General features: G+C 38.7%; 3 protein-coding genes and 1 long non-coding RNA gene across 4 annotated transcripts; 1 reads left to right on the plus strand and 3 right to left on the minus strand.

Annotated features, from left to right (window-relative positions):
* Positions 1-21,875: 21,875 nt before the first annotated feature.
* LOC114158897 (uncharacterized) lies at positions 21,876-23,294 on the plus strand. The gene is made up of 2 exons (XR_003598494.1): positions 21,876-22,032; positions 22,828-23,294. It is a non-coding gene; the product is annotated as an uncharacterized LOC114158897 (long non-coding RNA).
* A 716-nt stretch (positions 23,295-24,010) lies between these two features.
* Positions 24,011-37,890, minus strand: smek1 (SMEK homolog 1, suppressor of mek1 (Dictyostelium)). The gene is made up of 15 exons (XM_028039949.1): positions 36,794-37,890; positions 36,479-36,534; positions 36,288-36,386; positions 34,869-35,486; positions 34,205-34,282; positions 33,986-34,102; positions 32,295-32,411; positions 32,068-32,199; positions 30,943-31,045; positions 30,693-30,851; positions 29,284-29,453; positions 28,578-28,720; positions 27,884-28,074; positions 26,422-26,633; positions 24,011-26,005 (listed from the first exon to the last, which is right to left on the minus strand). Exons 1-15 carry the CDS (start codon positions 36,933-36,935, stop codon positions 25,886-25,888), a joined length of 2,457 nt encoding a protein of 818 aa, XP_027895750.1. The 5' UTR covers positions 36,936-37,890; the 3' UTR covers positions 24,011-25,885.
* A 491-nt stretch (positions 37,891-38,381) lies between these two features.
* Positions 38,382-40,919, minus strand: erh (ERH mRNA splicing and mitosis factor). The gene is made up of 4 exons (XM_028039950.1): positions 40,748-40,919; positions 40,219-40,306; positions 39,020-39,140; positions 38,382-38,928 (listed from the first exon to the last, which is right to left on the minus strand). The coding sequence occupies exons 1-4, from the start codon at positions 40,748-40,750 to the stop codon at positions 38,826-38,828; spliced, it is 315 nt and encodes a 104-aa protein (XP_027895751.1). The 5' UTR covers positions 40,751-40,919; the 3' UTR covers positions 38,382-38,825.
* A 440-nt stretch (positions 40,920-41,359) lies between these two features.
* Positions 41,360-50,308, minus strand: paplnb (papilin b, proteoglycan-like sulfated glycoprotein). The gene is made up of 19 exons (XM_028040730.1): positions 50,200-50,308; positions 49,931-50,007; positions 48,786-48,895; positions 48,599-48,659; positions 48,401-48,503; positions 47,991-48,121; positions 47,577-47,897; positions 46,699-46,875; positions 46,455-46,605; positions 46,298-46,375; positions 45,185-45,290; positions 45,000-45,078; positions 44,429-44,680; positions 43,918-44,094; positions 43,685-43,835; positions 43,534-43,611; positions 43,090-43,246; positions 42,925-43,003; positions 41,360-42,235 (listed from the first exon to the last, which is right to left on the minus strand). Exons 2-19 carry the CDS (start codon positions 49,982-49,984, stop codon positions 41,930-41,932), a joined length of 2,571 nt encoding a protein of 856 aa, XP_027896531.1. The 5' UTR covers positions 49,985-50,007; positions 50,200-50,308; the 3' UTR covers positions 41,360-41,929.
* Between the last annotated feature and the right edge of the window lie 10,640 nt (positions 50,309-60,948).

A 60,948-nucleotide genomic window follows, 5' to 3' on the forward strand; every position in this document is an offset into this window, starting at 1 on the left:
GCCTGATTTAAATAGCAAAGCTCTAGTTGACAAATAAGCCTGATTTGCCACAACACAACAACACACCCACACCTGTTCATCAGAAAGAGCTCTTGTCATGATAGTGCTATTGTCCTCAATGCCACTTTAGACATTCACCTTCTCGATTGTTTTTTTTGTTGTTGTTGTTGTTTCCTGTCTATTGTGCTCGTACCTATTTTTTCCACTATATTTGTATTTTTCCTCTGTCTTTTCCTTTTTCCTGTCCATTTCCTTTTTAAAAACTCATTTTCCTAAACCCCTCAAGGTCCCAGAACGTCCCATTGTGTTGTCTCTCTCCATCCTTCTCACTTACTTCATCATTCTATATATTACTTCCTCCACCTCCTCCTGTCTGTGTTAAATCCTCTATCTTTCTTTGTTCTCTTTATTTTTTCCCCTTCCTTGCAGTCTCTCTCCTTACCCTCCCTCCCTCTCTTATTCCCTCTCCTTCTTTTCCTCCCTTGTGTGTGTTGGTGTTAGCTGGTGCCAGACTGTTGTACAGAAAGACTGCAGGCGGTTGATGTTCCCGCCAGCCGTTAGGCACACACACTCTCTCTCTCCTACGGAGTCAAAGAGGACAATGTGTCTGGGTTGAGAAGAAACTGGAAAAAAATGCATGATTGGGCTGCCATCCGGCGGTGACTGCTGGTATTGCTGCAGCTGGGGGTCATCGAGGGGGAGACGAAAGAGGATGATGAAATACTGATGGCTTTTCAGTAATGGCAGAGCCGAGCGAGAGCCCGGTGGGTGGAGCATGCAGCTGTGAGCTCACAGAAGCTATTATGCAAGAGAAAGGAAGGGAGAGATGTGAACAACAAGAGGCTCAGTAAGGGTGGAGCACCCGGTGGGATGATGCGCAGAATGTCATCAGTGTCGGCGCCATAAATCCCCCCCCCCCACACACATGCTCACACTTGATTTTTCACAGCCCCTTTTGTCTCTCGAAGTGGGGACCCCTTTTTCTTTCAGGTGGCATTACTGTGAAGATGAGGGAGCCGAGAGCGTTCCTCTTGCCAAAAAACAGAAGTCATCACAATGACGAATGGCGATGTCCCTGGGAGAAGTAGGCAGATAAATGTCTTTAATTAATCTGTTTGAACATAGCTTCCAGATATCTTAACCGATGAAATACGACAAAAACAAATTCAGTTAAAAAGATATGCAAATACTCAACTGCAAGGCAAATTTGTGCAAATTTGCATGATTTCTTCAGTTGGGTTCATAGGAGGACAACATCTCACACATAAAGAAACACTTAGACTGTGACTCAGACGCAGCTCTCACATTATTCAAGAATGTGCAGAAGGGCTTTAATTACATTACTTCCTTATCGGAGTTTCCCCTCTTTATATTTATTTCAATGAATGATGGAGACGATAAGAGTGACAGTCAAGGGCAAGCCGGCAGTAAGGATGGTATAACAGAACCCTGAGGAAGGCACGGACTCCAGGTTGAAAGTGTTTTTTTTTTCTAAAACACCAACTACAGGGCAAAAGGTTCTTCATACTTCTACAAGAAAAAGACATTCATCATCCAGGGAAACGCAGTTTCAATTTTAAGATGGAAGCATAGAAAATGTATTCACCCTCACCAGAGCTGTCTCCTTTATTTGTGCTTACACTTCATTTCTATGACCCTCCACTCTTTGCTCCACAGCCACCACCCCCTCCTGTCAACACACCTGCTCAGACACACAAAAGTGACCTTCAGGGAAAAAAATAGCAAAAATGCATATATTCATGTCTTTTTCTACAAAGAGAAACAAAGGTCAGACACTATTTTAAGCACATTTTAATAAAGATAATCGAAACAGAACTGGAAAAATGAAAAGAAGCTAGCTTTGAACTTAGAAAAGAAAATCTATACAAATCTATATACTGTATATCTATATGCTGCTTGCTTAATAACAAATTTCTATGTCATCTATGTTTCCTGTTGGTTGCACCTGATTTCACTTAAGTGGTATTGGAGGAAAGAGAATAAAAGATTCATAAACTGTTTTGATTTTTATTTGTAAAAATCTAAAAACCTTGCTGAAGCTGAACCGAAAACTTGATAACTGAGCTGCTTTGTATTTGTCCATCTTATAAAATCCCAATTAAAAAGTATGAATGCTTTTGAAGGCCTCTGCGTATATATTGTGTTTCTCTGTAAATTGGTGTCAGGTTAGCTTTACATTCGTTCAAGTCCGAACTTTCCCAGAGCCCTGTCTGTCCAATCAACACACAGTCTGTGAGTAGCATGGGAAAATGAGCAAAAGAATAAGAGACACAAAGAGGAATCAATTGCAATACAATCAAGGACTTTGGGGACAAAAGGAAAGAAGACAGAAAAAGAAGAAACATTTTTCTTTTCAAGGCCCTCTGAGAAGACGGTTTAGATGTGCAAAATTTCATGGAATTGGGGTCGACAGGCTTCTCTGAGCCCAGTGGGAGTACTTATAATTTGTTTGGGGACTAAAAGAGGGAAGGGGATGCAGAACAATGGTATTGTCCCCTGTTGCACTGGAAGCTTGAGCTGCCACTACAGCCTGCCTGCTTGCAGATTGTTAGCAGTAATTTGCTTTATGTTGGGTGGAAGTGGGATTAGGGATGAAGCGAGGCATGTTTTAATTTCTCAGCGGGGGATCACATGCTCTTATCAGTCGCCAATCACAACTCCTCCGGCGGAGATTACATAACCCCTTACAGACCGGCAGCGACCACCCAGGGTTGGTCTGTCCCTTTGCCAAGTTGTTTACATCAAAAGCAACTGGCATTTTACATAAAAGTCTCAAGATCTAAAAGAAATTTCACTAGGCATATACAGTCATAAATAATCCTATTCAGTTAGTGTAACACAACAAAAATGCTGGAAAAGCAGGCAGAAAATCTGACTCAAACTTTTAACTTCATGTAGCTGTAGACAGGATGAATGAATGCACTGTGCTTGACTCATTAATTTTTTGCATTTTATAAATGTACTGCATCCATTTCTAGTGGTCAGATAAATATTTGACCACTATAGTTAATCAGAAAGTAGGCAATGCTGTTAGTTTCCCTTTGAGTTTCAAACATCCAGCATGTTGAAGTGAGTAAAGATTCTTCGCTGTGTGAGATTCTGTAATGTGATCATTGGGTAATAGCTGCATCGGTCATGTTGCAGTAGTGCATATGTGCAGCACACATGGCACATTTTTCTGACACATAGAAGCAATTTCTTTTTCCAAAGTCATCATGTCTTCCTCCCTTGAAATAAAAGGCACATAGTGTGACAGTCACATTTTTCAAGGCATTTTGCATGGAGTGCAGGTTGCTATGCATTATCCAGTATCTTACTATTTTAGTGATGAACAATGCTTTTTAACATGGTCTGAGCACCATGTTAGGATATGACAGTTATTACTAATTGAGTAAAAGCTCTCTTGCTCATCCCATCAAGAACCTGTGCCCAATTGTCAGAAAGAAGGTGGGGAAAGAACAGGACATTGTGGCAAACTCAGAGCACTGATAAAGCAAGAACGGGTCTTCAAAAGTCAGAGTTTGGTCAAGAAGCCGATACCCAGAATACCAGGTAGACTTACAAAAGTCTAGAAAAGAAAGGTTGACACTGTAAATATGTATGCTTTGAAAAACGTAATGCATTCCTCAAGACAAGCTTTTGAAACTTATGTAATGATGATTATTAAAATTAATAATAAAAGAAATATTTGACAAACAGACAAATTTGCTTGCTAAATTTTGTAAACTTAGCAAGCATTTACTAAATTTCTATAAGCCTCAAACCTTTGGTACAAGTAAAGGTTTAGAAAATATTTCAGACATGAATTCTTTGATTGCCATGAAATAACATTAATTTATAATATCTGCAATAAGAAAGATCAATAACTCAAACAAGAGAAGTGCATGAGGCGTGTGTTATCAATAACTGTTGATCAGTTTGGTTTTACCATAGCACATCTTTAGTCTGACATTCAGTTTGAAAGAACTTAAGCGCAATGATAAATTTCCCATGAGATCCGTAACTGAAAATCTGTCTGTATGTGTCCCGCTGACTGATATCCACCATCTTCATTCAGTCTGACTGAAGAAAGGGAGGGGAAGAGATAGGGAGAGAGCAAGCAAAGTAAAAATTAGACACAGCTAATGTAGCTGGACAGTGGCTTTGTACTAGTCATTGTGTGGTGTGCTGTGTGATAGCTACCCTGAGGCCTCTGTGCCCTTCGTTGGAGGTAATTTGCTCTTGTCACATTCAGTTCATATCAAAACTGTTCAACAGCCCACATCATATGAAGAGACTTCTATAATTTCCCTTCTGCTTTCCCGCGGCTGCTGGTCAGAGGCCCTCGACATGGGGCTCAGGATAAAGCAGCCCAGTTTATGAAGGGCAGCTCGGTTCAAAGAGCCCTCCAAAGGTTCTCAAGCCAGAGCAATACAGACAGCTGTGAGGGGGCCTGTGTGAACAAGAGGGAAAGGCCCAGGGCAGAGAGGAGGTACATATTTTGATGAAGGGGACATTGTAACCACCCATCATTTCTCATTGCCCCGTTAAGAAATAAGGGGCTCGGCTCATTTTTCTTTGGGGTTCTTTGGGATTGGTGTTGTCATGCTGACAATATCAAAAGAACGCTGTCTCTCGTGCAGCAAACACTCTGTTGTTCTCCTCATCCACATTTATCAGTAAAACTTTACAGGAACTGGGGGCCATGAGGGCTTTTATTCTGTCTCAAAGCTCTTCGAGGTCATCTCTAATATTGAACCCTGAGCGCATCTAGACTCATCTACCCTGTCTGTTGCATCCGCTCAACTTTGATCTTCCACTTTTCTCTTTGCCGTGATTGATATTTGCATTGCATTAACAGTGAAATGCACATAAATGCGGGTCCATATGTGAATACAAACAGCCCATCACAGACCTCCCGGAGGGGTCGTAACAAGTGGAATGCATCCTGTTCAGAAGGTGAGTTAGTGCGTTGCATGGAAAAAAAGCTAGCTCCAGCATCTATTCCAAAGACGTAGATTGATAAGAATTGTAGAAAATACAAAGAAATAGAAAGGCAGCAAGAAATAGGGCAGTGCAGGAAAGGTAACAGACAAAGAGCTGAAGTTGAGGACAGTTTACTGCAGCAGCAAAATCTGCCTGAGCAGAGCGGCTGTTACTGTAATGAGAGCAACCGCATATGTGATGTAATGCATGTGCGGCACGTGCTGATGTATAGGACAAAGAGTGGGAAGGAGACCCAAAGGAAAAGGAGGGGGTTGGATGACAAGAAGAAGCGCAGCACATAAAAATGAGAAGCACTGAACAGGCCTGAAGACAAAGAAATCCCCAGTGGGAAAATTAATTTACGCAGGCTCCTCCCTCATTTGATTTCTCTGCTTTGTTGAGTCTGCAGGTGGGAAAATAAGATGTCTTTGCCCACTTCCTTCATCCTCCCACTTTACAAACCCACTCTTTACAAAACACTCCACTCCAGTTCACACAAACTGCATTTACACACACTCATTAGCATAATGAAAACTGTGACAAAATGAGAGTCAATTATCAGATTTTTCAATCATAACTAAATGCCGATGTACACACTGCCACTTCTTGACTGGAACACAAGTCCCAGATTAAAGCACGTATTTATCAAAAAGGGTGACAGAATTATGTGGCAATCCTGTTAAGTCTTGAGGTAATATGTGGAAGATTTATGAGCACCGTTAGTACACAATCCTACAGTTCTATATTCACCGAAAACTAGGACATGTGAACAAAAAAAAGAGTGTCCACTGAGCCACTCTGAACAGCTGGTGGTTAAATGCTTTTTTAAGGGCACCTCTAAAAACAATCACCCTTTTTCAAAAAGCAAAATATTATTCAATATTGCAAAATAGAAATATGTCAAACACAGAAGAAGCATATAAAATAAAGCAAAATTTCTTGTCTCATCAACCTTAATATTTTTGAATAAAAGAACAGATCTTGTCGTCCCAACGATGACATTTTTTGAAGAATAGGGTAAAAAAAAAGTTATACTTTTAAATGAAATTTTACTCTGTTTTATTGACGTCACATGCTTTTTGATGTGTATTAATGAAAGCACAAAATGAACAATAGATTTTATTCAACCATGAAAATAAACATGACAAAAACAATGGGAGAGTCAGGGATTTTAGCCAGTAGTGTAGATATTTGAATATCACTTTGCAGAATCTCAATGAAAGCAGTTTTATTTACTGATTCTACTTAACATTTTTATAGACAAGTCAGTTCTCTAATATATGCATAACACACACATCAACACTTGAGAGTGGGCCCAATGGACGTGTGCAGTTGAAGAGGGAGTGTTTGAGAAAGTCAAAGTATCACACATGCAAATTAGCCAGTTTGTCGTATCAACAGAGCTGAGCTCTGGTTGATGTGTTGTTTTTCCTACCTCCCCTCCTGGGTGTGACTGGCAGGTGTGCTCCTGCAGCTGACGTGCATCTGGTGCAGTCAGGCAGAGGCACAAGAGGAACAGACTCGCCAGAGGCAGACTCCAGATACTTCCACAACATTGGTGGTAACAAGGCCTCCTCTCATTGTACTCCTCACTTACCTTCCTTATCATTGTCCTCCTAGGAAACCCACCTGAGTCCTCATTCACTCCTGGTTTTGTGTCCAGGTTCTTTGTCCTCCAAGCCAACTCTAGCAATCACCTTCAGCTACTGCCATGCATCACTTCCATGTTCCTCTGACAGAACACCATGGTTGGTGCTGTTCAAACTCTTCGTCTGCAACCTCCTCACTCATCTCTGTCCAACCTTCAACATTCCTCCATTGGTTCCACATCTATATGGAGAGGAAAACAAAGGAGTTTAACATCAAGACTCAACCACCAGTCAACCCTAGCCTATGTGGACAGACCCACCTCCTTATAGAAATCCTCCATTTTCCTCCTGTCTTTTGTCAGTTTATGCCTAAGAATGAACCTCTTACTTTACATTCTCAGTGATGTCCTGAAACCTCCTCAAAACAAAAAACAACCTCTATTCCCATATCAAACTGTTGAAGAGCCTATTTCACAGATGTTTGTGAATTTAGTGTCATGGCACAAGTTTATTTAGGGTTAGCAGATTTACATCTGCCCCTTAGCTCCAGGAGTGGTGGTAGATCAAAAGGTGGGGGTTCATCCAGTATCCAATGGGTTTCTGGAACCCCACCTCTGTTACTTTGCCACTGTGTCCTTGAGCTAGACACTTCCCCAGATTTGCCCCAATAAAATCTACAATGTAGTTTACAACCATGACTTACTGCTATGTAAAGTGCTTTGGAGTTACAGGCCTTGATAAAGCACAATACAAATACAGGCTTTAGCTGAGAAAAAAAAGAGAAAGAGAAAAAAAAAATAAGAAGTTTATAAAAATTAAATACAAGACATAAGACATTTTTGTACAAATTGTCTAAGTAAAGTTTGGTCTTTACTTGAACTCCGTGCAGTTAAACTCCTGCATTCTTATGATAGAAACCCGAACAAAACAATATCAGCAATATCCTTCTTCTGCCGCTTCTGATCACCGTCTGCAGCTGAAACACAAGACACTTGTCTGTAGTAAATGCCTAACATCTCCACAGTACAACGACACAGAAGCTCTTTATTATAAGCAGTCCTGGCGGGAGATGACCCGAAGAACTTCGAAACAGTGGGGCCTCCTAAAGGCGACCATCCCAAAGATATCCCTGCTGCTGGCGCTGACACTGTGAAAGCTGCGCAGGAATTTACCGTGACAGAGGAAACAGCCTCAGGTGGAGGTTCACAGACAGAGCCAGAACAAACACACATGCAGACCTTAGCAGTGAACCATGCTGAAGCTTTCCTCCCTGTAACCTTGAAGGTGGGATTCAGTAGAATGTAAGCCTTTTGTCACCTTTTGATGTTCAAAGTGTTCACAGCCCGCTGTGTGTGGGGCCACCTTGTCAGCCCACAGTGAGATTAACGCAGGCATTTCTCAAAGGGTTGACACGTGCACTTATTTTAAAACCGGAAATTTTTGGTGTCCAAAAAAGAACGTCTTGGGTCAGAAAGTGTACAAGTTGTTGGGTGCCAGAAATTCTGTCTTTTTATGGCTGTCATTTTGGGAGTGACATGCCCACTCATACAATTGAAGAAAGTCCCTGCCAAAGAGTCCATGCCATGATGCAGTCACCACCATGTTTCACTGTGGGTGATGTGCTCTGTTAGATTTCCATAAAGCACGGTGTTTGCATGTAGACTATAAAGTTAGACTGGCAACACTTTATTTGACAGAGTGTGCATAAGACCGACATAACACTTGTCATGAACATGAAGGAGTCTTTATGAATGTCTATGACTGTTGTCATGAAGTGTCATTCGGTAAATAATTACACTTTTAATGCAAAGTTACTTTAAAAGATACATTGAAAGTCCATTAAAAGAAGTCCCAACTTTGCATTATTTTGTAAGACACTTTAATGCAAAGTTGGCACTTTTAATGGACTTTCAATGCAGCTTTTAAAGCAACTTTGCATTAAAAGTGTCATTATTTACTGAATAACACTTCATGACAACATTCATAAAGACAGACTCCTTCATGTTCATGACAGGTGTTATTTCACGTTTATGACAGTATTATGTCAGTCTTATGCACACCCCGTCAAATAAAGTGTTACCGTTGGATTTAGCCTACTGTTTCACTTGTTGGCTGTGTCCATTACATGGCCTGTGGTTCATTTTAAATGAGAATTCAAAATGGATTTAATTTTGTAATGACTTTATTGTTGCCACTTTTCAATACATTTCACATTTGTAAAGTGCATAACTCATCATTTTTGCCTGTGAACATATTTTATTACCTGAGCTAGCAATAGACTAGTTGTGTCCAGTGTGCCTCTTTGTTTCTTCTTATAAATTAGATTAATGAGAAAGATTTAGGAGGAGAGCCAAGTCACACCTGAATAGCGTACAGTGGGTTGTTAAATGCTTCAAATATTATTTTATCATTTAAACATTAATAAAGGATTTTATCCCTGACCTTCAGCGTTCCTTAATGTTCTCTGAAAAACCTCTATGGCTTCATAGAATATCTCGATTTATACGCAGATAAAATTGTACACATTAAATCTCTAATTAGCTGACTTCAGAAGGGAATTGGTTCGGTTACACTAGATTTTATTTATGGGCACCAGAGTTAAGGAGTTGAACACATATGAATGCCAAACTTTTAAGGTTTTAAGATGTTCCTGTAAAGAACTGTGCATAATTGTGTATTTCCTTCCGATACACAAAAATGCACAATCCAATTAAAACAAACTGAGGTCGTGGTAGTTATGTGACAAAACGTGAAAAGGTCAGTTGAGATGAGGATGCTTTCAAGGCACTGAGGTGTTCAGAACAATAAATGAGAATTGTGAAACAGAGTAGTTCAGCTTCTGTTTTTATTTGGGACTCCAAAATGAAATGTCTCACATTGAAACACTAATCCTAAGAAACCATAATAATATGCAGTTGCTCCCATCAACTGAAGACTGAAGCAGGGGTCTATCAGTAGGAGCCTAACCAGAGTTATACATTAGCCACAGTGGATCTTAGACAGGACCACTGTTTGGTTCTGATCAATCAGAAAGGCATGCTTCTGAAGAAAGTCTGAACTCTAATGACCTGGCAGTGCTGCTTAAAACAAAATGCATCCTGCCTTTACTCTCAGGTATTTCCGGAGCGCACCTTGAAGTCGCGTATCGGCTTTCAAATTGAGAGTAAGTGAATTTAGGATTCAACGCACATGACTGCTTTTGCACAGTCCTCACATATGCAAGTAGTATGTTCGCTCACATATGTTTCTGATGAGTCAATATAGATCTGCATTTCAAATAAAGATAATGGGAAGCAGAGCAAGAGTGAATGAAAGGGAGAGAGAGGGCGAGGGGGTGGAGAATGGTATCTATAGCTGAGGAAGGGCGGGGTGGGGGCGGCATTCTTTAGGCCTGATGTAGGAGGTAAATTAAAAATATCCCTGGCTGCTTGGAGGGGGTCCAAGGGCGGCTGACACAGACCACTCAGTCAGGGAGCTCGCTGCTGATCCACTAAGCGCTCACTCATGGCCAATTATGCCTCCTGTGATGTGTGTTCCACACACACCCTTCACCCACACTCACAAATACCCACTACCCCACCTTTACCCCTGGAGCAATAGTAGCCAAAGAGAAAAGGCTGTCAGAAAGTCAGGATCAAACCTCCAATACAACACTGGCTGTCACACGCCCAGGTGATGATTAATGGCTTATATTCTCTGACCCAGAGAAGAAAGGAGAGCAGAGAGTGAGCTACAGATGGGAGTTCTCAACTCATTATGAAGCACAGCAACATGTGTTGAGAAGACCAAGCATCCTCCCCTAGTTCTCCCAGCTCGGGAGCTGGCACTGTTATGCTATTACGCCACTGAAAGATGAAAGTCAAGTCCTCTTAGAGAGTAAGACTGTCAAGTTTTTGGGGGTTTTTTTGCTCCCAGGCAAACTTAACAAATTAGATTCATGGGGTTTGCTGGGGTTCACCTGGGTTCCGCTTTTCTTGGAAACAGCCAGAAGTTCGCACTTCGTCTCCCACACACACATTCACAGTGAGTCTTGCTACTGGCGTCCAGCAGCGTTCAGCGGTGGAAACCAAACACGGGTCTGTTTTGACTGGATGTGATCCTTGTTTCCGGGTAAAACGCTGCCAGAAGCAGATTGATGGCTCTCACCCAGAGGGGGGCTTTTACAGGAAAATCCGCCTTGCTGGAATTCTTCTTCTTCTTATGCTGGATTCAAAAAACGCAGGGTCACAGTCATGGTGAGCGCCAGGGCAAAGTACTCCCCAAGTGATGATGAAGGGAATGTTGCTGTGCATGTCACGCGTCTCTTTTAAACCTTCACTGCTCCAATTTTATGCCTAAAACAATGGCCAAAGGACAAAATTGAAAAAATAGTTTGAGGTTATTACAACTACAAATACATCAGTATTCTGGATTTGCTGGAAATGAAAAAATAATCTTTGACATTACTCTTGATCTAATCCAACAAACAACAAGGTTTATGAACAAGCATCAACTTTGTCAGTTTAAAGGCTGCTAAACCAAAGTCGGGTAGAACAAATCTGTTTAGTAATTTCAGACTTTTTCAGATGTTATACTTTTTTCCAAGAAGTCTACGTTTTCTTTTTACTCATTGGAGGTCTTTTAAAGTTGTTCTTTGGACATTTGCTGTTTTCTTTTACTCATTTCTGTCTAGTTTACAACCTGACCATAACACGATATTACACAGATTACGTTGAAAAAAGTGAACAAAGGAAAACTTTCATGCTGAAATTATTTCTACAGAAGATTAGCATGTTCTGACATGCATAGATTTTTGAAAAAAAGGACAAAAATTCAGCAAAGACTTGAGCCAGGATGTGTGTCAACAGCTCTTTGAAAATCTATTTTGTACATGTTTCATTTCAATGGGAAAATAATTTGTTCACCTGATATGTTGATGTATAAAGGTATTGGGCCCATAATAGTTTATTATTGTTTTTTGTTTGGTTTTTTATCACACTTAAGCTGATTTTTCTTTTTTTTTAGTCCAAAACAGTCATCCACTCAGTGCATGCTTACACCCCCCAACCCCCCGCCTTAGGTATACATCCATACTGGCTGATAACATTATGAGGTCATCATTCTATATGGACAGTGCCATTACACAGAGCATGACAGCCCATTAATTATTAATTTTTTAAAAAACAAAAGATAAATAATTAAGCTGCAACCTCACGCTGATGGACTGACCATTAAGACAGCAATAAATGAGGCATGCAAGCTTAGCTACACATTTTTAATTTGTGTTTATTTTGAAATTATGTTGATTAATGACCTTATTCCACAATTAAATGCTCCAACCATGTGGGAATTTTTTATTTTGTAAAAAAAATAAATAAAATTTGTTCAGCATGCAAGTCACTATATCTTAGTCCACAAAAACGTCTTGATATAAGCAAACATGAGTAACTAAAACCAAATATTTACATACATTTATGAAAAAAAACAAATAACCTTCTTTTTGATATTACATCAGTCTAAGTTTTCCATGTTTCAGATCAGTTAGGACTACCTAAACTGTTAATCTTCACAAGATAATGAAAGAACTTTTTTTTCACAAACTTTCTTAAAATTAATAAGCATCCATATTTTGCACCAAAGTATGTTAATCACTGGGACACAGAAGGAGCTTTCTGCCACCTAAATGGTGTTGAAGACTAGACGTTACCACGCTGTTTAAACTTGTAGACATTTGCTTGAACAAATGAACTTCACACTTTCAGTCAACTGGGTGGTTGAACCCAAGGATGAGCCTGAATTCTGGAGGTCCCCAATTCTCTTTGTGGTATTCTGGTTGATTTCTTTACAATTTTCCTGATGTCAAACATGAAATCAGTGTGATTAAGATTGAGCCTGTAATTACATATGAAAGAGTTCCTTGAGTTCAGGCAAATATTGTGAATTGGATCACCCTCGGTTTCTGAACTGATCAGAAATGCAATGAAAATGTCAAGTTACAAATACCTCTTTTAAAAATGTATTAAATTAGGAATTTTAAAAATAGTGATCATTTTAGTAAATGACTTTAAACAAGAATGGTTTAGTCAGAATTGACCTCAGACATTTACAGATTCTATGCAAACATGTGGTTTCTGCTGTTTATGATTTGGTTCAATAGAGCTGGAAGATGTCACATCCACAAGTGGGAGAGAAGAGGGCGTCTGATTTCTGATTTCAATAATGTTTACTTTTAATTTGTTCTTCCAACTCTACCATTACTAAAACGTATATGAACTATCCTTATCCTGCACTTAATTCTGGAGGGGAAAAGGGGAAGATGGTCCAACTCTCTGAATCCCACTCCAGCCCTAAGGGCCATAAAACTCCTACAATCAGCTTTGACTGCCCACAAAGAGACATGTTAAAGTGCTGTCTGAACATATATGTACATATTCTACGCTCATTTCCACAAAGACCTTCAGTTTTTGACCACAAAATATACACAGATGTGCAAAAAAGCTTTTTACAAACATGTTACAGAGTGCCTCATTCAGGATATATTCTAGCGTACCAGTTGTATACGCATTCGTTAGTTGAATCCATATGACTAACAAAGTGAGTCTGCCACATTCCTCCTCAGCAGCATGACAGACCAGTTGCTTGTGTAGAAAATCAATAGGACAAAAACCGTGATATTAAAGAAGCACAGAAGATGGAATGAGATAAAATCAATAAGAATAGGGAGGAAGGGAAGATGGAAGCAGTTAAATATGTTCCTGTAAGGTATTTTGAAATTCTAATTCAAAATATTCTGAGATATTCATTCTTTCTTTTCTTTTTAGGAATAATGTAAGATTAAAAAAGAAAATCCTGAACAGGAAATGGAGATTTATTTGAATAAAGACGAGAATGGTAGAGCATAGATGGGGGGAGGAGATGGAGACGGAGAGTAGTGACAGTGATAGAGAACAAGAGGACTCTTGGGACAGCAGAAGAGACAAGTTTATCGATCCAGGACAGCAAGCTGGCTCACATTTCACATCCTCAGCAATAACACCAGCTCTCTGCCATGGAATTGAGCCCTGCATCCCGTCTGGACAGGGTCACCTCCACCCTGTATGCATCTGTCTTTGGGTGTGTGTGGCTTTCATGGTGTGTCTGGAAGAGATAGGGTAATGTTTGGAGGAATATTTTTCTTTCAGTGGTTGCAAATGAAATATTTAGTGATAATTTAAGGTGCAGTTGCTACGCCTGACAGTGTATTCTAAGAATCATACATTAAAAACAGCTGAAGAAAACATACACGGCGTGTCCAGTCGTAACGGGAAATCTGTATTTATTTTACTGTTGTGAAACTCAGTGGCATCCAAATAGTTTATTAAATCTAGAGGCACATGCCAACCTCGCCAGAGGAAACCGATAGCCTGAATGAGTTGCATCAGCAAAAGTGGCAAGCTGAAAATGAGGACTGGACTTGGCTCTCAAAGGCCTCCACTGTCATCTAAGAGGGCCGAACTGTGTGACAGACGAGCGAACATGTGGCATCTTCCTGACCCCTGACCCGCCAAACCTTCCCCTATCTGCCCCTGCTGTGGCTAAGGGATGGCTTGCAACCTCAGCAACCACTGACCACTGGGACTCTTTTGTGCCCCTAGTCCGTCACATCAGGAAAGGGCGCCCAGAGGTCACATAGCAAACAGGTGAACTTTGACTCTCCAGTGCAGGTCCTGGGATCTGGTATTTGGATATGGTGTGTAGAGACTCTGATAAGATTGAGACGTGTGGACAGATGAGAGATAAGACTGATACAACATTAACGATGGGTACATCCATGAAAAAAGACCACACAAAGAAGATTAAATACTCCAACTTTCATCATGCAATTGTCTCTTGATAACCTAATTCCAAAAGGATAACACAGGTAAAGTGATATAGATAGCCAACGCACCAACTCTGTGAAGTCTTAATTTGCACAAAGCAGAATTTACATACTCCTTTTTGTTTTGTTCTCACTGTCTGAAGTTAAATCAGAACAAACTTCTCTTGTTTTAGGTCAGATAGAATTGCCAAAATAATTTCTATTTCGTAAATGCAACAGTGATGAGAATATGTGAGAGATGTGTTTATTATTCTTATCAAAATCAAAAGTTTACATACAGAATGACTGCTATCTCTTTATTAAAAAGGGAAAGCTCAAAAGATGATGTCATGGGTTTGAAAACCTCTGATAGGTTAACTGACATATTAGAGTTAATTGGAGGCACTCTTAGACAGAGAGGGGAACGTCAAAAAAAATCAACCAAGATATCAGGAGCTACACAAGTCCGGTTCAACATTGGGAACAATTTCCAGATGCTTTAAGGTGCGTCATTCATCTGTTCAGACAAGTTCAAGCAAGTATAGATATGATGGGAATGTCAAACCATCATGCCGCTCAAGGAGACAGATTCTGTGAATGTATTTTGGTCCGAGTGAAAATTGATCACAGAACAAAAGCTATCACGGACTATGCTGATTAAACCTGGTAAGGCAGACTGTCCATAATGAGCACCTTTACGTTTTGGAGGAAAAGGGGCTTTAGTTGTTCAAATATGATTATTACCTAATGCAGTAAAGCTAGTGATTACTCATGAGCACTCACTCCAACCCCTATTTAAAAGAATATATTGTTTTATGGAAGAACAAATGTTGGATGGGTTTGTCTGAATGCCAATTGATAAAGAAACCACTACTTTAAATTCAGTTAAAATGATCATTAAGGTATATTTGTTTAATCAAATCTGTCACTTAGATATGATAAGTTATGTCCAGGCTTGTCATGTGTTTCCAGGGGAAGCCTAGCATCCAGTTAAGAGCTTCTGGACTTGTCTCACAATACTTTCAGCACCAGTTGGGTTTATACTTCCCTGACAAGCATGACCACCCACCCAGCCAAGTACTGGCATTTCCAGTGAGCAGTTTCAGACTATTAACCAGCATCAGATTCTCAAGCTCCAGAACCTCGTGATCAACATGACCAGCAGGTCCTGGATTTAACTGAATGGCAACTTCCATCCCCATCTCCCCTCCGTTCGCAGGAACAATAAAAACTCTGTATTATATAAGGAAGAAGAAATATGGCTCTTTGGGACTTTTTTGTTTTTATGGTAATTATTCTACTTTGTTCTTCTTTTCTTACATGAAAGTACATTCAAAAAGATTAATCATAAGGAAATTACACTTTTAAGTGTAATCTTAACAGTGTATATCTTCAACAAAATTCTGTGTGAGAGAAAAACAAAGCTGATATCTCTTGAAATAATTTAAGAACAGCTAAGTTTGCTTCAAGGTTAAAAAATGGCAAGGAATCCTATCAGTTATTCTTCATAACTTCACTGCATCCTGGAGACGTTTTCAAAGACGTAGTGCCCACAACGGCACAGCCTGAACTTCTGAACTCCGACTGATCCAAAGGAAGGAAAAAACCCACAAAGGACTCATCACACACGTACCCTAAATCCGCAGCCCACTTGCACCACAGACTTCAGAACCCAGGGGTCACATCTTCAGCTCTGCTAAACTAACATCTTACTGACTCGGGTCAGAAAATAAACACAAGAGAAAAGAGCAGCCACAGCATGACTTCAGTCCGGAGCAGACGCTTTTTACTGGCGGTTTATTTTCATTTGGAGCCACACGACTCAGGCACAATCAAAACATCCACGTGCAGATCTAGATGAGCGCATATTCAATGTAAACACAGGCATTAGTGAATAAAAAGGGCGGGGTTTTTTTTCAACAAGGTTATAAATTAACACAACTGTACTGCAACAGTAGTCATTAATCTTTTTACATATTAGAAAAATCGCACACACTTCAGTGCATTTTATTGGCGCTGTAGGTGATGGAACAGTTCAAAGTTGCAAAAACAAAAATGCAAACGAGAAGAAAATTTCTGTCTTTTTTTTTTTTTGCTAAATATAAAAATTTATTTTGTATCGAGCCTCCCAGAGTCAAACATTGTGCAGGATTACCCGTCACTGCATTTACTTTTATTTGCATATCTAGAGACTGTAACAATCGCTTACTTTTATTTGCAAAACAGTTCAAGCTCAGTCACATTGGATGGACAATGTCTCAAATAATCGCCATAGATTTTCAATTTAAGTCCAGACCAAAGATTTTGATCTGGACTTTGACTGGATCAGTTGTGCCCAAAGTCAGTCCTCGAGGGCCTGCATCCTGCATGTTTTAGTTCTCTTCCTGGTGGTAATAACAACCTTTTCAGCATGTTAATGCCTTCCAATGAGCCACAATTTGATATAAGTGTATAAAACGAGGGAGAGAACTAAAACATGCAGGATGCCGGCCCTCAAGGACTGACGTTGGGCACCACTGGACTAGACCATTATAAAAAAATTAATATGATTTGATTAAAACCATTGACTATTGTCAATTTTATTTGTTTTCTGTGCTTAACATTTGATTAATTAACCTGCACAACAACTGCAGACCAATCACTTTTCATGTAGCAGTTAGTCCCACAAACTGATTTTGATTTGTAATTTGTGATAAGAATAAAATAGAAGATGAATTTCTACATTTATTTATCTAAGTTCAAGATAAAAAATGTATTTATTTGACACATACAGCTTCAGCACCGCGACAGATGGGCGACCTGTCCAGGGTGTACCCTGCCTCTCGCCCTGAACGTTAGCTGGAGAGAGGCACCAGCACCTCCCAACCCCACTAGGGACAAGGGTGTAAGAAAATGGATTTTGGGTTTTCAACTTCAAAAGCAACCCTGCAGTTTGCCACAGGCCTCCTGCCTGTCTTATGGGATGCTGTGAACAGAGTGTTATGTATTTGTCTTTCTATGTGGAGATAGTCACTGCGCTCATTTGACTGAAGTGTACTTACCGAAGATTTCATGCCCTTCAAAATGCCATGCTGGTCAAGGATATGACTGTTAACAGTGGGCTGGTTTGAGTTTTTGAGCACACAGTAGAGTGTAAGTGTGTCACCTGATTCTGGGAAGCTATTACACCCCATGTCTTTGACACACTGACTAATTAGCACAATGTACACAGGAGTATGGCAGCCTATAAAAAGCCCAGCTGGAATGGGAGCAGGGTTGTCATTGTTGTCGCTGGAAGTGATAGCATAGACCTGCTGCACGGGAGCTGGATGATAATGAAGCGCTGGTGCCAGTGAGGAGACGGGGGGTGGGGGGGAAAGAGTCAGGTCTGTAGAAGAGGACTAATAATAGCAGACGAAACTGCGCTACTCCCAACACACTTCTATACACACACACACATGCAGACACACCGGCTTGGCACAGAGCTTCAACGGTAACCTGATCAAGCCACCGCAGAAACCGAAGCAATCAGGAATCAAAGCAAATCCTCCACGCGTACAGTAGGAGTATGCATGTGCAGAACAAATGTCAACGCATGGGAATGTGTATGTGTGAGAGCCCAGGGAGCCAAACAAATGAAAGCAGAGCTTGGTGGAAACCACTTTTCTCTCCATAAAGTGAGCAAGCGCATGTCTATAATGTGCCCTACCGGAGTGGATATAGTGAGCCTTTCATTCAGAGTGAGGAGATCTGCCTCTTTTACTCCAGCCCTTCATTTACCCCCATCGTCTTTGCTCCTCACAGAGCATCTGAAGCCCATTCTCTGCCTCGCATCTCCTCTCCATCACCCGCAAATACAACAAAATCTCTCTCTCTCTCTCTCTGTCCCCCGACAAGACAAAAGGCTTCTTGCTCCTAATTGTGCCCAGCTGTCACAGAGACGAAGGAGGTGAGCAGCTCAGGAGAGGAGAGGAGCAAAGGGGGGGTGGAAAATAAAGCATAGACAGGCGTAGAGAGGAGTAGGTCAGGGAAGAGGAGTTGAGGAAGAAATGAAAGATGTGTTTGTTCAGCACCGCAACGCTGACAAGTCTCTCTTATCTCTTGCCCAGGCAAACCATATGCCCCTTTGGCCCAGAAAAGAAGGGTGTGTGGATAGAAAGTTGAGGTAGAAAAAGTGAGGGGTGGCCCAGGCATTATGTAAAAAAGGCACATTTTTAATAAAGAGTTCCTCGAGGTAACCAGAGGAAGAAAATGAATAGACAATAACAGAATGAGGACACCAGCTTGAGCTGTGGGAGCTTCTGCCATGATCCCCTGCGGCATCTCAGTCCCCCCGTTGACCACACACGCCGCCTGGCACGGCTCTGACACCAACGCCACACGACACAGAGTCACCATCAAAGCCCCAGACACTCCAGCAGTGGGAGGCATCACGCCGGGCTGCATGGTAAAAAGAAAAACCCAAAATAAATTTGATTGCACACAGGCTGTTCACTCCGTGGAAACAAAAGTGGACACAAATTGTGGATGTCAAACACAGTTTCGAGCGCTACTGTAATTTGGGAACGGTCCTGTTTAAGTAGGTTTCTGTTACTGGTTACCGATATGTTAAGTCAGAGGGCGAAGTAATATACACAGAAGTATCTGTGAGAGAGTGGGCTTGTATGTATGTGTGTGACTGGTCTCACATGTTCAACTCTCATTGAACCACATGTCCGAATCCCTCTTGTTTATTGACTAGAAACTGATACCTTTAAGGACTTCATTCATGCTACATTACAAGAGGTAAATTCAATAGCTCAGGCGTTATGGTTGGGTCATATACTTTCTCACCATGAGTTTCTTTTTTTTTTTTTAATGTTGGATGTCTTTGTGAGCTGTTTTCGCCTCACAGAAGACGCTCTGTTTCCCAGTGCTGCGCTGCTCGGCAGTTTATCAGCAACACCTCCAGTTATAAGTGCCCAGAGGGCTGGTGAAGTCGGTTTTATTTTATTTAGTGTGAGTTTTATGCAATTTTAATAGTACCAGTGGTTTCATGTACATGGGGACTTAATCTGATTGATTTTCCAATGTGGGAGTTCACATTACAAAAGCACTATTAAATGCAATGCTCCTAGACATTGAATTTAATAGCATGCTGTTTCTAGTAAAAGATAACAGTATTCATTCCCCTTTGAACTTTTTTTGAGTGTGTTTATACTTAGAACGCAAACTCCAATGTATTTCATGAGGATTTTTTGAGATAGAACAACACAGAGCAGACGCAGGGACATGCTTTCATATCAATCAGTATAGCTCTATGCTGGCTATATCTTTATGGTTGTTTTCCTGCTGGAAGGAAAACCTTTGCCTCAGTCTTTTCTTTCCTGTCTCAGCTGAAAGAAAACGTTTCCCACAGCATGATGCTGTCACGATCATGTGCAACAATACTGTATTTGTTTTAGAATACACATAGCATTTTGGACATATCTTATTTGACTCAAGCACTTAATTCCACACATTTCATAGTGGCCTTTTATTTGAAAGTGCTCAGACAGGAAAGTAAGGTATTGAGAGAGGAAAGACATGAGGCAAAGGTCAAGAGAACAAGAATTGAAACTGTGACAGCCGTGTCAAGGACTAAAGCCTCCTTCTGTGGGTTGTGCTTATCCCCTGCGCCACCACAGCACCCACAAAATTAGCCTTCACTGATACCGTAAGATACAGTTGGCAAATTATAAAACCTTCTATTCATCCTTCTAGATCAACTTATATCAAATCAATATTTTCCATTCTTTACATTTATGATAGGTTACACAATTGTATAATTTATTTTATTTATTTATTTTATTTTTCAGAATTGATTTGACTAGAAGACTAATTTATTGATAAAACTGTGATTGGTTTCAAGTCATACCAAAAATCCAAGAGGTAGAAAAGAAGTTTTCAGTCTGAAGATCAGACCCTCTTCCTTTGTGAAGAGGATTTCTATATTTACTTAGTCCCAAGAGACATCTGATGTATCTATTCATGCCTTTAAATACGTTTCATACCAATTAGGATCTATAATTAAGTCAGATCAATTTGGACGTTTTCTTAAAAGGATATCTTCTTTGATCAAATCCCACCTAGTTGTTTGGTAATTTATCATTCCTGCGTACGATTTGCGTTAGGAAACTCAAGCCTTTTAGCTGGGAGATGTTTAAAGTAAAATAGCTGTCGCAGCGACTGGTCAGCATCAATATAATGACTTTCAAACCAGAGCAGCCTTCGCTAAACTCGCTATGAGGCCCATTTTGCTCCTTTTATGTTGTAATCATGTCATTCTGGGAACCTTTTGACTTAATTTATCTGTCACCCAGTAATTCCGTTTCCTAAAAGGAAATCTCATGGAAAGCTTGCCGGACTTCTGTTCGTGACAGGCTCTCACCTCTGGCTTAATGTGAACCAGATGGGGTCGGAAGATGAATTTTCTCCACTCTTTCATTCGCTAACCGACGGATGCTGACCTGGGGAGGCTGAGGGGAAGGTGGGGGAGGGGGCGGGGTGGGGCGTCACGGCAGCACCGGGTCCACCTTCCTCCATCTCTCCGCCTTTGGGGACGCTCAGCAGCTCCAGCGTTTAAGCCGGTGATTAATCACACACACGGCGGCAGACGTGCAGTGCCGAACACGGCCAATCACCTCCATTAGAGCGGGGGAGCTCCGGTGGACACAGAGAGCACTTTGTGTCGGGATACACGGGTCATTGTCTGCTGCGACGCCCGGACCGGTGGGGAGACATGAAGCCGGGCTTTGTGCGCTTGTTTTCACAACCTCGGTTAGGTTTCCGAAAACCCGCATGAGAGGAGGCGCATTTCCTATGTTATATATCCTGGTTTGGTTAGCAGGATTAGATGGGATTACAATAACATATTACTTTTTCCTCTCTATTTAGTCTTCCTTTGATCAATTAAAGTGATCCCACCAATTTGCTAAATTTTTTTTTTTTAAGAAATTGATTATTTAAATTATACCTAAATTCAAGACCTGTGTGGTCTCTATTGCCCTCTAGTGATTAAAGAAGAAACTGTCGTGCTAAACTAATCATCCAAACATTATGAAGATAACTCAAATCATCAAACTGAAATTTATCAGGTTTATTTTGTAATGAAACCACCTCAATCAGACATCTGTGTGTTTTTTGGGGGTATCAGCTACCTGAAATGTGCATACATAAATATATTTATAGTTTTTAAATCGTAAAAGTTAGAAATGGAGAAAATCGCCATTAGATTTTTGTTCACTTCTGTTTTGCAACACGCTCAGAATCACAAAAGTGAAGAATCTCTTACACATCCTGTATTGATGAGAAATTATATTATATTCCCTGGTAATTACTCCAATATTGCAACAATCTACAGATTTTGACAGTTTATTTTACGAGAGGTTTTTCAGCTAAATTGAAATGCTGAATTCAGCTTATTTGAATGTCAACAAAACATAATGTTGAGTTCAAGGCATAATATTTATGACTATATGGCATTGTTCATGTTATAAAAGCATGCCTCAATTTAGAAATATTTTGTTTCAAAATAACTCTGTATAGACTTCCCAGATACAACACCAGAGGAAGCAGGTTCTCCCTGGCTGTAAGGAGCACATGGTGTCTGTTTCCTTTGCTTTGCTTTGCTGTGCATTGAAGGTCAGCTGTCTGAAAGAAGGCTACACATATTTTTGCTTGCACACAAGGAAAAGAAAATCTGCTGTAATATTTATGATTGCAAAAATCATGGTCTAACACTGACATCTAGAGGTGTAATTTAAAGGAGTGTCATGTATCCCTGCTATTACATGAAAGCTGTTTTCCAAGTACAACTGAAGCTACCCAGCTAAATCCAGCATTTGATAATTAGCTTAGCTGTTTTTTTTCCCTGTATAATGACTTCCTTACTGCATGGAGATGTTTCCAATTATATATAAAACTGTGTTTTTGTTGTAATGCAGATTCTAATTTAGATTGTTTATTTAAATATATCACCTACGTATATAACTTAAGGCATACAGTGTGCAAATGAGCTACAGTGTATAAGCATGAGTGATAATAGTGACCTCTAGATGGGGGCAAAGTTATTTCAGTACCACCTTTGGTATGTGTAGAATATGCATCAATAGGCATAAATGAATACTGTATATGTGTCCTTAACTGAGTAGAAGATATAGAGTTTGCAATGGAAACTGAAAGTTTGTCAAGATTTCAAACTAAGTATGATTTAGATGTCATTCTTTCTTTCTTTACACTTAACAGGACCGTTATTTTCTAATGTAACTGTAAATATGAATAATAATGGCATACACTTTTGTTGCTTGCATTACTTTTGTCTCATAATAATATGCTATCAGATTAACACCAAAACAATCTGATGGTGCATGTTAGTCCTCCCATTGTGTTCATGTCAAAAGTTAAATAGAAATTTCCCCAATTGTGATCCATGTACAGACTTCAGCAAGAACTACTGAACCAACTGTTTCGGGGGCAGAGCCAATCAAGAGAGCTGTCAAAGACGTTTTTCATGAACCCAGCAGGAAGATGGACAGCAGTGTCCCTGATGGAGACTCTTCAGCCTGGCAGACATACAGGCGGGTCCAGTCGGGTGAGCCACTTGGCACTGGTCGTGCAGCTGGCTTTCTGGTGGAACAGGAGCTGGCACCAGGAGCAGGCTGGCCTCTCCTCTGGCAGAGATGCAAGGCAGAAACAAACACACAGACTCTGCCACACTCCTGCAGAGGAGCAAACAGAGGCTGGCAGGGAGGGCTGCTCTTCAAAAGCTGCTGTTGTCTGGAGATGCCTTTCATCTGAATGAGAGCCTTAATAGGCGTTGTGTGATGGCTCTCGTCGCACACTGGGCACCCAGTGAACCTCTTCTGTTAGGTTTTAATTAAAAAACAATGTTTGAAGGCCACAATACACTTGGAGGGACAACACAGTGACTTCTTGGTGGCCCTGGTGCTGTTTGTTTTGGACTTGTAGTCTGGCTCCCACTGAGTTTACCACATACACTGGGAGGTGAAAACATTTTTTTTAAAACTGTGTTCCCTTATCCAGTGGAAGGGGGGTATTTTGGTTCAGCACAGTGCAGTTGCATTACTAAATATTGTCAGCTACTGTACCCCAGGCGATAATTGTTAAATGTCACGGTTAAACTAAATATCCACACATTTGTGGGTATAATTATAAACAATTATAAAGCTGAATTTCTATGCATATGTTTTGAAAGGAAAGCATATGCTTTCCCAAATTCCATTGTTATTCCATTGTTATTGCTGAAGACACTTTTTTTGACTAAACTAAAAATCAGTTGATCCCATTAAATATACAAAAAGTGTTTTGTAGTAAAGTTTAGTTGAGTTAAATTCAGATTCACTTTCCACAAAAATAAATATTTCACTGAAATATTCATAGCTTAGTTTATTGCTGAGCACGTGAACAAAGATTCACATATTTTTCATGCATCTTTAATTAAAAAAATAAAACTCTTGTTTTTGTTGCCCACAAACATTTTCAACTTGATGGTTTTGTACCAGGTGGCAAGAGAATAGGACACTACTGATGTAAACTATGATGGAAGTTTGCCAATAACTACGGATCGGTACGAGACTGATGGTGTGATTGTGCATATTTATTTATCATGTTACACTTTGGATATCTTTTTTTTTATACTTTTAGTGCATCGGTTCTTGCAGTTCTTTTCCAAACACATCGATTTCTACTGGCTGTTTGTCTTCTTTTCTCTTTCAACTAAAGCTGCTGTGACAAGTGAACTTCCGCCAGTGACATCAATGAAGGTCTGCTCCCTTTCAATAACTTTATGCAAAAATACCAGTCTCTTTCTACTTAGGAGATTTAAAACAATATTAGAAGAGTCTTATTTATAGGTGAGGCAGGAAGTTCAGTAAAAAATATAAAAACTTTGTAAATTTAGAAGTAGTTTTAATTGCTTATTGTGTGGAGTTACATGTCTGCTTTTTTATACTGTAATAGGTACAATAATCTGACGTTGAATAGAAAATATTTGTGGTGTCTTTTCTGGGTTATTATAATGTGTAAATCTAACCACTGACAATGACAAAGCAGCTGTATCTACACTACAGATATACACACATTCACTGCTGCTGACTCAAGTGCAGTAGAAATGTTTCGGGTGGAAATAATTATATACCAGCTTTACTATGCACCTAAGGCGCCACCTGGTGGATCATAGAGACTTCAACATCCAAAAATCTCACAAAACTGGTTTCTTTAAAGCTGTGAGGGCTCAGAAGACGACTTGACACTGTTCAACTTGCAAAACAAGCAGTTTGGAACAGAATAACAATTGAAATGTTAATGTGTCAAAACAAATCTTCCATTTTCCTTGCGCTGTTCTTTTCTGCTCTGCCTTGGCATCGTTCTGGGAAAACATCAGTAAAAGATCAAATCTTGGATTCAAAGAAACGACGACTTCTCAGGACAAAGATAGGGGACATCTTACAGGAAAGATCATTTTTAATGGTCCCAAATTTTCCGAACAACTAAGTGTACACTCTTGAAAGGAAAAAAAATGAGAAGATATGACAAAAAAAAATCACATCTAGAATTCCACTCAATCTTTAATCAAGATGGGATTACAAATTCTCCAAAAAATCTGCAGTTTCAAAGGGCAAAAAAGGGTAAAACTAGCTCACCTACTGAGGTCTTTAAAAACCTGTTCAAGTGTGTCTGAAAACGTCCTGAACATTTAAAGGCAGGTCTTTTTTTGTTGTCATTTACAAAAAACAGGTGGAAGAGACAAATAGAGAACAAAAGGAAAATCATGAAAAAAAACTGCTGGCTTTTTTTTTCTCTTCAGAGAAAGAACATCCACTGAGGAGCAACAACATTGATGACATCAAATGACAACAAGGGCAGCCGTTTGCCTCGTGCTGCCTCCCATCTGGTCCTAGAAACTAACTTAAAAGGGAACAAAAAGCAACCGACGAAGAGAAGGAAACAAGAGCAGAAGAAAAGGAAGCAGAAAGGAACAGTGAGGAAGTGAACTCTAGGGAGGGAATGGGGTGCAATAGGTGGGTGTGGGTCTGAATTGGCTGACCCATCTGGGTCGCTGTGATGTCCTTCCCTGAGTGGGGGGGCAGGGGAAGGGGGCAGTGGGTTATGGTCCGAGCACATATGCTCTGTGTGTACATTTGTATTAGTATGTGGTCTTTTTCCTCCAGTTGAGAAATCACCAAACAACAACTAGGCTCTCTCGTGGGAGCTCTATCATCCACCAAAACGTTTCACGTCCCCTCCACTTCTCAGACGGTTTTTGTCCACTCCTGCTCTCCTGATTGGCACTTCTATGAACTGGGAGAATCTGAGGAGGCTTTATATCCATCAGCAGTCTGCTCCTCGTTGGGCCGCCCTCTCACTACGAGGGGCGGCTTTCATTCATTCAATTTGTCTGCAAGTTTGATCATTCCTGTGAAGAGTCAATATTCTGAGACTGTCTGAGTGGAGCAAAAGCTGCAACAGGGATTCTTTACGAGCTCAGTTTGGATTTTTTTGTGGGCGGTAGAGCATCCTCTTGACTTTCTCCGTCCTCCTCTTCTTCCTCCTCTTCATCATCATCCGGATAGTCTACCAGTCCCACTAAACCTCCCTGCGGCAGACAAGCAAAATGCCATAAATCAAAGGACCGTACATGAGGAGGTAATAATGGAGTTCAGCAGTCGCTGCTGGCTTTAAACAGTTTCCTCAAAAAGCTGCCGCTAACAGAACTTCTATTTTAGTAACATGTTTGTCTAAAAGGCATGTGATTTATGCGTTATTGTTTTTCATGTATTATCTGGTAAAAAAAAAAAAACTGTAAAGTTGTCCAATGACATTGCTCGTGATTGCAATTAAAAGCAGGTTCTGTGTGAAATCTAACAGTCTAGGTGTGAAGCTTCATAGTTTTGACAAGTTTTATTCACTCTCTTATCTAGAGGGTGTTCAAAAGCTGTGCTAATTAATTTTTGAAGTGGTTAATTTCTCAAGTTTTTTTTATTGTTGTTTTTTTTAAGTTTTAACAAATACCTTTGTGGTTACAGCTGTCATGGGGGGTGAGCTTCGTGCCCCAGAGCCGGGAGACCCTGGTGATCCTGGAGAACCTGGGTTCAGTGATGCCGATGAAGGAGGACTGGCCAGGCTGGTCTTAGTGGATCCAGAGAAGGAAAGCTTGAAGCTGGGATTCTGCCTGCCTGACAAACTCGACTTGCCCAATACTTCTTTATCCTCCGTGTCTTTCACTGTGGGCAACATGACAACGTGAGAAAAGTTATTCTCACCAAACTACTTACATTTTTAGGGTGAGGAAGAGACTAAGAGACTGTTTTCCGTAAAAGAGGAAAACAGAGAAATTATGGACTAGCAATTTTGCTTCAATAGTCCAGGTTTCAAAATTGCTAAAATTAGTTTAAATAAAGAAAAAAAAAAAACACTATTAAAAATACATTTTTGTAATACAGTGAAATTGCACCTCAGAGAATCTCACACGTCTACTAACAACTAGAGATGTTTTAAGGAGAACTTTCTTCAAACTAAGCATATTTTGGTCCACTTTAAAAAATGGATTAATATATTTTGAGCTCATGGCTTCTATTTGTGCTCAAAGATTTTTTTTATTTTATTTTGATTAATGGCAAACAAATATATACACCAAACTGAAAAGAATGCATGTACAACTGTTTGTAAATAATTAAAAGGCATTTTCAAAAATTAACAAAAGGTCTTTACTCATTGAAATCAAATTCTGATTTAGTTTATTAAGGCTGTTTTTATTTAGTTTTCTTTTGTTTAATAAAACTAAGTGACCCACTATATACATGCATACTAGGCCTGCAACAAATTAGTCAACATAATAAACAACACTAGCTATAAACAATTGTTGACACATCATTTAGAACCACTTTAGTGTTGTTTTCTAAAGAACTACACACTAAGAAGTTGTGGGGACTGCATCATCTCCATTGCCTGCCAGGACCACCATCTTCTAATAGTCTGTTAAGTGCTGCTACGCACACCTACCAATGTGGGTTGGAATAATGATGCGGTATTTTTTGACAAGGGTGGCACATAACTGATGTGATTTTTCTTTTGTTTCTCTTGGTTACCAAGATTCAGATTCAGCACTTGTGTAAAGGGATATTTCTCTGTTTTTACTGTATAGAATAATCAGGCTTAACCCTGTCTAACATGCTGCACGCACAATCAAAGCAAAGTTTTGCTTTATTTCCCAAAAAATATGTAGTTTGAGTTGTAGTTTAAAGACTTGGCAAACAATAATCTGTTTTAGGTTTGACTTAGCAATTCAGATTTTAAATTGAACTGACCAAAACTAAATGTACTCCTGTTTTAGAAACCTTTATTATTCGCCATGACCTTTAATATAACATTAAAATTGCTAACCTGCAGTACACATTTATTATAGCTGGTCCTCTAATTTCTACAACGTACAATTATCTTCAAGCGTACTGCAGAGCCATTTTCTGATACTTACATTTCTTTCTCTCCATGAATTTGCTAATAGGTTCCATAAGGTCTTCTTCGCTCTTCATCTTGTCGGAGGGTGGAACAACGGCCTCACCATCCTCAAGGTCATCTTCATCTGTGTTGAACCACATCTCCTCCTCATCCTCTAACGTCCGTGCATCGCGACGGAAACGGTGGTTCCGCAGGATGGAGCGCATGCTGTCGAGATTCAGATGGGGAAAAAAATTAGCTCAGGAATAAAAAGTTTTTAGCAAGTCTTTTATTTATGACCAGGCACCTTTTAGTTGCCATGTCAACCACAACAAAAAACATATAAACCATATAAAAAGGAAATAAGAAATCATCTATGTTCTGCTTGAACAGGCTCTTACAGCTTGAAATTATGAATGAGCAACAATTTGCAGCATTGCTTTTCATTTACGATCTTCAAGTTTGTGTTTTCACTGAAACATTTAACAATCTTAGTCATCAATGGAATGTATTGAGCTAAAAAAGTCAGCAGCAAACTGTGAGGAAGAAAATAAGCAATCTAAAGCAAAGGATCTACTTATAATTTTACATATTCATGCTGGACTTTTTAACCTCTAAATGAAGAAAGAGAAATCACAAAAACATTATTAACTTTCAAGACAAAAACCGGCTTTCCTAACAATTCAGGTTGGCGTAGCAGTAATAGCACTGCCGCGCCTTGATTTTCTCACCTATCCAGTTTGGGGTTGTCTTGTCTCTCTCGCTGCTGTTCGTATCGCAGCTTTAGGCCTTTGAATGTCTGGACATAGTCTACATCCTCCAGAGACTTCCAGTAGTTCTCCACAATGTGAGCTGTCAGAGACTTTATGTCCTCCTAAAATGGGAGGCAAAATAAACCTGTTATTAAATCACAGATGGAAAGAAAAGTATAGAAGGAGAAAAGAAATTAGATTTAAGCACAGAGAGCAGACAGTCTGCAAACTATGACTGGTGATATACTTATAAGCACAACATACATCATATTTGTTGAACTAACTTTAACATCACACGAATAATTAGATAATATTGGAACTTCTATTGCCATAAAAAACAATTGTTTTTGGTTTCTGAGGTGGGTAATCCATGAGAAATTGTTACTTGTTTTGGCAATTTAAACCCAAGAGATAGAACTTTAGATTTTAACGTTGTTCATATGAACATTCAAAAAACAAAACAAACAGACCAACAAAGAAACAGAGGATAATTTCTAAATATGGTAATAGTGAATCAAAGTTGACAGGAAAAGTAAACAAACTTTGAAATGAAATTATCTTCACTTGAACGACAACCTTTTCATAAAATTCCCAAAAATTCAATTCATATTTTTTAATGATTAGATTTTCCAATTTAAGCAGAAACAATTTCGTGGAAAATAAATTGCATGGACACAATACTCACCACACGAACATATTCAAACATCTCAATCATAGCTGAGTTTAATAGGTTGTAGCGCGATCCATTGTTGCGGAAGGCTTTAACGACAGGCTCAAACAGGAAGTTTCTCATGATGTACCGATTGTAGAACTCGTCCTTCAATCCTACAATCCTCCTCATAAAGCGCAGGGCACCTGAAAATGATGATAGATACTTTCATGCTGAGCTTCAAACTTGCACAGCTGAGATACAAATAGCATTAAAACTCACTTTCGTGGAGTTGTGAATTAACGGGAAAACACAAACATTTGACACGCAGCCATAAATACGTCTCTTAAATTTCAATAACAGCAATTCACAGCAGGAGCAGCAAGAAATCCTTTCAGGAAACATTCAAATGTCCAGCAACACAAAACTAACAGGGAAACGACACACAGCAGAGGCACAAAAATCTGTTTTCTTGGCACATTTCAACTCAAACTCACACAGCATGTCTTAAAGGAAAGAACAGACACACGTCACTCCACAGGTTTTATGGCTGAACTCAATGTGCCATCAACGATAAAACACATTAGCAATATCTTAGTTAGAGACACTTGCTAAATACAATTCACCCTTTACCCACAATTCAGTTCGGTCATGCATTTTGTTACAGCAGAATGTGATTTGATGTGATAGGTTAAACTATCACTAAAGCATGGAATTATGACTTACAATGAATTGAAGAAAAATTATTTTTGGAACTACGTTTACCAACGAAGTCTTACGTCATAATTTCTATACATATGCTTAACACCTGCATCTAAACTAATGAATTAATCTGCTTCAGTGCAATATTTAACAACAGCAAGACAGAATACATTTCCATCACTCTTTCATTTGCTCAGTATTGAGCAGCTGTTTTTTTTTAGATTATGAACAAGTTCCTCAATCAAAAAGGGATTTATTTACTGGAACATTCCCATTAGAATAAATGGTATTACAAGTGAAAATACCTCCTTGTCATAATAATAATCATGACAATAAATGACTTTGCTGTGGTGAGAATTTAAAACAGAAAGAGACTGAAATTATTCAAAAATAACAGTGGTACACTGAAATACAGCAAAACAGAAATCCCATTGGTCACGGTGTCAGCACTCCCCACATCTTACGTATTAAAGTCTGTCTACAGAAATTTTGTTCATGATCAGGGTGAAGGAAAGCTTAAACACTTTCCCAATATTTATCATCCCATTCTGTAGTTTATTAAGAAAAATGCTACAGTTCCACGACAGCACAAGTAACAAATTTCCTTTTAAGTGCATCTTTCATCTAAACAGGTCAAATTCTAAAGGTACTAACGCGTGTGCATCACTACAACGGTAGGAATATTCACATCTTATTGTACATAGGTTACCAGGCAATGACTAAAATATTCATGTGAGACTTACATAGTGCCAAAAAGGCGTGTTGAGAGGCAGTGAGAACCAGAACCCTCCTTAGGATATCTTTGTTGATGATGTAATTCTTGATGTGATACGTGTGATGCTCAACACAAAAAGTTAGCAGCTCCAAAATCAAGGCAAGCAACTGGGCTGTTTGAAAATCATCTACAGACAACAGAAAATGCAGACAACTAATTAAAAATTTAACATTTGAAATAAAAATGCAAGATAGCCACATTTGAAAAATATTCAGTACCTTTGCTTGGTTTTTCTTCTGTTGTGTTGGCTAATAGTGGAGCAGAGAGGACATGCATACAATGCTTGTAAAAAAAGCTCAGGAACTCTGTCTTTTCTGTTTTCTGGGGATAAAAAAAGAAAAGCTTTTGTATTATTTCGCTAATTTCAAATGTCTCGTCTGTCTACTTCAGATCACAACAGATTGAAAGATGACCGATTGCAACAGCTGTATATAAATAGGTTTGATAAATTCAATTCTGGTTGTGAGAAACAATTTCTGCTTGCAAATCTATTTAAGGATTTATTGTGACTTTTATGTTAATGTCAAAACTACAGACTAAGCAAAACATTTAGCTTAATAACCCACAGTATGTTGGTCAGCAGGAATAGTACTGCCATGTCAGTCTTAGAAATGACTGTAAAATGTAAAAAAAAAAATAGTTGCAAAAACTATGTTTTAGCATTTGCAATACAGAATACTGGAAAGATTTATTAGGTTTTTCTTTTGCTTTTAAAGATATACTCTAATTGGAGTGCAATTTCGCATTTAAGGTACAGCTTGGAGTATTATTTATGGAAAGCAATTATACAAGAATCCAGTATGTGTCTGGTATGTAAAAATGTATCCAAAATGGCAGGCATAGTGGCCCTAGTGATTAGGTTGGGAAAGCTGAACTCATTCAATTAGCAAAGGTAACTTCAATTTATGGAAGATTTAACAGTATGTTCTTACATTCTTTAAATGGTCACAGAGTCTGCTATGAATTAACCGATGCTATATTTTCCTTCAAATTAATAAAAGTTTGATTCTGGACATAACCTATACAACATAATTTACTTAATTTCTCATCTTCGCATCCATAAAAGCTTCTCACCACGACAAAAATTGTGCTTCAACTAAAACATTGTTTTATGAAACAGATCTTGCCTCAGCTTTGAGTAAAATTACAGTTGTCTAAAAGCTGATGTCGGGATCGGCAATGTGGACAAAATATTTCCATTAGAATATTTTTTGGTATTTATCGTAATAATAACAGAGATTTTTTTTTAATCCATCATAGTCCTTTATTAACAGTTTCAACATGTTTAATAGTGATAGAGGACATATTAGCCAACCCTTAAAGTGAAAGCTGTGAAAACTCACATTTGCAGTTGCCAGCATGTTCTCTGGGTCCAATAAAGTCCGCAGCAAACCCATTAACTGGACAGCGCCACCAAGTTCTGGGTCAGTATCACAGATCATGTGTTCTATGATCAGGTTGATGAGAAGAATATCCTGGAGAACCCAAAAAAAAAGGGTTGAGTTTAAAACCACTTGTGGGAAAGTGCTATAACTTTCATTTAATTTCAGAGTACTCCATATAGACTCACATCATCATTTTGCTGAGACTCCTGCATGACAAACTCTCGTACCATGGAGGGGTTATACTCCACTAGATAAGAGAAAATATCTGTGGCTGCCCCACGAACCTGAACATCATCCATTCCCTGTTGGGCAAAGAAGGATCTGTTAGTTATCAGCTTCATTATTTCAACAAATAAAATACTATTCTAAAGATTCAAATAGAAAACAAGAAAAAAAAAATAGAACACATGGAATAAGAATTTGAAACTACTTTAAGTATTTTTCTGATCTAATCTTAGCAGGTGATCAAGCTTATGCAATTAATCATGCTTATATATTTCAAATTCAGTTCCAAAAATAAAAATGTAAATAATTTTTTTTTTTATCTACAATAAACTTTTTTTATTTTGCCTGTTTCACAACTTATTTCGATATTGACCAAAATAAAAACATGAACTTCCAAGAGCGTTTTTATGCTTTAGGCATACTAGATCTTTGATTTTACTTGTATGTATGCATTACTTGATGTGCTAACGTTTACTAATTTTTAGAAAAATTTCATTCAAATAGGTCAGATATGCCATTGATGGAGCTTTGAGTCTAAGATTCACATTCCTCCCTTTCTGTCTTAATGTTTAAAAAGAAAAATACGATGTAAGCCCTAAAAGAAGTGGTGCCACAGAAGAGCCAAAACATTGCAGCTAGGGATTAGTCATAAGGATCAACAAAACCAAAATGTAGTGACGGTTATGTTTAGAAAGATGGACCCAGGATAGCATTTACTCCACCAAACAGAACAACTAAAACACACCGCTGTCCGTTGTTTAAAACAGTATTTAGAAACTTCACTGGTGAAATGAGGTTATAGAAAAATATGAGACAAACTCTTCATTCTGAGGATATCAACTATCTTGCTGTACTGCAGTCCTCCACAATAACACAATACCAGCAGAATTCACATTAAAAATAAAAAGCTTTAGTTACTTCTAAAGCTTTTTAGCCATGAGGAAACAAACATGTTGCAGCTACCTTCAGCTATCACTGACACTACTTTAAAAATTAGATTAATTAAAGAAACAAACATTAAGACATAAATCAGGAATGCCAGATTTCCATTTGTACCTCTAATCCTTAAGGAAACTGTTTACACCAATTAGAGAAAAGCTACTAAAGATGAAAAAATACAACTGTATACAGACAAAATATACTTTTGCTCTAGCAACCATTTTTACAGAGTGAAACAGTATGCTCTCACTCAACAATACAGTAATGTACTGTATAAGTGACGGTTCGAATGTCGCTGTTTATGTTTTGTGTATTCCCTCTTAGCTACAGCAGCAACATTCCAGAGCAACATGACAGTGAGGTTTAAGGTTGGAAATATCTCAGGTGGAACATAGAAAATGCTAGATTTTGAAGAATTAGAGCACGTGAATGTCCCAAAGCAGAAAGATCATGACATCCAGTCCATTTCTGCTTCATGCTTTAACAAAATAAAAAATATTCAACTTTCATCTTTTTCTCTTTGAGCTTTGTAGACTTTATGTTGCAAGGCAACTGCATACACCGATTTAAATCTGTTCTACAGGTTTTATTGGTCTAAATACTTTATTTCATATTCTTTGCATGCTTTGTTTTTACATTAGGAAAATGTGATAAATTAATGACTGCGATGTTACTATAAAATCTAAACATCAATAAATGTCATTCTACTCACCAGTATAACCTCTAGTGCAGGTAAAATGCCCATGTTTGACAAAGTCTTGAAAAAAGCGTCTCTGTTTTGAGGTTGTAATGTTTGTGAAAATGCACAGAACTCCTTTAAAAAGTTTACCTGAAAGAAATACAAAAACATAATTATTTTAACCATGAAAAAAAAGCACATCTGTCTGATTTGAATTACAAGGCGATAATCACTAATTCATTTTTGGCATACCAGTTCTTGTCTTTTGTCATCATCTGTAGCCTCATCTGTTAGCTGTGCAAAGAGGTCTGTCAGGAACTTCTCATCATCCTGACATTAACAGGGCAGAGTTTATGAAGTGGTGAGTAGCAAGTAGATAATATGATCATAACATCACTTTCTCCTAAGACAGTCCAACATGCAACACAGCAGCTGATTAATCGCAATCGTGAGATGTCGCTAAAAAAAACAAAATATCTTACAAATTAAAGTATATCTAAAGGTTGGTTATTATTTTTTTAACTTTTTGATCGCGTGTAATTTATCAGAAGATAATGTGAGGTTTAAAATGTTTACACGACAGTGTGGGCCAAAAACAAAGTGATATTAACCAAAGTATTCAACCTGTTTAAACAGTAAAACTTTTATTTAGCTTTACGCTAAAAGATCATATGCACAGTGTCTCTGAGTCAATAGTGAATGTTTATATGCGTTTTAGCTTGCCTCTAGCACAGCCACGCTGATTTACACAACACCTCTCTATCTCTATGGAGACAGCAATACATAAACACTGGTGAGTTGACATGGTGCAAAAACACAAAGGTCATTTGATCATAAAAACTCAGACGACTTCACACTGAGCAAAGCATAACAAGTCTGGGATTATTCTACGTGTATTTCAATGTTTGTTTCTCACCTGTAGCATGCCCACTATCTCCACCTTATTGAAGAAGATGAAGGAGTGCAGGGTGGACAGCATGTTTTCCTCAAATACAGAGGGCGTGGGCAGCACCATGTCCTGAATGTACTGCACGCGATATGTCTGGTGTATTTTCTGACGCAGTTCAGGATCGGAAATGGGGATCACCTCTTTAAAACGCGCCGTCTTAGTCAGAAACTCTCGATGCCGCCGTGGCTGCGGCAGTGCTGGGTCGAATTCCAGACAGCCGATGACGTCCATGATGCACTCGTCAGAAAACATCACCTCGAAGAGTGCGGTGCGATTTAGCAGGAAGATGCCTTTAATTATTTCGTACAGTTGGTGCAGTCCTTCTCGGTTCTCCAAGTCCTCACACACACGAAACAGTTCCAGAAGCTTGCGAATGTAGCCTTCATTCTCCACTGCCAAAGCCAGTTTCTCACGCCGCAGCGGCGATGGGAGCGAGGAGGCCACCAGCTCAGCAAGGTCCTCCAGGCGGTTTAGTTCACATGGCGGTAGCTCCAAACCTGGGGAAGACATGTCATCAAAGCGCTCCTCCTCAGACTCGTCCACGACTTCCTGCGTGATGTCCACTGACGGATCCTTCCCCTGCACCTTGATGATGAGACAAACAGAATAGCAACAGATATTAGAGTTACATAAACAGTGTATTACATTTCAACCAATTACAAAGAATATCAAGACATTCAAAATAAATACCCTTTGATAAATTTGGTAGTTTTTAACTAAAAAGTAAGAGAGAAGAAAATAAGAAAATGATTATGCACATTTAATTGTGTACTGCTAACCTTTCATATTTTTGTTATACTGAACATTAAACTATATGCTCTTTGTTTGTAGACCAAAAAGTGGTTTTTTTGTTTTTAGAAAATTAAATTTCTTAGTTTTGATGCATTTTTTTGAACAGGGAAAAAAATGAAGACTAAATGATACTAAGAAATGTTGCGGTGGCGATATGCAATGACAACATCAGCCACAATATCTGCCTATTTTCTGCTTGCCTCTCTTTCTCATGTGAGCTTCCTCTAATCTGTGACCTTTACCACTTTGGGCAATGTCATTTGTGTCTGTTTTGAATAGCTTCTGCATGAGACTGTGAAACTGGCTAAATATTATATTAACACGATAAAAACAAGTTCATAACACTTAGAATATACTAGCCAACACTTTTTGCACTTCCAACTGTCCTTAGAGATATGCATATTACACATGTGATGATAATATATTTTTGATGAATTGAGCAGCATTAGGAAAGAATTTCTTTTCAAAATTGCCCTGCCAAACATCAATGAAAGCAAACCAAAAACTGGCTGATTTTAATTCCCGCTTGACTTATTAGTGCATATCCACTACACACAATGACAGAAGAGACAGAAACGCACAAAAAATAGTTACCTGACATATTTTCTCCCAGATTTCATCACAGCCAGCTTTCTCCTGAAAGCTGAGTGCTAGATCATAGTTCTCAGCCTCTGACCATACTATCAATGTGTCCTTTTTAAAAGAAAAACAACCCAAATTTACAACCTGGACACATCAGAAAAGAACATTTCTTTTTTTAGCCAAGTACTGTGTCGTGTACTGACCTGCTGTTTCTGGTACGCTGTATTTGGGTTGATTTTGGACTCCAATAGTAGTGAGCCTGCCAGATTAAGAAGGTGACACATATGAGGTGAAAATGTGCAACAAAGCTAAAAAGCTACTTTTAAGAAATACTGTTACTGTACAGACACAAAGCACTTTATTAATCCCAGAAAGGGAAATCTCAAAGTTGTAAAATCAGAATTAAAACCACACTGTACAACTAACATAAAAATAATTACCAAAAAGGTAAACATTTGTATAGAGGGCTATATAGAATCTGGGAGTTTTTTTAATTCACCCTTCAGTTGTTCACTTACCATCACTCTCTGCTCGAACCAGGAGAGAAGTGCCTTTTAAACGCTCCACATAGCATGAGGAGACATGCCCGGTCCCACGGTCATCCCACTGTCTGTCCTCGTTGAGGGTATAGACTTTGACTCTCCTACGAGTGTCCGTCATCTTGGCAGGTGATTGTAACCGGTGTTTCCTTCCCCGAACTTCTTTGGATCTCACAGGGGGACTTCTTCACCTACTAACACAACTGCAGATTAACCCCTAACACCTGTCCACTTCTGAAGTGTTAAAAGTCTTTTAAAAGGGGTTGATCTTTACTTTGAAAATCGTCGAAGATAAAGAGGGTTTTCGTAGCCTTCTCAGAAGGATTGTGCATTTACAAGTTTCTTTTTTATATTTTAGTTTTGCCAAGCCGAGTCGAAACTTATCTCAACAGGGATACAGGCAGTGTGCCTGGCAGAAACAGCACAGAAACCATTGTGGCAAGGTAACGACAGTATAATTAACTGAACGAAGGGCAACTGACGCTTTCGTCTGTTTTCTACAAAAAACGATGGAAAGACATAACAAACTGTACGCCTACAGCTGAGATAGAAACATTCAAAATAAATCCAGCTCGACAAAAACGCACTGGTTTTCTCTCAGTACAGTTTGTACGCTTGCAGGTAACGTTAGCTAACTAGTACGCTCGCTGCCTACGCTCTACATATTCACTATAGAGCTACAGTCTAAAGCAAACTCACCGCTGTTCAACACCGATAACATTATTATTTTTTTACTCGAGAACAACAAACACTGCTTAAATCAAAAACAGTGTCTCCGCTTTTCTTTAAATATTACGCCAGCTAACTAGCATTAGCTGGTGTCTCTTCCCCAAGTATTCCGCCATGTTCTGGCTCGGGGCCGCGGAGAGACCTCTCTCTCATTTCTAATACTCAGACATCCCCCAAAATTGTGCAGACTAACAAAGTGGAGCAGAATAATTAATCCAAGATAGCGCTTTACATTATACTGTTATTTGCCATTCATTTCAGACGTCTTGCTCAGATAATTGCTAAGCGCCCCCCTTGAGTTTTCAGCCATCTTGGGTCCCTTCACAGGCAGTACGGGGTTTCCGACACTGCAACAACAGGGCAGCCCGCCACATTTAAAGAGACAGTAGCAGGACAAAAAAAGAAAAGAAAAAAAACAAATTTTCTACCATCGATTTCTTTTCCCACAAAAATGCTTAGTATGACCATTCGAAAAGATTTTTTTGAGTCATATTTTCACTTGCTTTGGAACAGTTATAATTCTTTATAAGTCACAATAGTAGAATTTTATCTTTTAGAAAAAGATGTTAGAAATCTAAAAGCAGCAACAGCAAATGCACTTACTGTGATAGGTCATATATGGGTCGTCCAGTATCAAGCTATAATATCAATTTAATCATAATTATTTCATTCAACTACCATCACAAGACAATTTTGCAAAAGATGAGTTGTGGTACAATAATTGCAGATTAGACAGAAGTCAGAAAACAACTGTTTATTTTATTTAACTCAAAGATGAGACAAGAGTTTAAAAAGTCTGACATTTACATAAATCAAAAGATAAAAAAAACAATTTCTACCATAATGGCAATAAAAAAATGAAATGAGAAATAATAACCTTATGAATGTTTTCACTTCACTCTAATTCAGACATAAATCAGCTGCATGTAAAGCCAGCAGTGAATCCAGTAACAAACCATCTAACCATAATGTAAAACATTTCCAAAGGCAGGTACTGAAGAGAGAAGTTCATCCCTGCCATTACCCCAATTCTCAATGTGTGACAAGTTGGAAATGCATGTAATGGAATGACAAAAATTATCCTAGGCATAGCAAATCGTCAATATAAAGCCCTGAAATGTTTTTATCACCCCACCACATTTTCCAATGCATACACAATTTACAATGAAACCCTTGCCAGCCCGAGGGTGTTGTCCTTGTACACATATCTGAAGCACTCTGCAGTACAGGGGTTTAAAATCCTTTCAGGTGCATGTAGAAGGACAACATGTCAAACATGCTTTTACTTTGCCGCTTGCTGAGCCTGGCGCCGCAGCAGGACATATATCTTCTCTTTAATCCAGTCTTTGTTGTAAGGTTGGTATGTCTGCGTGTCAGCTCTGTACCTGTATTAAAAACAAAATTATTTTTTTACAGAGAGCATAATTAACTGAACGAAGGACAGCCAAAAACGTTCTTCTAGTAATCTATCCTTACACAAGACAACTCAGATCTGCCAGGTCATCGATGAAGTCAAACAGCTGACTGATGTCGTAAGTAATGGATGGACTGTTTGGATTCATCCTCTTCAGATGCTCTTCATACATTTTGCAAACACCTGGAAGACAAGGCACAATAGTTCTGAACAGCAAGATGTGGAAGTAAAATATAATAGCATGCCAATGAAGATTAAAGGAAAGCAGTAACAGTGTCTCGATGTCTGTTGATATTAAGTAAATTAAAATCTTCTTTGAAGATGCTGATAAAAATGTGTTGTGGAAAAACCTCTACAGCCATGATGAACCTGATTTCTGTAGTACTGAAAACATTGAGCACTAGAAACATTTTTTGGTTTATTTAAATTTAATCCGCTATATTTATCCTCTTTGCATACCAAAAATTATTAAATCCGGGCCACAAGAAATATTTGTAGTTATTTAAAAAAATACATTTATTGTCATTTTAAAATGTTGCAATATTTAGAAATATTGAGAGTAATTTTTTGTATTAAAAGAAAAGTGAGTCTGTAAATGTTTTTGTACAATTCTGTACCGTAACAAACTGCCAGTATTGCTGTGCGGAAAACAACGAATCACGTACGATTTCAGTACATACAGCAGTGGCGTTAGCAACACTGCAGGACTCCTTTTTAGGCTCATAAAGCCAAAAGTACATTTCCTGTAGTACGTTCAATTGAGGCTGGTCTACTTTCAAACAGAAGTGAAATATACAAGAGTTCATGTGAAACCGGACTGAGACTTGCTCAAAAACAGAGTCTCGGTCCATGCATTCAGATTCTTCTATCAAACTTGATACAGGTCTTCATCTCTTAGTAGACTGTTAACAGGTAATTTGCATTATACAACAATAGATTTTCATAATTTGGTCTCACAGAACAAAACACTAATCTCAAATATTTTTCAAAAAAGCATTTTCAAACAAAATCAAGCCGATATTGACAATGAGCCCAAAGACCACAGTTAATGAGACGCAAGTCAGAGTGTCTTTTAATCTACATAATGTTTCATCAAATCTTCTCTCGTCTTTCGCCCTACAGACGCTTGGTTAAAACGTGGGTGAAAACTGTGTGTTGCTACAGTTCCCTTCTATCACTTTATAGTATACCAATTCATCATTAAATTTCATAACCACACCTGTATAAATAGTTCAAATTAAAAAGACAGGAAAAAATATACCTTCCATGCATTCGTTTACCGACTCGTAGTCCGCATATGTGCGGCCCTCTGGTCTCTTGGTCGGCTGGACAAGCAAAATTGTGTGCGACTGGAAAACAAAAGTTTAAATTTAATAAAAACATAATTATATAGCAATATGTCACAAATTATATAACCTAAAAATGGATTTCATTATTTACTCTAATGCCAAAGATAAATATGGAGGTCTTCTGCACAGTCATTTCCAAATATTACGAGTGTAGACCATTTTTGGTTAAAGACAAAACGCCATGACTGTGAATAAGTACATATAAAAAAATACAACAGACACCAATCCAACAGAAGCAAAATTATATAACAAGTATCCAACTCAGGGGTTAATTTCAAACTTAAATTAATCTTGTAACAGCAAAATAAAAAAAAAATACATTTGACAGATTAAAATTAGTAGCAACTGTTAGCGTCGCAGCTTGCTAGCTTAGCAAAAACAGCAGTGTCGCTTATTAACAGCGTTTCTTATATTTCAAACCTCAGTGCAAGCAACATTTACCATATCTGCCTTCACTACAGGTCGCCCAAGTTTACGGTGGAAGCAAACAAAGAAGGGAAAATGAATCGCTTAATCTACTTTTCAGATTGCCGAGCAAAGCAAAGATTCTCGAAAAAACACTTAAAGGAACTGATGCAAAGGTGTTTCCGGTTGTAAAACATTACGGCTTCAAAATAAAAATGTGGTTTCAAACTAAAAGTAAAAAAGAAGTCAAATGAACTGGTAAAATACTTAGTTTTGTATCAACTGGAAACTAGTTAAGCTAAATAAGTTCTGATGTAAAATAAAAAGTTAATACTAATGTACTCAACTACGTACGGATTACTTGTAGTCTTTAAGAGTTGGCATCTTACAATCTTAATCATTTTTCTTCAGAGGAGATTGTTAATATAAATACTGACCTATAATAAACTACTCATATTATTTTTATATAATTTTTTAAAAATTACAATAGATCTAAAGACTGAATGCACAAAACTTACTTTTACCAAAGTATGAAACAACTATTTAAATTATGGTTTGCAATTTTTAAAGCAAATGTTTGACCCCTTTTTACAAATTTCCCATTTACAGATATTGCATGACCACACTATCACAGATAAATAACACCAATTGCAGGAGGATCAAATAACACTTTATTGATTGGGCCTACTCACAGTTTTATGGTATGTCAATGACCAATCAACATCACAAAGACATTTGCAGAAGAAAACAAATTAAATGTAAAATCAGGACAAAGATTTGTAAGTATATAATTTATTGTGATAAAATCTTCTGTTGATTTGACATATAGAGTTAGACAATTTTCTTCAAGTGGCATATGAACAAAATCCTGTCCATCCAGATATTCCAGTATTAGGTAGAACAGACATATTTAAAACTGAAGGGAAGAAAAGAACCTAAAAAATAAAAATAGTATTGAGCTTACAAGCCAATAACTGGGTTTGTAGAATAGCAAGCTTTTCTATTTTGAATGAACAGTTTTATTTTCATTTTACTTTTATTATTTTCAGAAACAGTTCTAAAGACTTCAAGAAGCATTTTCATTTGAAAATATTGATCGGAACAATGAAATTGTGCGGTATTTCTTTGAAAAATATTGTCATGATTTACAATCTCTTCAAATTAGTATAAAATAATCTCTACATAAGAGTATATTTATTGTATCTTACAATTCTTTTTCTATTCTGTACGCTGAAGACGTGAGACCTGAGCCCTTGCCCTTGCAATGCTTCCAAGTGACCCTCTTCTCGACGTCCTCCTGGCAGGTGCAGGCCCTCTCGAAACGTCCTCGCACTCCCTTCTGCAAGCTTCCATTGACCTGTAGTTGTTGGCATTGCCATGGCAGCCTCCGTACCAGAACTCCTTGCATTTGCCAGTGCTGTAGTCATACACGAACCGAACCATCCAGTTGTCACATGGACCTTCATCACGGGGCAGAAGGCAAACGTTCCCGCCGGAAGGATCAGCAGGGCGAGATGGATGCAGCTGTTCAGAAAGAAAGAACAAAAACTAATGAAAGTTCAGGTTAAGGTTAAAATGCAGGAAGTGGTGTATGTACATTAACATTACATACATAATTTTTTTTTAAATTCTGATATAATTACATGGGTTTTCTCATTTGTTTTCTATTTGTATGCACTATAAGAAGAGGACCAGACTGGAATGAAAGGATGTCATTTTTGAGTACAAAACAATAACATCATCTGATATAGCTGCCAAGAACAACTTCCTAACATTCATCCATCCATCCATCCATCCATCCATCATCCATCCATCCATCCATCCATCCATCCATCCATCCATCCATCCATCCATCCATCCATTTTGTTACACCCCATTGGGGTTGGGAATGGTGTTGGTGCCTATCTCCAGCTGTTAACAAGTGAGAGGCAGGGTACACCCTAGACAGATAATCAGTCCACCACAAGACTAACATGTATTCAAGCCTTATAGAGCTCTGCTAATGAGCTAATATTGAAGCTAGGTATGTTAAAACTTACAGGACTTTGTCCTTTGAGAACTGGAGGTTGAGACCATTGATTTAGAGCAATATGCTTTGTGAATCCAGTGCAGAAACAAATAAGAGCAAAACATCTGTGGAGAATGGTGGAGACGGCTATGCTTTATGAATTTCCCCTCAGTATCTTAATGTAGGTCATAAATTTTCTTCCTACCTCAGTTGTTTGAAACTCGGGACATCCGGCCCTTCCAACTCCTGGAGCTGGAGTCACGCCATCCAAACAACAGCCATATCTATAAACAATTTCTCTGTTAGAAATGGATAATTTCTCTGGATGTTATTAACTAGTTTCAAAGCTCAGAGGAAGACAGCAGGTTACCTGCTCTGAGCACAGTCATGTTGTGGGCAGCCCTGGCTCCTAGGTCCAGTTGCAGAGGTGTGGCCATCAGGACAGCAGCCATACAACGACTGAGCACAGTGGGGACCGTACACAGGAGGATAGGGACCCCGCTCACTGTATGTGTCTGGCCTTGGAACTTTACCAAGAGAACATGACATCAAACACAGCGTACTCATTGTAAGCCACACAAAATGCCATAGACCTTTTGTTTTGATCTTGCTTTGTGGTCTTCTGCATTTGCTTATTTGTTCAATATACTATTTATTTGGATTTTCACAATAGATTAGATCAGAAATATCAGTGGTTGTGTGTTTTTGTTCGAAAGTTTAAAATGCAACAGAATAAAATAGAAAACCATGTTCACATCTTATTTTCCTGGTAGGTCTACCAGCTTCCATGCTAAGAAGTGACATTTTTACAAACCTGAATGATCTCCTGGAACATGTGGCACAAATCTTCTTGGGCTTTCTCCGGCCTCTGGATTTTGAACACTTGGAACCGCTAAAAAATATTTGAAAAAATTAGCACATGAAATAAATACAAAACCGAAGGTTTCAAAAGAGGTTTTTCTCACTTTGTACTCCTGGACAGGGTTGTATGTTGCATGAGTCTACAGAAAGAGGTCTACTAGCTGCTCCACATCGTTCCTCTGGGTAGGGATTGAGATCTGTATCAAAGCAGCCAACCTTCCTCTCTCTCACCCCTCCACCACAGCTCCTGGTGCACTGCAAGGACAAAAGATAGAGGATAACAAGGTAGAGATAACAGCAGTAATAAGGAGTCGAGGATGTTTTCCCTTAAACTTACAAGTGCAAACTCTGTCACATGCCAGGAAATGTGCGTGTGACAAGCAGGTCTGCGGCAGGTCTGGACAGAAGCAGGTCTGGCCAGTCCTCTGCAGGCGTGGTCAGGCAGGTGTTCTCCTCTCGCTCCCACACAGACCACCTCCCTCGTCTGCTGCCCTTCACCACAGGTCACTGAACACTGACAAAGGCAAAACCACGTTCCACTAAAATAAATCCATTTATCTTTTGTGGTCAAATTAGCCAAGATGGTTACAGCATAGACCCTGTAAAAACATCTATGAATGACTGTTGACAGTTATTGAGAAATAGAAAACTCTCTCAGCTGAAAGAAAATTTAAAACTGTCAAGAGGATATGAGCAAACAGCATTCTTGTAGGAACTCAGTCACTTAGGCCATATAGCCTTGAAAAAAAAACCTTGCTTCGTACGTCAGTTTTAGAATAGTCTAGCTTAGGGTGATGGTTCACCAATCTATGTGATAGTTAGACCATAATTTGGAGTAAGATACTAACCACACTGAAGCTGGAAACGCTGTACTCTGCAGCAGCACAGGGGTGTCTGTTGCAAGGCTGCTGACTGACTGGCCTCTGTAGTCGGAGGGCGACGCAGTAGGACTCGTCCACCACTCTGGGGTTTGATGGGTCCTGAACCAAACACTCCACGCTGCGGTACTGCACACCTCCATCGCAAGAGGCAGAGCACTCGCTGTAGACTCCAGCCCTGTAGATGTACGTAAGCATCTCTCTTGGACTGCTGTCATAACCCTGTCATCACATCAAATAAAGTCAGATGATTTGAACATAACACTTCAATGGAGCAAACTTTGGTATTGGTAGCTAAACAATTTGCATTTCATTTCCAAATTTAGTTTTTTTTTTCTTCTCTTTGAACTATTACCAATATAGATTAGTTAATTAAGGTCACTGTTGTTTTATGATCTCTTTGGGTATTTACACTGGTTGCCATGTAGGTGGCACTGTATGGCCTGAAGTCTTATGAAGTGACATTTATGCAAATAGACACAAAAATATAGCAAAATTAAAATGTGAAGGTCTAACCAAATCAGCCGAATTTGAGTCCTACCCCAGGTGTTTGATACTCAGGACATCCAGCCATTCCAAACCCTCGAGCTGGTGTCACTCCATCTAAACAACAGCCATATCTGAGGATGAGAAGGACTTTCTGTTAGAGAAAACATTTAACAGGTACAAATCAACTTACTTCAGTCAAATACTGGTTTAAATGACAGAATCCAGAGAGCACATTACCTGCTACGAACACAGTCATCTTGTGTGCAGCCCTGGTTCCTGGGTCCAGTTGCAGGTGTGTGACCATCAGGACAGCATCCATACAGTGACTGCACACAAGGGTGACCTAAAGAGGGTAGGAAAACAATGTCAGTGAATGCTGCTGTTCTTAAATCCAAAGTAATCTGCATTGGAACTAACCATTAACTCTATGATTAACAACTAGAGATACTGGGATCATTTAGTGGAAAATAAAAGTTTTATTTTTTCTGAAAGATATTTAAAAATCAGATACTAACCATGGCTTTTAGAACATGCAAGTGACCAGAAAAAGTTGCTTCTTAGGGGGTCCCTGGCCAGCAAGTGACTGCGAGGAATATTTGACCTCTCAGAATAACTACTTTGAAAACTTAAAATTTATACTGATGAACTTAATACTTCTTTGTAGGTCCACAAATAAAAGAAAAGTTGCAAAATTAAAAAAATCTTCAATAAACAAGTGTTTATTGAAGAGTTAAAAGACCCAACAAGGGTAATTATTGTGTTCAGAAGGAGGAAAAATCTTGTTTGTTATTTTAACATCATAATTTCAACTGTGACTGCAAATTATCCAGTCAAAAAGTAAAAAAAAAAATCTATTTGTTTCTAAACACGACCACATTAATAAGTTCCTTGTTCCTAACTTCATTGAGTCTATACTGAAACCCTGCATAAGTACAGGTAAAAAACTTTCCTTTACAAATTATTTGCTGCTATTTATTTTAGTTTAATTTTAATCAAGTTCAAAGATTTTGAACTTGATTAAAATCTTTAATCAAGTGGCTGGCTACAGAATAGTGGCTGGCTAGCACCAGCCACTATTCTGGTGGCTGGTGGTAGATAGGGTTAAACAGAAGAGGTTTTCCAAGTCAAATTTTGTTTAGGGGGCTTTTTGACCCTATGCAGGAAGTAATAAAAATTATGGTCTTTTTATTTGTTTGTTATAGAGATTTTGGTCATTGATGGGCAAGAAAGCAGCAACAATAGACACATTTTTATTGCCTGAAAAATATTTATTTCACTGAAGCCTTATTAACCAAATAAATCTGGTTGCAATCTAGACAAGGAAGTGAAAGGAGACACAGTGTAACAAACCTGACTGTTCCCCTGGAACATGGGGCACAAACCTTATGGTACCTCTACCAGCCCCTGAGTCCTGGATGCTTAGAACCGCTGGAGAGAAATAAGGCTATAATGGCTGAAAAGCACAAATATTCCAACCAAAACACACCACAGTCAACATTTGGCTCACTTTGTGGTCTGTTACACGGCTGTGCATTGCATGTTTCGACAGATGTGGGTCTGCTGTCAAATCCACATTGATCCTCAGAGAAGGGATTCAGATCTGCATCAAAACAGCCGACCTTCCTCTCCCTCACACCACCTTCACAGCTTCTAGAGCACTGCGGATTTAAGACGAGTTGTTAATGCTGAAATACTTATGCGGATTACATTTTTTAACAATGCATTTGCAGAGACTTTCCTCTTAAACTTACAAGTCCAAACTCTGTCACGTGCCAGGAAATGTGTGTGTGACAGGCAGGTCTGCGGCAGGTCTGGACAGAAGCAGGTCTGGCCAGTCCTCTGCAGGCGTGGTCAGGCAGGTGTTCCCCTCTCGCTCCCACACAGACCACCTCCCTCGTCTGCTGCCCTTCCCCACAGGTCACTGAACACTGACAACCAATTACAGATTCAAACTGGCTGTCTATGTAGTTATCTTGTAACAAAATGTATTTACTACAATAGTGCTTTAATATGTCATATTCTTAGGTTATAAACACAAACTTTAATTTATTTTATTGGTACATTTGCATAATATATTTACATAAATAATTTCAAATTTGTGAAGGACCACAATTATAAAACATTGAAAAAATGATTTTCATATTTTTCTCAAATAAAAACCTTTTCAGTCCACTTTGCTGTGATAACTTTGACCAATTCAGAATTTACCAAATTAGAAAATAGTCCACCTGTGATCTACGAGTAATTAAATATCAGTGTAAATTCAGCTGGTTTATAAATGCATTAGAGGTTTGTTTGTTTTTTTCAGTGTGGAAAGAGAAGCTGGTCAGAACAGGGAAATCTAAAGGTAAAACCAGAGTGGAGGTAACATGCAGAACAACAAAACTATACTGCCAGAGTCTCAAAAGAAGCTATGTGGAGCTGTGTTTTTGTAGAGAAAAAGTTTAAAAGGTCCTCAAACGGGGACTTAATGCAAATGTACACCACACTTTTCAGATTTTTGTTTATTAAATCTCATTTTTTTCAAGGCACTGTAAGTGAAAGTCCAAGACTGACAAAGAAAACACAGCATTAACTTTATTCTAGCTTCTATGACACCTATCAAAGGTCCACACTGTGAGATACAAACCACACTGAAGCTGGAGACGCTGAACTTTGCTGCAGCACATGGATGCATGTTGCACGCCTGCTGACTCTGTGGCCTCTGCAGGCGCTGAGTGATGCAGTAAGACTCATCGACCACATGGGGGTTTGACGGGTCCTGGACCCAACAGTCCACGCTGCGGTACTGCATGCCTCTGTCGCAGGTGGCAGAGCACTCCCCGTAGACCCCGGCCCTGTAGATGTATGTGCGTGTGTCTCTTGGATGGGGGGAAACAGCGACAGGAGCAGAGGAGTGGACAGAGACTGTGTCGTTATCCAAACCCATAAACTCTCTATGGTCCAATAGCTGGAAAGAGACAACATATCAACAGTATGACAAATAAGTTTAGGTGTGAAGTCTTTGAAATGGAAAACTACATAAGTGGGCTTCAAATCTTACCCGACAAACTCCATCCACACAGATATCAGTGCGTCCCACATAGCATGGGGTCCCATCCATCACTGTGAGCCTGTGGCGGTAGAAGAAGTTTTGTCCCCTTGGTACGCAGTTTAGCTCACATGGATTAGAAGCTGGAATATTAAAGAAATAATTAGCAACATGCTGAATCAGGAGCTTTACACACTTTATTCCTGGAATACTGTGTAATTTGAAACAAAACATTGCGCACTGTAATCCCCACTATGTTTGTCATCATTTTAATTCAACTTTTACATAGTAGAATATTTATGAAATATTAATCCGACTCTGTGCCAAAAATTTAAACTTTAAAGCAGAAATGTTTCTGTAAAAACTTTTCTTTCTTCTTGATGGTGGCAAAAGATTTTAAGAGACTCTAATAGAGACTATACCTCCATAATAAGGCACCCATGTGTGTCGTTTTCCTTGAAAGTCCATTCTGTCAAACTCTGAACATTGTTCCTCTCTGAAGTCTCTTGATCCAACGGGGCAGGCCTGTCACAATAAAACAAAAACACTGTATATCTAAATATCTCACATTGTATTCCTGTGTGCACTGAGTTTGTTTTTAAGGGAGTTAATGTAATTACATGAGTATTACAGGTGAGGAATGATTTGGAGGATCCTACACAGTTGTGTCCTCCATCTGTCCTGCAGGAGAGAAATTATATTATATTATATTATATTATATTATATTATATTATATTATATTATATTATATTATATTATATTATATTATATTATATTAGTTTCACTGTGAATGTTTAAATAGCCTACCTTGAAGTAATACATTTCCTGGTTCTCATTGCCACTCCGGTGCCGCAGGTTCGACTGCAAGGGCCATAGGGCCCAAACTCTCCCCAGTAGTCATTTACCGGCTGTGTCACCTGCCAAAATAAATGCATAAATAAAAAATGGACATGCAGTTATATTTCTAAAAAAAAAAAAAGAAAAAGGGGGTTTTGTGCCGCCTCTGGAACACATGCTGCTTCCCTTGCACCAAATCCAAGCCGCAACAAAACAACAAGCCAAAGTGTGAGAACACAATGAGACTAAAATAGAAGCTGGAACTTGAAACCACAAACCAACCCCTGTGTGTTGCATAATGAATATACAAACTTACTCCTTGGCATATAATCACAATCACTTGTGTGATGACAGTAAATCACACTTTACTCTAAAATCTTAAACTACAAGTAAAACATTTTAGCAAAATTGTCGTTTTTGTTTTCCTTTGTGAAATTGTCTTATTATCCAGGATATTTTAGACTATGATGATTTGAGGAAAACAAAACCTTGTCTAGACGAATTAGTATTGTTTGTAGATTTAACCCTAAATCTGAACAGGTCTGAATAAAAGGGAATTTAAGTTTAAAAGGTCAAATTTAAGATTAAAAAATATGGACTAGCTGACTAATGATATTGAATTGTGAGGCTTTGGTTTGTAGCAGCTGAATGCTAAGTTGGTACCCGAATGTGGCCTTACTGACTGGGGTCAGTAAGGCCACATTCACCTTGTCAACGTGTTTTTTTTCTACAGATGGATGAATGGATGGACAGATTGATGGATGGATGGATGGATGGATGCTGAAGGTAGCATGTCACTGACATTTGCAGTGATTACACAAAAAATATGTTTTTCCCTTTAAACCGCACAATACCTTTTTACCTAGTGTGGATATAACTAGCAGTACCAGGTTGTAAGTACAAAAATACAACAAATCAAATAATATTTTATTCTCCAATTTAAAACTGCACATGAAAAAAGAACTACTCTTACTGCTTTATTTTAATTTTAAAAAATGCAGTCCATAAGTACTAGATTTATTTTTTCAATTTACTATGAACTGTATAAAGAACTATTATTGACTCAAACATGGAGTAAGATGTATTTAATAAAACATGATAAAAATGAGACTTACTGTAAAAGCAGGAACAACCAGCTGCAGGATGCCAAGGACTTGCAGGATGTTCATGTTCACCAAAAGCCTCTCATAAACTATCAATGAGAAAAGCTGCTAAATAACTCAAATGTCAATGCAAAGACGTGCAACCAGGCATTCAACTTTTGTCATAACTGGTTCACCATAATTTTCATCCACATCTGGAAGGGATGTATTTGGTGAAGCTGAATAAATGTCATTTATACAAGAGAGAGGTGAAAACGTGTTTAAAGGTAATGCTGCCTTACCTTGTTTAAGGGAATCCTGAGCTGGTAGATCAGCACCACAGAGGAGCGTGGATGTACAAGATGAAAGACGGCACAGACACACTGATTTCTATCTTCTCATCTGGTCTGCTTGCCAAAACCGCAGCCCAGAAAGTGTCAAGTTACAACCATTCAAGAAGACTTTCTTTTTCCAGAAAAAAAATGGTTTTTTTAGCTTCTGTTTTTAGCACTGTGTATATACGCCCCCATAAAACATAGGATTTGCCCCATTATATGCAGGATTGCATGCACCTTAAATGTTTAGAGTTTCATTTTTAAGTCGAATATAGCATGAAATAAATATAAAATTCAGTTTTCAAATAATTTAATATGCAAATGGATTTAGCAAACCAACTTTATCCTATCTGAAATTGTAATTGCATCTCTTGCCAAATCACAAATCACCTGAGATTAGCTATATTCTTTGGTTTAATAACATTAACTACACCCAGGCCTGACAACTGTAGAAAACACCTAATTAGTCTGACCAGATGATGTACTGTGGGCTAAAAATATTTTGAAAACAAACAGATCATGCAGCGATCTTCAGAAATGTAAAAGCAGATAAGAAAGGAAGTCATTGGCATCTATAAAAGTGGAAATAGTTACCCTCTAAATCATACTGTGAAACTATTTCCAAGGATGTCCTGGAGCATGGCAGTGGTAGTATTATGAATGAGAGCTACTGTGCCTCTTCAAAGCCTGGATGACCTGCCTTAATTCATAATGCCATGAATTATTCCTTCTAGCAGATAATCCTAAAGACGAATGTTGAATCATAATTTCACGACTTTAAGCTTCCGCCCTCTTGGGTTAGACAGAAAGATGATGATCTGAAACTGCCCATCTCTGATCTAAATTAACGTTACAGTGCCACAGTCAAAGACTGGAGTTAAATTCACTTGAGATGTTGTGGCAAAACCTCAGACAGGCCATCCAGGGTTTGTAATCCTCAGATGTGGCTGTAATAAAATAATTAAAAGTGAACCACTGTATCTGAAGTACTCATTGGCCGCTATGGCAAACACTTGAGGACAGTTGTTGCATCCAGAGTTGATACAACTGGTTGAGGCTTATGGGGAAAATTTCTTTTTCAAACATGGCCAGGCTGGTTTGAATTGTCTTTTTCTCTTAATAACTAAAATTATCATTTGAAAACTAAATCTCCTATTTATTGAGATGATAACTAAAACATGTATTGTGTGACCAAAAAAACGAAAAAAAAAAACTGTGTGGAGAAGGGGGAGTACTTTTTCATAATGCTGATACTATCATCAAAGATTTCATTTATCTTTTTCTTTTTTTGCATAAATGCAGGCGTTTAATCCAACAATGTTCTACACACCAAATGACTTCTGACACCTAACATTTATTGACTGCGCATATATTTGTTGCAAATTCAACAGTCATTCAATAATCACTGGATATATCATAAAACCCATCTTAAAAAAATAAAGTAAAATATAGCCGTAACTTTCCATTGCTTCCCATTGATTTATTCCTTACTGTTTTTACAGCCCATTCTGACCACTGATTGTCCCTTTTGCACATCTCATAACCACTAAACACAGCCCATTAAGTCACAGCAGTGGAGCTGGGGGAGGAAAACGTTGCTTTTATACTTTGGTTAGTTTATTTTAGTTGGAAACCGCAGGGACGCAGTCTGAAACATATATCAAGGGAAGGCAGAAGACAACAACATTCTTGTGTCTTTCTGGCTTAAAAACATTGAACGCAAATTTTTAAATCTCCAGAACCATCAAGACATATTACTTACTGAAGCAAATTTTGACTATGTAACACAAACTGGGCCAAAGTGGAGCCTGAACTTCAAATGTATATCTGAGTACAAAGCAGTTGCAATAAGACAAAAATTTGGACGATGGTGTTTACAACAAATGTATGATTTATTACTATTGCAGCTTTCTATAAATAACATTTATTTTTAAAGACTTAAATTGATTGTCACACATTGTGGTTGTCAGATATAAACTAAAAAACAACAATTTTCACTTCAAACAAGCCTTACTTCACATGTCAACAACTTAAAAATTGCGCCTCACACAGAGTCCAAACCACCACCCCACACAGTGCATTCATCCCACAACTGAAAACAGGGTTCATCCCTTCCGCTGTCTCAAAACTGCCGGCTCAGTTTCTGCATTTCCTTCTCCTTGGCTTCAAAGGCGCTCTTGGTGCTGAACAGTTCCTCCACCGAGTCCACTATGTCCTGCATTTCCCGGGCCATTTCAGCGTAGCTCTCTTTCAGCTCCTCCTGCTGCTGCCTCAGATCCGCCGCTGCCTGCATCAGCTCCGAGGCCTGAAAGCTGCACTGGCTCCGGAGGTCTTCCACATCCGTCAGCAGCGTCTCCATGCTCTTCAGCACCTGCTCCAGACGGCCTGCGGCCACCTCGAACTCTGACGTGTCCTGGAAAAGGGTGTCGAAGTTGGAGTTGTCCAGTGACTCCAGCTTGATTTCAGGCTCTGAATCCTCCTTCGTCTCTTCCATCTCTTCCTTCTCATTTTCCTCTGCTTTTGACGCCTTCTCCATGATCCTCTTGATGCAGAAATTTTCAACCAACCAACAAGGCAGTCAAATTTCACCAAAACAGATATCTGTAAATAAAAGGAATCATTTAGCTTCAAAGAAAAGCAGTGAAATAAATATTGAAAAGGAAAGTAAAGTAGCAGGACTGCTTCTGCTCCCTTAAACTCTATTAGATAGTGAGGAGTTTATCCCCTTACAGAGTGGGGTAAAGAGGCCGTTCTGTGTAATCTCATTCTCTTCTGCACCTGCGTGTTCAGTGTATTTCTGTCCAAGTCCTCGTTCACTGCCATGCAAAAGTACCATAATCCAGTTTTGGGCAGCGGGCCCAAGCAATGCCCCTACTGGGGCTCCGATGAGCAGCAGGTTGTACGTGAGATTATGTAGCACCTCCTTCTCGCCTGACCGCTTTTACTGTCTGAGGGGAAAGATTAACCCCGTCCTCGTAGAGCTACCTGCGGTTGGTCTTACATGCAGTGACCTCTGCTCTAGTGTGAGGATAATTCCTGTGAACTGTGGAGGAATTACAGTCACATTACTTTAAGGTTGTGTTACGGGTGCTTTGAGTGTCCAAAAGCATTCTCCTGAAATATTTTCACCTTTTGCCACAATGCCATCACAAACTTCAATGTATTATATTTGGTAGCCTATTGCCTATTTTTTCCATGTCATAGTTATGTATCCTAATAGAACACATTGCAGTTTGACATTTTAATGGCAAATAACAAAACAGTTAAAAAAAAAAAATTAAAAAGCTCAGTAGTTATAAAGAACATTCCAAGACCTCTTACATATTTTTAAATCCTCAAAAATTATAACTGAGTATTTTTAATTTTCTGTTCTCCTTCATAAATTCTTTTAAAAACAGAAACAATGGAGCACAGGGTTCCTTCAATCAAACAGAGCTTAGTAAATATAAAATAGAAGTTTTAAAATATATTTTTGTGCAAAACATATTTATGTTAACTATACTATTATAAGAAATCTATGAGAACGTTTTAGGTTGTACAATCCCAAGTACTTTACTTGTTCAAAGCATGAATCTGTCAAACAAGAAAACAAACAAACTGCGGCGATATTTGAGTTCACGTGTCTTGTTCACATGTTAAAGAGCCAGCAGAAGAAACTGCTCTTTAAATGGCTGTAAAGATAACGAGTTTACATGATGAGCTCACCTCCCCAAAGTTCTTATCAAAACAAGACAACTTGCTCTAAAGAGGCCAACGCCAGGGGAAACTCTTCTTAATCTCCAAGTGGCTCAAAACACGGACATATAAGTTTTAGTTACATCAAAAGGAATAATTAATTTGTCACAAACGTTTTGGTTCCACTGAATATTATTCACTGAAAAAAGGAATATTGTTTGTGTGAGATTTAAAAAGTTGAGTCCATTTTAAATATTACTGTTGTATAATGCAATCCAGCAGCAAGAACATATTTTATTTTTTATTTTTTTACAAGGGAATAGTTCTACTAATAAGACAGTGATGGCCTAGATATTTCACAAATTGACAGGTTTACCTAACCTGATTAAACTTCAACAAAACATCACACACTACCTATTATTACTTGTCCTATTTGACTGAACAATAGTAATGAAATCTTTTACTAAAAGACCTCCACTCTGCTTTTGAATGTTTCTTTGAGTTACATTGAAAATCAAGAATTATAAAACATATTATTATATATATGAGACAAACCAAAATAAAGTCAATCACCTCTTACTGGTTTTCGATGCTAATGATGAGCAACCAAGGTCAACCCTCAGAATGAAAGTGTTGTCAGTGAATGAACCAGCTAACTCTCTCTTTCTCTCTCTCTCTCTCCCTTTCTCTCTCTTTTTATCTCTTTCTCTCTCTGTGTGTGTCTCTGTCTTCCTCTCTCTCTCTCTTACTTTTGGTCTCTTGTCTTAAAATGAACCCCAACATTTTTCCTCTCCCAAAAAAAATCTTTATAATGTAGATATTAGTTATCTTCAAATGCTTACATTTTCATAAACTTACATAAATGTTTAAAAATGTGTTTTCACTTTACTGTGGGCAATGAAAATCACACAAATATATATGTACTTAAATGGTCTTATATATAGGTTGCTAAAATGTGGAAAGCAATATGGGATGTGAGTACTTTCTGGAAAACTCCTCCTATTTAACACTGGTAGTTCTTTGAAATTATAGGTCCCATCCTGAAAGACATGATTCATTTTACAGCAAACTAAGTGATAAATACAAAAAAAATTTATACAGTATACATTGATTTGATGCCACTGTGAGGCAATAAAATGCATCATATTATGAGCATCTTATATGTATTTCAGCCTAACTGTTCTGCAGTTCTTCAACGTTTCCACGTGGGGGCGCCCTAAGGACTTCTAACTTTCAATGTTTCTCCAAACTGTTAAAGAAGATTTCTGAAGGCAGGCGTTTCCACTTGAATAAAACACACTACCTGCTGTTTTTTTTTCTTGCTTGTGTGTATTTTATTTACCTAACATAGTGAGTGTGAATATGAACATTTAAAACAAAGTAAAGATAGGCTAGCAGCAGCAAACTCTCCAAGAGGCCGTGCCCAAGCTTCATGAGCCTCAACATGTGTAACTATTTAAGTGTCAACATGTGGATTCCTGTGTGCTTCTGTGTATTGAGAATGCTGTGTGGGGGTTCAGGGGTATGGATTATTTCGCTTGGAGTCTTATTCAGAGCGGCCAATCAAGCGTGAGGCACAGAGGAGAAAGGGGCATTGTTGTGGCCTCAGAAAATAGATTCAATCACAGAGTCTCAACAGGAACACGCTTCCAACAACTGCCTGACCCTTTCAACTCATGACTTTGCTTTGTAGCACTGTGAATGTATGTATCAATTCACTTGCTGTTTGAATTTATATGTGGTTCGTGTTAGTTATGCAAGTAGGTATCAAAATAGACCAGAGCTTGTTTGACAAGATTACTTGGTTTCTGCTTCTGGATTTAAACTCAAAATGTAACCATAAAAATACTGAATGAATTATCACCCAGATGCTCATAGGCTCTCCTCTGGAGTCTTAAGTCGATGAGGGAGTTACAGCAGTTCCTTTCCCCTCATGACTATTTCTAGTGTCAACTGGGAATACATGTGCTGAAGATTTATGTATGTCCATTTGCTGTTGTTGAGGGGATTGTGGTCGATACTTGAGACATGACGTTACTGATGGGGTCCTTTCTAAAGGGGTACTCAGGAGTAGAAGAGCAAGGGCTGGCCTTTCACTGAAGTAGGTCATTTTAATAGGAATGAGGGCTCGGGATTGCAAGTTTGCACAACAAAATGTGTATATATATAAATATACAAATCCTGGATGCTTAGCAAAGAACGTGAACCGCCGTGGTTGAGAAGGCCAAAACAAGAGCATCTCTATCCTCGCTAACGGAAGTTCTGCAAAACCATAGTCTTTTAACTCATTGCAGCTGCCCACATAGATGACTCAAACATCTTTTAGAAAAAGGAAACATTTAAATGGTCAAAGGATACAAAGACTTAGGTATTTGGTCGCAGTGTTGAAAGTATACTTGGAGGATCCAAGAGGGGCTTTCAAAGAACTCCACACTAACTGTGAAGAGCTAGTTGTGGCAGTATCATGATGTAGGATTATACTGGTACTGGCACAAAGTGGATGAAATTCAGCAACTTGTTAATTAGAGGCATTCATATTAAGTTCATGTATTAATTAGTTTATCAAGACATTAAAAAGGATTCACCATAGTAATATATCTAAGGTAATTGTCTAAAAAGTTTCAACCTTTACATCTGGATTGGTTTTCTTAAGAAGTTGCCGTTTCCAGTAAGTGGGTGGAATCCTTGGTCTCGTCCCTTCAGGGAAGTGGGAGTGCATGAATTTCTAATGCCTCAGTCAGACCTCCCATGCTTTGATTTAAAGCCAGAGCACTTCCTCACCGCTGAGAGAGAAATAACAATGTGCTTTTTTTCTCTGCGCTTTCTCTGAAACCAGATTCTTACAAAATGTTGCTTGAGGCCGAGGACTTTAAATATTTACTTCCAGAACAGAACCAGATTGGGAAAAATGTGTGATTTATGGCATACACTTTTGGCAGTTGCTGAAAACAAAATAAGTTGACTCATTTTACTTGCATGGTACCACTTGTGCCGCTCGGTATCTTGGCTATGAATGCAATCTTTTAAACTCTCTCTAACAATGCAACCTGGTCGGAGGACTATGTGAGACGGAATCGGAGACAGGAGAGCTGATCCAGATCGAAAAACCTTGGATGATAGTAGACGTTTCCTTGTCCCACTCCCGAGCGGAATGCATTAAGCTGACCCTCTGATGACTCGTGCCTTTTATAAATGTCTAATGTGTCCAGAGTGTCTGTCAAGTGAGACATTTGGGCCTGTTCATGATAAGTGATACATCTGACACTGATCTGCTCACCGGCCCAGAGCGCTTCATTGTTTGGGTCCCCTGCTGTACCTGATCCGAACAGTTTTCCAGAACTGAACTCCCTTCACAGAGCTTTGATTGTTTCATATTCCTTCCACATTCTTGGGCCTGTAGCTTGTCCTTTGTGTACACTACAGCACATACGCAGTCGCACATTGCAGTAACACTCACCACAAATCTTTTTTTTTTTTTCCTTTCTCAAAAAGTGATAACAGGATGTTCAATAAATACAGTCATGTGGATTTCTCAGGCCCTGGCCGCCCAAAAGCAAAGGAATAAAAACGGAAAAACTGGATGTTTCATTTCCTTGAAAATCTTCTGTGCCCTACTAATCCATGTGTAATACAGACTTTATGCTATATTTGCTCAATAAATCATTGCTTCATATGCCAGGGAGCAGTAATTCCTATGAGCAAAGACTTGAAAAGCTTATGAAAGTGATTTTTCCTTTTCCTGTTGACCACATTTTTCTTAAAAAGTGTTATGAAGTCTCATTTTTCATGCTCTGAACAACAATGTTGTTCAAAAGATCTATAAAATTTTTGTTCTAACCACAAAAATAAAACTCTAATGTGTTTTTCTGCACAATATTTTGTTTGATATTAACACCTATGTTTTTCTATTGATATAATTTTTGGATATACTGCAATGTCTCTGCCAGAACCTCATTTACCCAAATCAGGCTGGGAAATGGGTTTTGGACACCAGGGAAATCTGGTATGCCTCTGCTGCTCTCACAGCTAATTAGAGTGTGAACTAATTGGATGGCTAACTTTAGCAAAGGGACAGCCTAGTTCCATCCATCCGCTATCTACAGAGTACGGAGGTGGGGACGGAGAGGATCCTGCTGGTGATGTCCGAGCTCATTCCACAATATTTCAGCAACAACGTTTATCTGGGAAGCCTGTATCCAGATCCAGAGTTAGTGTCTTGTTTATTCCAATACATTTTATTCTGATGAATAAAATCAAGAAATCCTCTGAAACCCTGATTGATCAAGACACGCAGCACTTTTGAAATATTAATTGTATAAACGGTGCCCTCTTTGTGGCAGATGAAAAGAAAGTTTGACAAAATTGAGCCAGACATTCACAGATCGTTTTAAGTTCAGGATGAGAAACTAACAGCTTCTCACTTGCAGCTGACCCCACAACTGCCTCTATCTTGTCTTTGTATTGCTTCGAAGGTCTTGTCTCCCTTAATGCATGTGCACTGAGGTTAAGTGGGTGAATGGGGCTATTTTCTCCTCTGACTCATGTGCTTGTGAAGTAAGAGGAACATGTATGGATAAAGACGAAGGCTGTAGGAAGCTATGGATCATGTTTCTGAGAAACTGACTCGCAGGTCACATACAAGTAACAGCTGGAGGAAACATGGAGCACATTAGGACCACTAGATTACTAATATATGTGTATATTCTGCCTTAAATATAATCTTGACAGATGCCTGATTCTACGTTTTTGTGGGAAAAGAAATTACTATGACTGCTCACTCTCAGTCCTGTTTCATACATATAAAACCAGGATAGTGAAACTCTTGAAGTCAAATTCTGTCTTATGTTTTGGTGTACCAGCAGCCATCTGACGACCACTCTGAAACTTTTCTAGATGTACCTCTGACACTCACACAGAAAATGTTTGATCCAGATCCATTGGACTAACTGGTATCACTTCACAGCAAAAGAAAATTAAACAAAATCCTGCTACTGCTATCATTTTTTTTACATGTGTCATGTTGATAATTTTCTGCTTGTTTATAACAAATCGCCTAGAGGAAGAGAGAAATTTCTCTGGGTGCCACAATACCTGTGGGGTTTAAATATTGTAGCCCATATGTGGATTTGGGGGTAAACAATCAGCACTATTGTCAAAAGTGTTGGTGATGGCATGATCCCAATGGGCAACAAGACTTCTGACTCGGTGTCAGTGAGAAGAGGTGAGTGAATAATGGAACTGAATAAATAGAAATGTGGATCTATTTTTACATTCCCTTGACAGCTGGTAGTTTTCAGGATAATTCTTTCAGTGGATTCTCATCAGGTCTGGACAACCTTTACACAGGTTAGTTATGTAACCCAAAAAGGTTTTTAAAAACTGAAAAAAATCATTAGTACTTGGTGCATTTTTCTTCTACGAACAAAGTGATTTGTCAAAATGTTCACTCCAGAAGGTCAGACACTAATGGATTAAGTGCCTGCAGGTTTGTCTGTGGTCCTACCACACTAACACCTTATTACATCACACCAAAAGGTAGGAATCTTTTCCATCACCTCTTTTCTATCAAATGGGATCTGTGAGCTCGCATGGGAGGAAATCTGAATGTTAAATACTGATAAAGCATGTTCTGAATATTATCAGATTTTTTCTTGATTTGTACCATGACTTCTGTTTGATCTGCCGGCAGCACCTTTCAACCACCTGCTCAGTCTCATAATGCTGAGTTTTTTGTGATACAGTCAGACACAATATGCTTCCAACAGATTCTGTGAGGGCATGATGACAGACTTACAGTGGAGTCTTCCTGTGCCGATCAGATAATCTCTATCTGTCTTTCTGTTTCACAGAATGTGAATACCTGTGAGGGCGAGGCTGTGAGCAGACGTTCGGGAGATTCAGAAATCTCTTATGCAGATTTCCCCTTGGAAATTTGTCCCCTTGGAAATTTCTGGGTTTTTTTCCAAAATGTTATAGATCCCAAGGGCGTAGGTTTGGTCTAAGTTTTGGTGGGACCTTACAACTTACTCACCAACTCACCAGCATTTAAAATGAATGCTACCACTGTGTAGTATATTGAAATATTAAACTAATCAATGTAGATTTTCGTTTATTTATTTTGTTTTTGTTAAAAAATACATATGTTTTTTTTTTTAATTTATATGGCAAAAATTGGTCGGGACTATTTTATATCCCTTGAATATTGGTTGTGACATGTCACGACCATCCATACCCAAATCTACGCCCATGATAGATCCTCAAACAAACTTTTATCTTATGCAAGGATAACCTGTGTCAAAACAACAATGCAGTTTTGAAATGGGTTTCCTTCATGAAGGGAAATTGCTATCCAAGCTAACCTGGCTCTGTTTGAGAAGAAATTATTGAACCTGCACAGTCTGTTTAAGGTCATTCCCCAACATTCAAAGGAGGAATTGCTGGAGTGCTCTGAATCATTATTTTGCTGCATAACCCAAGTGTACGTGGAAAAAGTTTAACTTTTATCAGATCAGTCCAAGAAATATTTTCCTAAAAGTGTTGGGGGTCATCAAGATCCTTTTTGGCAGATGCAAATCGGGCCTTTGTGTTCTTTTTGGTCAGCAGTAGTTTTGGGTTTGGAACTCTCCCATGGAGGCCAATTTCTTTCTCTTGAATCACGTTTACTGACCTTAAGGGAAATAAGTATTTTAGATCTCTTGGTTCTCTTGGTCGTCCTGGATGTGTTGTTGACAATCTCTAGGGGTAATTTTAGAAGACCAGCCTGTGTTTGGAAGATTTACCAATGTTCCATGGTTTCTCCATTTGTGAATACTGGCTTTTGTTGGAGCCAGCATTGTTGATTTGCAAGCATTTCAAGTCTTTTTTATTTTACTTTTGAACTTCTTCAGATTAGGACAATATTGGTTTCTTTTTGCTATCTTTTTTAACCCACGAATACTTTTTTATGACACTCACGAAATAAAACCTTTTCCATTTAACTTTTCAGTTAAAGTTTTGCGTCACTAAAGTTTTGCAACTTCAAATAAAACAGTCACAGTAACA

The sequence above is a fragment of the Xiphophorus couchianus genome, chromosome 15 (genome assembly GCF_001444195.1).
Source record: "Xiphophorus couchianus chromosome 15, X_couchianus-1.0, whole genome shotgun sequence".
NCBI lineage: Eukaryota > Metazoa > Chordata > Actinopteri > Cyprinodontiformes > Poeciliidae > Xiphophorus > Xiphophorus couchianus.

Bases quoted from the DNA above. Each gene is read 5' to 3' on its own strand.
- smek1 (XM_028039949.1), bottom strand. From the start codon at position 36,935: ATGACGGACACTCGTAGGAGAGTCAAAGTCTATACCCTCAACGAGGAC. The intron at 35,487-36,287 runs GTAACTATTTTT...CTCATCATCAAG, and splicing joins TCTGGGAGAAAATATGTCAG to GTGCAGGGGAAGGATCCGTC. The intron at 29,454-30,692 runs GTAAGTCTCACA...CATCATTTTCAG, and splicing joins ACACGCCTTTTTGGCACTAT to GTGCCCTGCGCTTTATGAGG.
- erh (XM_028039950.1), bottom strand. The intron at 39,141-40,218 runs GTATATTTTTTC...CTTGTCTTCCAG, and splicing joins GGTAAACGAATGCATGGAAG to GTGTTTGCAAAATGTATGAA. The intron at 38,929-39,019 runs GTAAGGATAGAT...TTTTTAATACAG, and splicing joins GCAGATCTGAGTTGTCTTGT to GTACAGAGCTGACACGCAGA.
- paplnb (XM_028040730.1), bottom strand. From the start codon at position 49,984: ATGAACATCCTGCAAGTCCTTGGCATCCTGCAGCTGGTTGTTCCTGCT. The intron at 48,504-48,598 runs GTAATTACATTA...TTATTGTGACAG, and splicing joins TCCTCACCTGTAATACTCAT to GCCTGCCCCGTTGGATCAAG. The intron at 44,095-44,428 runs GTTAGTATCTTA...TGCCTTTGTCAG, and splicing joins GCGTTTCCAGCTTCAGTGTG to TGTTCAGTGACCTGTGGTGA.